We start from the raw sequence: 72,089 nt of genomic DNA, 5'->3' as shown, positions 1-72,089 counted from the left end.
GAGGGGGAGATGCTTGCTCATTCCTAGAGTGGTGGCTTCTCGAGGATCTGGAGATGGAGCCACTCTCGTCTCCTTTGATCATTGAGAGAGCTCATCGGATTTCTGGCCCACGATCCAGCCCCAACGCACCCCCGAGGGTTCTGGTAATGAAGTTCTTAAACTATGAAGATAAGACGGACATAGTGAATGCAGCCAGGGCGAAAGGGAGAGTACTCTTCAATAATTGTCAAGTTATGTTCTCCACAGATCTCTCCATGGAAGTCCACAAGCAGCAAAAACGCTTTGACAGTGTCAAGCAGCGGCTAAGGGCTAATGCTATCAAGGTATGGAATCCTCTCTCCAGCGTGCCTGAGGGTCTCCCACGGCGATCGTTCCTACATTTTTGAAACACCAGCCGAGGCAGAGCAGTTTCTTGAGAAGCTAGGCAGAGGTGTGGAAGTGGAGCAACACTGAAGAAGAGACAATAGCAACGTACAGTTAAACGTTGACCTATTTTTGGGACATTTTTCGAACCGTTGCTTTCGGTTTTGTCAAATTAGGTATTTAAAGTTTGAAGTTGAAGTTGAAATGTATCTAGTAACATAGTAGCACTGTCTATTGAAATATAATAACATGACCAGTTTATAAGTAGTCTAGTCTTCTTTTATGCATCAGAAAACATCCTGGTGCGGGTTTGTTTTATTTAGGCCTTTATGAGTCAAGATCATAGTGGTCTTATATTCTGGCTCACTCCTGGTATATTGTTTGGTTATATGTTAAATGGTGAACACAATATAGTGTAATGAAAAGTGACAGGACAGATGGTGTACAGAGGGGGAAAAACGCAGAGACACAGGCGGCTCCTCACGTGTGTGTGGATCTGTTGAGCACCTTATACGGAGTGTCACTGAGAGGGGGAGGGTGGAGGTCTGTTAGAGACTTTGGGGTAAGAGGGTTAATCACATGTTCATGGTTGATGGGTAGACATGTGTTTTTGTACAATGATGTGCTTTAAAGCGTCCTTTGTGTTTTTGTTTATGGTGTTAACCTCTTCAGTCGAGCCTCTACTTTTTTGAACATTCTGTTAAAAATCGCGCAACATTTCAGCGCCCTGCTACTCATGCCAGGAATATAGTATATGCATTTGCTTAGTCTGTGTGGATAGAAAACACTCAGACGTTTAAAAAACTGGTTAAATCACTGCTGTGGCTTTACCAGAACGGCATTTACATCGAAAAGCACAGGAAAAACTGATCACTGAAAATGGGGAAAATATATCCATGCGCTATTTGAACCCATTGATAAACGTGAACCACAATTAATTGACTGAGGTTGCAGTACCTACAGCTTCCACAGGGTGTCTAGAGTCTTGTCATTTCCCTTCGAGTTTTTTCTTGGTCAAACACATACAGGACACCGTATCTAATCCGGTCTAGGACCGGATATTTTCGTTGAGTTTCTAGCCGGACATTTTTCCAGACGGACAGCTAATGATCTTTACATCGCCTCCTGATGAATTTTATCGCTTATTAACGTTTACTAATACCTAAAGTTGCATTACAAACGTATTTGAAGTGTTTTGTGAAAGTTTATCGTCGACTTTTTGAATTTAAAAAAATGACGTTACGTTTTGAAACAATGTTTTTTCGTTTATCACACAGTCTACATATAACGATATCTAGGCTTTATATGGACCGATTTAATCGAAATAAAGACCCAAATAGTGTTTATGGGACATCTAGGAGTGCCAACAAAGAAGATGGTGAAAGGTAATGAATGTTTTCTATTTTATTGTGCGGTTTGTGTAATGCCGAAATGCTAATTATTTTGTTTACGTCCCCTGTGGGTCTTTTGGGGTGTTGCATGCTATCAGATAATAGCTTCTCATGCTTTCGCCGAAAAGCATTTTAAAAATCTGACTTGTTGCCTGGATTCACAACGAGTGTAGCTTTAATTCGATACCCTGCATGTGTATTTTAATGAACTTTTGAGTTTTAACTAATACTATTAGCATTTAGCGTAGCGCATTTGCATTTCCAGAGCTCTAGTTGGGACGCAAGCGTCCCGAGTAGAAGCAACAGGTTAATTAACAGAGGTATATTAGGCTGATCCAATGTGCTCTTATGTCCCTGGTAAATTTGATAACTCATAGTGTTAAGGTTAAATTGACATCCTGGAACTGTAGGGGATTAAATCAAATGGCCATAATAAAACAGGTAATAAGTAGATTAAAACAACTTCAGGCGAAGATCATATTTTTTCAAGAATCACATCTATTATCTGGCGACATTCCTAAGATACGCTAGAGGTGGCCTGGACAGGTCATTGCAGCCTCAGTTTAGTTCCCATGCAAGGGGAGTTATTATTCTTATCCATAAGTCCATTCCATGTCAGATATTGCAAACAATTTGTCATCCTGCAGGCAGATATATTATTATACGGGGTACCTGTCCGAGGAGTTGATTTTAATTCATGTGTATGGTCCCAATGAAGATGACTCTAAATTCTCTAACGATTTGTTTCCACACTTCCAGATAATTATATTGTTGCAGGAGATTGTAATTGCACTTTGGATCATGTTAAAGATCGCACATCAGGTTCGAACTACTCCCACATCCAATCTAGGAAAACCATACAGAATTTTATGAAGGAAATGAAACCAGATGATGTGGAATACTCCTGTTACTCTAGCACTCACCCGACCTATTCCCGAAATAACATTTTTTTTTATCTCTGACCATGCTCCAGCATTTCTTACATATTCCGATTGTAATTTAGTAGGTGACCCACCTAAATGGCGCTTCCAACCTAAATGGTTGCAAGATACAAGTTTTACAGAATACATTGGACAGCAAATTGACCTATACTTTAAAAAAATACAACACAGACTTCAGCTTGTACTAGATGGGAAGCCTTTAAAGCTTTCATAAGGAGTCAAATTATACATTTCACCAGCTCCAAGTCAAAAAATACTAGTCAAAAAATGAAATTACTTGAAAACAAAATTAAAACTCTGGAGAGATACATTTTCTTCACTAACTCCACAGATGCACATAAGGAGTTGCTCTTGCTCTGTCACGTTCTGACCTTAGTTATTTTGTTATATCTTTGCTTTAGTATGGTCAGGGCGTGAGTTGGGTGGGTTGTCTATGTTCTTTTTTCTATGGTTTGGGATTTCTGTGTTTGGCCTGGTATGGTTCTCAATTAGAGGCAACTGTCAATCGTTGTCCCTGATTGAGAACCATACCTAGGTAGCCTGGTTTCACTTTTGAGTTGTGGGTGCTTATTTCCTGTTCAGTCTTCTTGTCTCTCACCTTACGGGACTGTTCGTTTGTTATTTACTGTTTTGTTCAGTGTTCTAGTACGTGATTAAAAGCTATGAACACTTACCACGCTGCCCATTGGTCCTCCTCTCTTTCTCCCAACGACAAACGTTACAGAAGCACCCACCACCAAAGGACCAAGCGACGTGGTAACGGGCAGCAGCAGCGATCTCAGGACTCCTGGACATGGGAGGAGATTCTGGACGGCAAGGGACCCTGGGCACAGGCTGGAGAGTATCGCTGCCCCACGGCAGACCTGGAGGCAGCGAAAGCCGAGAGGCAATGGTATGAGGAGGCAGCACGGCAGCGCGGTTGGAAGCCCGAGAGGCAGCCCCAAAAATGTATTGGGGGAGGCACACGGGGAGTGTGGCTAAGTCCGGTAGGAGACCTGAGCCAACTCCCCGTGTTTACCGTGGAGAGAGAGGGACCGGGCAGGCACCGTGTTATGCCGTGAGGCACATGGTGTCCCCGGGCATAGCCTGGTGCGGTACATAGCAGCACCTCGTATCGGCCGGCTAGAGTGGGCATCGAGCCAGGTGCCATGAAGCCGGCTCAGCGCATCTGGTCTCCAGTGCTTCTCCTCATGGCACCAGCCCTACGCATGGTGTCCCCGGCTCGCCAGCACAGCCCAGTGCGAGCTATTCCACCTCGCCGCACTGGCCTGGCTACGGGAGCATTCGATTCAATCGATAGGTCATATTTACCTATATCTTTAATTGGCCGGATTAACATTCTGAAAACAAATGTCCTCCCAAAACTATTGTATCTATTTCAGAAAAGTCCCTTGCCGCCGCCGCCGCCACAATCCCTCTTTTACAAGGGTTACAAATACGTTCACTATATTTATCTGGAAAAACAGACATCGCAGAGTTCGCTTGTCCTTATTGTACCTACCATATGACAGAGGGGGGGCTCCATTTGCCAAATATCCAGTGGTACTACTGGACAGCTCAGCTTCGCACTGCTATGTATTATTTTACATCTGAGTCTCTCCCTTCGTGGATGGAGATTGCAATGTCTTCAGTTGTACCCAAATTACCCCTTAACCTCTACTTTTACCCAGCTGATATCAAGACACACATTTTTTTTTAAATTCCCTTTGTTTTTAATATGATCAACGTTTGGTATGAGGTGCGGAAGTTCCTTGATGAAACACATTCTTTGTCATATTTTAGTCCTATCTGGGGAAACCACAGTTTCACTCCTGGGAGAGCTGATCTGGGTTTCCAACTATGGGCCAGCAAGGGTTTAAGGAAAGTTTGAGACCTGTATAAAGAAGGTATTTTTATGTCAATTGAAGACCTCATAGCAAAATATGACATTCCTAGAAAACGTTTTTTATTTTTATTTTTTATATTTACAGCTAAGGAGTTTCCTCATGCCTGCCCAAAACCAAAACCTAGCAGAACCCCTTCTGTCCACTTGAGAAAATACTATCTCAACCCATTGTAATGGTAAGGGTAGAATTTCAGCTCTATATAATATGCTAGAGTCTGGCTCAACCGAATCCTCTGCGCAAAAACTGAACTCTTGGAAGGAAGATATTCAGGAGGAGATAGTCTTGGACGAATGAAGTAGTATATGTACTAAAGCTTAGACACAGACTGTGAATACTCGGCTAAAACTATTGCAATACAATTGTGACCCGATTCAGGAAACTAGGCGTATATCGCAAGTCACGACTTGACAGGAGAGCCTTTTGAACGTAAAAAAATAGTTTTATAAAAATATGTAAATATGAATACAAATAAGATTGTTAAATTACGAGTTGGTATTTAGCCACAGAAAAAGGGGAGCAACCTTCCCTCTAGCCATGATTGGCTGAGATAATGAGTGGGCTGGACATGCTGAGAGATGAATATGGATTGGTCTGTGGTGTTGCATCTTGTTTTATCTGAAGATATTATGTTAGCCATGGAGAACTGCAAATATGTTGCTACTGCGCTCAATAGCATTGCTGCTCTGAATTTCTCAGGTGCTATTGACAAAGGTCAGTTGGAAAAAGTTGTGATGAACTACTTTCTGGACGACGATCGTGCCATGCAATGCTGACTCTCATTTCATAACACATTTTGAAATCAGTGGAACACAACGGGCCAAACAAGCTGTGCAAACTAAACAGAAACACAGGATGTCTTATAAAAGGGGTTGCAGTCTGCATTGAAGTTTTTATCCATGTATACAGGTAAGAATGTAGCTACAGATTCAGATATTGTATGTTTCTAATTTTGTCAGAAAGTTGTTTTCATTGCAAGCTAAAGCTTGCTGGAGTTCCATTGTTGGCTTGCTAACTAACAATGAACCTAACGTTCATTGTTAGGGACCCTCTGCACACATCAACAACAGTCACCCTCGAAGCATCGTTACCCATCGCTCCACAAAAGCCGCGGCCCTTGTCGCGAACTACTGCTTCAAGGTCTCTGAGCAAGTGACGTCACCGATTGAAACGCTATTTAGCTCGCACCACCGCTAACTAGCTAGCTATTTCACATCCGTTACACTTGCTGTCACAATCGGTTTGTATTACTAGTAACGTTATTATGGATTGGGATTATAGTTCATTTTTTAGCTAGCTAATCTAGCTAATGTTAACATGACATGTCTAAACAAAAGATCCCAAGTCAAAGCTAACTTTTTGATAGCTAATGTTAGCTGAGGTTAGGTGGCTGGCTTACTAGCTAACATTAACTTATGTGTATGAAGTGTGTAACGTGATGTTCTCTCAGAATGCCATTTTGCATTGCTAGTTATAGCCTAATGTTAGCTAGCTAACATTGAACGTATTGGTTAACTTTAGCTAGCTATGACAATCGGTTTGTATTGCTAGCCAGCTGATGTTAGATGGCTGGCTAGCTACAGTAGCTAACATTACCTATATGAACTGTGTGTAGTGATGTTCTCAAAATGCTATTTCGCATCTATTGTGTAATAATGCTAAAATATTTATGAAATTTGTCTTTCAGCATTAATTAGTGGAACACGCCTGACTCTAATCTGCCAGTCATACATTCATCAAAAAGAGAGGTACCCCAAACAAGCAAAGGCAGCAGCGAAGTCATCAACTACATGCACCATTTCTTCACCAACTACGGAGTTGGGAAAACACGTGTGGACCTGAATTATCATAACTGCAGTGGCCAAAACAAGAACACGTTTGTGCTCTGGTATTGTGCCTGGTGGACCATGCACAAGCTCCACCACAATCTGGACCTTCACTTCCTGATCACAGGCCACACAAAGTTTGCCCCTGTGGGGTACTTTGGCCTCATCAAGCAGCGCTCTTGAAGACCAGAGTTAACACTTTATCTGAGATTACTGTCCTTCACGACACCAGCACTGTGACAGGGGTCAACATCCCACGGCTGCTTGGACTGGAGGATGGTACAGTGCTGGTGGAAAGCTATGGCTGGCAACAACACCTGACTCTGTACTTCAGGCCACTGCCACAGATCAAGCAGTACCAGCACTTCAGATACAAAGAAAATGTATTTTTTACCTGAACTTGGGAGGTGAATTGATGTTGCAATGTCTTCCGATTTTTTTTGTAATTCCCTGTTTTACAGCTTCGATGCTCCGCAGCCTGGTGTTGTTGCCAAGGAGCGTTGGGACTGCTGGGACCAGGTTTCAGCTGCTGCACAACGCTGACATCCTTCCTCCCATAGATGGTCTGCCTGTAAAAGCACCACCTGGACACAGCTAGACAAACAATCTTTTTGACAAGATCAGGGAGTTTTGCGACAAAGAGGCTATGGACATCACATGCCCTTGCACCAAAGCCAAGGGCAGGACAGAAACAGGCTCCCCGAATATAGATTCCCTTGTTCATGCGTGGTTTGGACGGAACAGTCAACAGCACTATCTGCAGTGCCTCTATTCACATGACTCTCTCCTAACACACACACCATACGTGGCTGCTATATTTGTTGTTGTCCTGCTGCTCAGCCACTTTACCCCTGATTGGTATGCATATAAGTACCCCGTCTATCACTATTGATATTGTTTGTGTACATACTGTATATTTTATTTATATTTACACTATTTCTATTGCTACTATGCAAGTAACCATTTGGCTGTAAAGTTTACACCTCTGTAGAGACCATCCACTTAGCAAAATATTGATATATTGTGCCCCTGGCTATCCACCAATAAAACATTATAGCATTTCTTTCACATGACCCATCAATTTAGACAAGTGTATCTGGGTAAGTGTCATCTAATATGGACACTTTCCACTTACCTGGAATTTTTCCTTATTGTAGGCTACTACCACTTTTAGTCTTTAGCACATGACCTCATGTGAATCCTTAAAGAGATGGGTGGGGCTGGCTTAAGAGGGTACTTTTCGAAGTGAGATTCTCAACCCATCTGGACAAGAGGAATACCTATGTGAGAATGCTGTTCATCGACTACAGCTCGGCATTCAACACCATAGTACCCTCCAAGCTCGTCATCAAGCTCGAGACCCTGGGTCTCGACCCCGCCCTGTGCAACTGGGTACTGGACTTCCTGATGGGCCGCCCCCAGGTGGTGAGGGTAGGCAACAACATCTCCACCCCGCTGATCCTCAACACTGGGGCCCCACAAGGGTGCATTCTGAGCCCTCTCCTGTACTCCCTGTTCACCCACGACTGCGTGGCCACGTACGCCTCCAACTCAATCATCAAGTTTGCGGACGACACAACAGTGGTAGGCTTGATTACCAACAAGGACGAGACGGCCTACAGGGAGGAGGTGAGGGCCCTCGGAGTGTGGTGTCAGGAAAATAACCTCACACTCAACGTCAACAAAACTAAGGAGATGATTGTGGACTTCAGGAAACAGCAGAGGGAACACCCCCCTATCCACATCGATGGAACTGTAGTGGAGAGGGAAGTAAGTTTTAAGTTCCTCGGCATACACATCACAGATAAACTGAATTGGTCCACTCACACAGACAGCATCGTGAAGAAGGCGCAGCAGCGCCTCTCCAACCTCAGGAGGCTGAAGAAATTCGGCATGTCACCAAAAGCACTCACAAACTTCTACAGATGCACAATCGAGAGCATCCTGGCGGGCTGTATCACCGCCTGGTACGGCAACTGCTCCGCCCACAACCGTAAGGCTCTCCAGAGGGTAGTGAGGTCTGCACAACGCATCACCGGGGGCAAACTACCTGCCCTCCAGGACACCTACAACACCCGATGTTACAGGAAGGCCATAAAGATCATCAAGGACAACAACCACCCGAGCCACTGCCTGTTCACCCCGCTATCATCCAGAAGGCGAGGTCAGTACAGGTGCATCAAAGCTGGGACCGAGAGACTGAAAAACAGCTTCTATCTCAAGGCCATCAGACTGTTAAACAGCCACCACTAACATTGAGTGGCTGCTGCCAACACACTGACACTGACTCAACTCCAGCCACTTTAATAATGGGAATTGATGGGAAATGATGTAAAATATATCACTAGCCACTTTAAACAATGCTACCTAATATAATGTTACATACCCTACATTATTCATCTCATATGCATACGTATATACTGTACTCTATATCATCTACTGCATCCTTATGTAATACATGTATCACTAGCCACTTTAACTATGCCACTTTGTTTAAATACTCATATGTATATACTGTACTCGATACCATCTACTGTATCTTGCCTATGCTGCGCTGTACCATCACTCATTCATATATCTTTATGTACATATTCTTTATCCCCTTACACTGTGTATAAGACAGTAGTTTTGGAATTGTTAGTTAGATTACTTGTTGGTTATTACTGCATTGTCGGAACTAGAAGCACAAGCATTTCACTACACTCGCATTAACATCTGCTAACCATGTGTATGTGACAAATACAATTTGATTTGATTTGAACAAGTTGAGATGGCAAGGGAGCCATTTAGCTTGTTTCATTAATTCTCTCCCCCTCCCCACCTGCTCTCTCTCTCTGTCGTTTCTCTCAGAGCATTGATCAGGTTTATTTATGGGATGACAGATGGGCTAATTATAATAAAGCAGGAATGATGGTGTGCATGGCATTTCTCCTACTGCAAAAAACTGTTGACTTTATTATCTATTTGCCTGAATGGGAAGGGGAACGACAAACTGTAGCTTCTACTACATTACCTCTGCAGCTTGACCTTGTAGGCCATGATAATGAGTTAGCACAATAGAGGGATGGAGGAGAACTGCATCCTATCTATCAGGTGTATGAATGTGCAGTAAAAAACATCTTCCAGGTAAATTAATCAAGTTTTGTAATTTCCAGTGTTTCAGGATGGTTATCACGCTACCAGGGAGGGAGGGAGGGAGGGAGGAAAGAGCCTGCCCTGAAGTAGAACGACAGAATGATGCTCAGGTGAGAAGTAGGAAGACTTAAAGCACTTAAATGTGTTGAGAGGAAGGCAACGTTAGTCTGTTAAGGGGAATTTGAAGTCGTAAGTTTGGAATTACTTCCTAATCATTTAAAATCTGGTGGTCAATTAACTAATGGTGAGCAAATTAATCAGCTAAAACAGCTAGTTGGCCGACAGCCCAAAGTAATGTGCTCTATCTATGGAACCAGTTTGAGACTACTCATAATGTTCTAGTTCGGAGTAGATCCCATATAAAATAGAAACCCAGTGAACCACGCACGTTTCAAAGAGAAATGAGTCATTGGAACTAAAACTCTGTTTCTATCTCTGACAAAGAACATCTGAATGTTAGTTTGTGTTTTGTTTTCTATGTTCAGCATCCTCATCCTGATTCTGGTCCAACCACTAGACAAATCCCTCCTGGGTTCTTTCTTCCCCTCTCCTTGCCGAGGCCTTGAAAGAACTCCATGAGGGCAGCAAGTCGATGCGTCGACGAGAAGATTGCAGACTTGACTTCTGCCAGACGGCAAGAGAGAGATTGATACCCCAGTTGTCCAGAGGGTATTATCATCCAGGACAGCAAGCAGCCAACCTTGAATCCCTGCATCAGCTCCCTATGTGGAAAGTTATGCCAATGGTGTATCGCACCAGATCATAAACCGTTAAGGTCAGTAAGTCTCCACTGTTGAAGGAGAGTGCTGTTTGAAAGTCTTGTGAGGTACTACAGGATGTTTTGTGATCTATATCAAAACTGTCATCCACACATTGGATGAACACAATGGATGACTTAGAGATGAGCTGTCTGTCTGTTCAGGCTAAGGCAACAGGTTGGACTTTGGGCTGCAGTATAAGGCTAGGTGTTATTTGGTGTTTTGCTTTTAACCTTGCTTCAGAGAGGGAGAGACAGACACAGCTGCATATGTGCTCTCACATTTTTCAACATGTTTTTTTACAAAAAGATAGATAAACTCTGATTTTTCGGCAGGGACATAAACAGGATGCTACCCTCCACGTCATAGGGCTCGAGAGCAGAGGTCTAAGGCACTGCATCAGTGCTAGAGGCATCACTACAGACACCTTGGTTCAAATTCAGGATGTATTACAACAGGCTGCGATTGGGAGTCCCATAAGCCCTCTCTCACTGTTCAGAGACCAACCACTGGCATTTTCTACAAGAAATCTGCCCCCAGAAATAAAAGCTTCTCACAAGTGGGTGTGATCTCTACTCCCGTTGCCTGCTGCACTGCTGCTTGGATTCCACCTGGCGATCTGTTCACCGTCTGTCCTGGCTTGTCTCCCCATCTGGTACAGGTACTCCCCCCTCTCTCCTGAGTTTTCGCTAACCCCCAGCACACAGGCACTGTTGGGGCGAGTGACTCTGAACTTACAATGGCTAGCCCCAAGTTGTTGTATATTTTTTCTTGTGCATTTTGCTATTTGTCTCATGACTCCTGCGTGCTTTGTTGACTATGAATTTCCTTGTTTACCCAACCGTGGTACAGACTATGTTAATTCCCACACTCGGGAATCTGACTCTATTGGTTACACGGACTCTTGTCCTCCCATCGTATTCATCTTACCTGATGGAATTGCTGTAAAAATATGATCTTGTTGCCATCCACTGCACAGTCAAATGTCATAAATCAAGACTTGCAGAGCTATTCCTGTCCTCTGCCGTGCCTCGATTGTATTACAGTTGATGATATCTGGAAATGGGCATGTACACCCTGGCCCATCTACTGTTGCTAGCCCCAATTCTGACTTTTGCACTGATATCAGTTTCACTGATTTCTACTCTCGTAAAAGCCTGGGTTTTCTGCACGTTAACACTAGAAGCTTATTACCTAAAGTGGATAAATTGAAAGTGTGGGTTCACAGCTCCAATCCAGATGTGTTGGTCATTACTGAGGCGGGGTTAAGGAAGAGTGTTTTGAACACTGATGTTAACCTTTCTGTTTATAACCTTTTACAGCAAGACAGATCTTATAAAGGTGGTGGAGTGGCAATCTTTACCAAGGAACACATTCGGTGCTCGGTTGTCTCCACCAAGTCTGTCCCCAAACAATTTTATTTGCTGGTTTTAAGCATTGAACTTTTAAATACAGTTGAAGTCAGAAGTTTACATACACTTAGGTTGGAGTCATTAATACTTGTTTTTAAACCACTCCACAAATTTCTTGTTAACAAACTATAGTTTTGGAATGTCGGTTAGAACATCTACTTTGTGCATGACAAGCAATTTTTCCAACAATTGCTTACAGACAGATTATTTCACTTATAATTCACTGTATCACAATTGCAGTGGGTCAGAAGCTTGGAAAATTCCAGAAAATGACATGGCTTTAGAAGCTTCTAAATGACATAATTTGAGTCAATTGGAGGTGTACCTGTGGATGTATTTCAAAACCTACCTTCAAACTCAGTGCCTCTTTGCTTGACATCATGGGAAAATGAAAAGAAATCAGCCAAAACACGAGGGGAAACATTGTAGACCTCCACATGTCTGGTTCATCCTTGGGAGCAATTTCCAATCTCTGAAGGTACCACGTTCATTTGTACAAACAATAGTACGCAAGTATAAACACCATGGGACCACACAGCCGTCATACCGCTCTGGAAGGAGACACGTTCTGTCCCCTAGAGATGAACAGACTTTGGTGCGAAAAGTGTGAATCAATCCCAGAACAACAGCAAAGGACCTTGTGAAGATGCTTGAGGAAACAGGTACAAAAGTATCTCTATCCACAGTAAAACGAGTCCTATAATCGACATAACCTGAAAGGCTGCTCAGCAAGGAAGAAGCCATTGCTCCAAAACCGCCATAAAAACAGCCAGACTACGGTTTGCAACAGCACATTGGGACAAAGATCACACTTTCTGGATAAATGGCCTATGGTCTGAAGAAACAATAATATAACTGTTTGGCCATAATAATGACCATCGTTATGTTTGGAGGAAAAAGGGGGATTGCTTGCAAGCGGAAGAACACCACCCCACCTGTGAAGCACGGGCGTGGCAGCATCATGTTGTGGGTGTGCTTTGCTGCAGGAGGGATTGGTGCACTTCACAAAATAGATGGCACATGAGGAATGAAAATTATGTGGATATATATATTGAATATATATTGAAGCAACATCTCAAGACATCAGTTAGGAAGTTAAAGCTTGGTTGCAAACGGGTCTTCTAAATGGACAATGACCCCAAGCATACTTCCAAAGTTGTGGCAAAATGGCTTAGGGACAGCAAACTCAAGGTATTGGAGTGGCCATCACAAAGCCTTGACCTCAATCCTATAGATAATTTGTGGGCGAGCAAGGAAGCCTACAAACCTGACACAGTTACACCAGCTCTGTCAGGAGGAATGGGCCAAAATGCACCCAACTTATTGTGGGAATCTTGTGGAAGGCTACCCAAAACGTTTGACCCAAGTTAAACCATTTAAAGGCAATGCTACCAAATACTAATTTAGATGTATTTGGCTAAGGTGTATGTAAACTTCTGACTTCAACTGTAGGTCTTATTTGACTGTTGCTGTGTGTTATCGTCCTAACATCAGCACCAGCCTGTACCCTACTTGACCTAAGCTCTCTCCTGGCCCCGTACACTAAGTCTGAATTTGTCCTGCTATGTGACCTAAACTGGGACGTTAAGACATTAAAACGCCTGACCAAGTTTTAAAACTATTGGACTCACTAAAAATTCATCAGATTATTACCAATCCCACAAGGTAAGACTCCAAACGCTCAGAAAAGGCTACTCTCCTCGATGTTATCCCCGCAAATCATCCTGATTAGGTATCAGTCTGGTGTTTTCTTTACTGACCTTAGTGATAACTGTTTCACAGCCTGTGTTCATATTGGCTGCTCAGTGAAATGACCTGTCCTTATTTGTTAAAACTTTAATGAGCAAGACTTCCTTCATTACCTGGCCTCTTTAAATTGGTATAGATTCAGCTTGATCCCCTCTGTCAAGCTCTTGGACCTTGTTTTATAGTTTCAGTGGTATTGTAAACAAACACGCCCACATAAATAAAATGAGAATTAATAATAGGTTCAGCCCTTGGTTCGACCGTGATCTTGCAGAGTTACTCCACCTCAATAATTGCATTTAGCGAAAGGCTCGGCATACGCATACTCAGGTTGACTGGCTCTCGTTCAGGCAAGGGAGAAATAAATGCACTTATTAACACAGGTTATCCGGAAGGCCAAAGGTAGTTACTTTAAGGAGCAGTTCTCTTTCTTTGGTTCTAACCACGGTTTTTGACCCTTGCCTGTTTTCTGGACTCCGTACCCGCCTGCCTGACCATTCTGCCTGCCCTCGAGCCTGCCTGCCTGCCACGTTGTACCTCTTGGACTCTGAACTGGTTTTGACCCACCATTGGGAGGCATGAAAAGTTACTACTGGACCTTTTGGAAGGGCTTCGTTCCCTGACGGAACGCCACGACCAAAGGTTTAAGGCTATTATGGAGAAACCAGGGAGTTAGCTCATAGGCAGCCTGCCACCTCTGAGAACACCCAACCACCCAGTAACTTTTTCCCTATGAGTGCTGAGTTTGTACAGCCTACTCCGGCTCCCAGAGAACCCAGTTTACCTCCTCCAGAGCGATATTCTGGGGATCCTGGTACCTGCCAGGGTTCTCTTACTCAGTACTCTCTTATTTTTGAGCTACAACAATCTTTGTTTGCTTCGGACCGATCAACGTTAGCGTATATTATTATTACGCTAATGTCGAGAAGGGCGCTCTCTTGGGCTAAGGCAGTTTGGGAGCCACAATCCAACATTTGTCATCATCTCCAAAAAATGCAGAACCAAGAACAGATACAGCCCTTGGTTCACTCCAGACCTGACTGCCCTCGACCAGCACAAAAACATCCTGTGGCGGACTGCAATAGCATCGAATAGCCCCCGTGATATGCAACTGTTCAGGGAAGTCAGGAACCAATACACGCAGTCAGTCAGGAAAGCTAAGGCCAGCTTCTTCAGGCAGAAGTTTGCATCCTGTAGCTCCAACTCCAAAAAGTTCTGGGACACTGTAAAGTCCATGGAGAACAAGAGCACCTCCTCCCAGCTGCCCACTGCACCGAGGCGAGGTAACACGGTCTCCACCAATAAATCCATGATTATCGAAAACTTCAATAAGCACTTCTCAACGGCTGGCCATGCCTTCCGCCTGGCTACTCCAACCTCGGCCAACAGCTCCGCCCCCCCCGCAGCTCCTCGCCCAAGCCTCTCCAGGTTCTCCTTTACCCAAATCCAGATAGCAGATGTTCTGAAAGAGCTGCAAAACCTGGACCCGTACAAATCAGCTGGGCTTGACAATCTGGACCCTCTATTTCTGAAACTATCTGCCGCCATTGTCGCAACCCCTATTACCAGCCTGTTCAACCTCTCTTTCATATCGTCTGAGATCCCCAAGGATTGGAAAGCTGCCGCAGTCATCCCCCTCTTCAAAGGGGGAGACACCCTGGACCCAAACTGCTATAGACCTATATCCATCCTGCCCTGCCTATCTAAGGTCTTCGAAAGCCAAGTCAACAAACAGGTCACTGACCATCTCGAATCCCACCGTACCTTCTCCGCTGTGCAATCTGGTTTCCGAGCCGGTCACGGGTGCATCTCAGCCACACTCAAGGTACTAAACGATATCATAACCGCCATCGATAAAAGACAGTACTGTGCAGCCGTCTTCATCGACCTCGCCAAGGCTTTCGACTCTGTCAATCACCATATTCTTATCGGCAGACTCAATAGCCTCGGTTTTTCGGATGACTGCCTTGCCTGGTTCACCAATTACTTTGCAGACAGAGTTCAGTGTGTCAAATCGGAGGGCATGCTGTCCGGTCCTCTGGCAGTCTCTATGGGGGTGCCACAGGGTTCAATTCTCGGCCCGACTCTTTTCTCTGTATATATCAATGATGTTGCTCTTGCTGCGGGCGATTCCCTGATCCACCTTTACGCAGACGACACCATTCTATATACTTTCGGCCCGTCATTGGACACTGTGCTATCTAACCTCCAAACGAGCTTCAATGCCATACAGCACTCCTTCCGTGGCCTCCAACTGCTCTTAAACGCGAGTAAAACCAAATGCACGCTTTTCAACCGATCGCTGCCTGCACCTACATGCCCGACTAGCATCACCACCCTGGATGGTTCCGACCTTGAATATGTGGACATCTATAAGTACCTAGGTGTCTGGCTAGACTGCAAACTCTCCTTCCAGACTCACATCAAACGTCTCCAATCGAAAATCAAATCAAGAGTCGGCTTTCTATTCCGCAACAAAGCCTCCTTCACTCACGCCGCCAAGCTTACCCTAGTAAAACTGACTATCCTACCGATCCTCGACTTCGGCGATGTCATCTACAAAATGGCTTCCAACACTCTACTCAGCAAACTGGATGCAGTCTATCACAGTGCCATCCGTTTTGTCACCAAAGCACCTTATACCACCCACCACTGCGACTTGTATGCTCTAGTCGGCTGGCCCTCGCTACATATTCGTCGCCAGACCCACTGGCTCCAGGTCATCTACAAGTCCATGCTAGGTAAAGCTCCGCCTTATCTCAGTTCACTGGTCACGATGGCAACACCCATCCGTAGCACGCGCTCCAGCAGGTGTATCTCACTGATCATCCCTAAAGCCTACACCTCATTTGGCCGCCTTTCGTTCCAGTACTCTGCTGCCTGTGACTGGAACGAACTGCAAAAATCGCTGAAGTTGGAGACTTTTATCTCCCTCACCAACTTCAAACATCAGCTATCCGAGCAGCTAACCGATCGCTGCAGCTGTACATAGTCTATTGGTAAATAGCCCACCCATTTTCACCTACCTCATTCCCATACTGTTTTTATACTGTTTTTTATTTATTTACTTTTCTGCTCTTTTACATACCAATATCTCTACCTGTACATGACCATCTGATCATTTATCACTCCAGTGTTAATCTGCAAAATTGTATTATTCGCCTACCTCCTCATGCCTTTTGCACACATTGTATATAGACTGCCCATTTTTTTCTACTGTGTTATTGACTTGTTAATTGTTTACTCCATGTGTAACTCTGTGTTGTCTGTTCACACTGCTATGCTTTATCTTGGCCAGGTCGCAGTTGCAAATGAGAACTTGTTCTCAACTAGCCTACCTGGTTAAATAAAGGTGAAATATTTATTTTAATTTTTTTTAAATCTGGAGTATTTCATGGCAGAGGTGAGGAAGGTGTTAGACGTGAGGAAAGTGCCCGAAAACGTATTGAATTACGTCAAGACTCCCGTACTGTGGCGGATTACGCTGTTGACTTTCGTGCGTTGGCCTTCGAGTGCCTGGAATCCAGTCTCTTTTCGATACCTTCTTCACGGATTATCTGAAGTGGTAAAAGATGAGCTAGCTGCTCGAGAAATCGTGGTGGACCTCGATTCCCTCATTGCCCTCACCATTAGAATTGATTGACGCTTAACCTCTTGCTTCTACTCGGGACGCTTGCGTCCCAACTAGAGCTCTGGAAATGCAAATGCGCTACGCTAAATACTAATAGTATTAGTTAAAACTCAAACGTTCATTAAAATACACATGCAGGGTATCGAATTAAAGCTACACTCGTTGTGAATCCAGGCAACAAGTCAGATTTTTAAAATGCTTTTCGGCGAAAGCATGAGAAGCTATTATCTGATAGCATGTAACACCCCAAAAGACCCGCAGGGGACGTAAACAAAATAATTAGCATTTCGGCGTTACACAAACCGCACAATAAAATAGAAAACAGTCATTACCTTTCACCATCTTCTTTGTTGGCACTCCTAGATGTCCCATAAACACTATTGGGTCTTTATTTCGATTAAATCGGCCCATATAAAGCCAAGATATCGTTATATGTAGACTGTGTGATAAACGAAAAAAACATTGTTTCAAAACGTAACGTCATTTTTTAAAATTCAAAAAGTCGACGATAAACTTTCACAAAACACTTCGAAATACGTTTGTAATGCAACTTTAGGTATTAGTAAACGTTAATAAGCGATAAAATTCATCAGGAGGCGATGTAAAGATCATTAGCTGTCCGTCTGGAAAAATGTCCGGCTAGAAACTCAACGAAAATATCCGGTCCTAGACCTAAGGAAATACGGTGCCCTGCATGTGTTTGACCAAGAAAAAACTCGAAGGGAAATGACAAGACTCTAGACACCGTGTGGAAGCTGTAGGTACTGCAACCTCAGTCAATTAATTGTGGTTCACATTTATCAATGGGTTCAAGTAGCGCATGGATATATTTTCCCATTTTCAGTGATCAGTTTTTCCTGTGCTTTTCGATGTAAATGCCGTTCTGGTAAAGCCACAGCAGTGATTTAACCAGTTTTTTAAACGTCTGAGTGTTTTCTATCCACACAGACTAAGCAAATGCATATACTATATTCCTGGCATGAGTAGCAGGGCGCTGAAATGTTGCGCGATTTTTAACAGAATGTTCAAAAAAGTAGAGGGTCGACTTAAGAGGTTAAGGAAACGCAGGAGTGAGAGGAGGTCTGGCCTAGGTCACACTCTTTCATCCGCAGTGGCTAGCTCAATTTTGAAGGAATCTTTGAAGGATGTCCCCAAAGGCTGTTTTTCTGAGAGGATCCGAAGCCACCCGAGCTCCCTCGAGAATGAGGGTGAGTCAGATACTCCAGAACCTATGCAACTGGGCAGAGCTAGGTTATCGCCTAGGGAACGTTCACATAGGCTAAGTTCCAACAGTTGTCTGTTTTTTTATATGCATATTCTAGCATCTGGTCCTGAGAAATAGGCCGTTTATTTTGGGAACGTTAGTTTTCCAAACATAAAAATAGTGCCCCCTAGCTTCAAGAGGTTAAGCGCGCAAACACGAATTTCCAAGACTGTCCCTGTACTAAAACGGTTATTTCTTATTAGTTTTTCAAGTCATAAACCTTGAACATAGACTGACACCAAGTGGAAGCCACAGGAATTGCATCATGGGAGCTAGAATTGTGTATGCCCTTATGCTTGCCATTAGAAGAGCATGGTCTCTCAAAAAAAACACTCGCGAGACTCCGAGTTACACAATAAAATGTTCCTTTTGTTCCATAAAGATTATTTTTATATCCAAAATACCTCCATTTGTTTGGCACGTTATGTTCAGAAATCCACAGGCTCGAGTATGAAAGCTAAAGAGATGGAAAAAACACCTGTCTCCAGATTACATCTTCAAACTAAGGGCAACTATGTCATCCATGACAAAAAGGGAGAAGCGTCCAGCCATGCATACGGACGGGTAAGATACGTAGTCAACCTAGCTACATTTTCAGATATCACGTTTCTAATTTTCTTAGCTGGTTATAGCCTAATGTTAGCTAGCTAACATTGAACCTGGTTAGTTAGCTATCTGCAGATTCATGCAGGGTAGTAACGTCATGAGTTGGGATTATGCTTTATTATTTACCTTGCTAGCGAGCTACATGTCTGAACAAAATACTCCACTATGCAAGTAAACTTTTTGTGTGCATTCGTAAATTCAGTCTGGCAATCTACTCCGATTTCAGAGCACTCTTGTCTGAGTGTGCCAGAGAGCGCAGAATAACTGATGAATTTATAAACGCTCAACACCCATATGGCTTGTGTCAGTAAACGTTGGCAAAAAAAGCGTAATTAAATTGTTGCCAGTGTAACAGGTGTAAAATATAGTTGATGATGTATTTCACTGAAAATCCCTCATTTTTATTTTAATGTATTATTTTAAGGTTATTTTAAGATGTATTACATTACTTTCAAGAGTGAATTATTTTATTGAATTTCTTTTCTAAATTGTGTTAATGCTGTGATGTCTTTTGTGAGGTCTTTTGAATGCACAGGTTCACAAATTCACAAGAAAACACAAGCAGAAGTTATATCATCACTGATTTAGTGTTGCATTACTGTTTATGTGAATATATTTTTTTGTGATTGGGGATAGTGTTCGAGTGCAACTTTGCAGGGCTAGAATAACTATCGTTAGCTTTGTAGCGGGAGAGGGTCTCCTTCAGGTGCAGACGTCGTAAGTTTTTAAAATGATTTTCTCTTGGGTTTTCTGCACTGTCTTTTGTCTTTTATCAGGCAAATATACTTGTATGGAGTCCAGACTGCAGCAGTAACTTTTGCCTTGTATTTATATCCAATCCATGCAGGTATGTTGTGAAATGTGATGATTTTGTATTTCATGTTTAATGTGCCTAGTTAGCTGTCGTTAATTTTGTTACTTGCCCAGGCATGTCAAAAATGGCGTTGCTCCATTCGTATGCTTCAGGTATAATGGTACAACTGTACACTCTAAGAACTAGTGTGCTCTGAACTCAAAACAGGTCATGCACACACAAGAACATGAAACAGGTATGCACACACACAAGTTATTACATACACACACACCTCATCCTCACAAACACATATGTACACACACAAACTAGTGGTCAGAACCAATTTAATACATGGCCAATTTGGATGCAATCAATTAGCTTAATTTCTCAGAGATCAAATTATACTTCAACAAAATAATGTTGCAGGAATGCTAATCTTCTCTGTTTCGAACTACAGAAATGATTTCAGAACAATCTGAGATGGTGGGTGTCATGGCTTGCTGAAATGACATGGTGCAACCCATATGTCCCATGTGCTATTCTAGAAGGCTCTGTTTTTTATTTTTTTATTTTACCTTTATTTAACTAGGCAAGTCAGTTAAGAACAAATTCTTATTTTCAATGACAGCCTAGGAACAGTGGGTTAACTGCCTTGTTCAGGGGCAGAACGACAGATTTGTACCTTGTCAGCTCAGGGGTTTGAACTTGCAACCTTCCAGTTACTAGTGCAACGCTCTAACCACTAGGCTACCCTACCACCCTGTTGACATCTAGATGACATGTATACCACCATGCATACCACTGCTGGCTTGCTTCTGAAGCTAAGCAGGTTTGGTCCTGGTCAGTTCCTGGATGGGAGACCAGATGCTCCTGGAAGTGGTGTTGGAGGGCCAGTAGGAGGCACTCTTTCCTCTGGTCTAAAAAAAATATCCCAATGCCCCAGGGCAGTGATTGGACACTGCCCTGTGTAGGGTGTAGTCTTTCAGATGGGATGTTAAATGGGTGTCCTGACTCTGAGGTCATTAAAGATCCCATGGCACTTATTGTAAGAGTAGGGGTGTTAACCCCAAAGTCCTGGCTAAATTCCCAATCTGGCCCTCAAACCATCACGGTCACCTAATAATCCCCAGTTTGCAATTGGCTAATTTCTCCCCTGTAACTATTCCCTAGGTTGTTGCTGCAAATGAGAATGTGTTCTCAGTCAACTTACCTGGTAAAATAACAGATAAATAAAACATAAATAAATGTAAAGCTGTGTTACGGACAGTTTAGTAATTGTAATAACATACATTCTGATGCAGCTGACAGGCAGCTTTAAGAGATGGGTTATTATTGTAAAGAGAAGGTAGGTATGACTGTTGCAGACCCTGGTCTCAAGGGAAGGCTAAGAGGAGTCTCTCTTTCTCTATGTCCTTGTGCTTTGAAATACTTACTAAATAATGTTTTAAAGTCAGTTTATTATCTGCAGTGGGTTGGACAATTGGCAAACAGAACTTTGTCGAACTGTAGTTGCATTCTTATCATTTTCAGGATGGACTGTTTTTCCTCAGAGGATGTTCAGAAATCTCCAGCCTTGGTTTTTAATGGAATGCATTTCCCAAAGTTCCCCATGTACCCAGAAAAGTGTAGCGCTTCAGATTGGGCACATGAGAAATTACTATTTTGCAAAGTTAAAAAATATATACAAAAATACTAATGCAGTTCTATATCTTACAGATGCAGAAAGGCTGCCTCGTGGTGTCTGTCCAGAATAAATGATTTCTTTAGCTTTGAGCAACAGAAATATGCTGATATCTGCACCAGACCTTCCTTCTAAGACTCATCCTTCTGCTAGTACTTTCTATTAATTTATTGCAGAAATATTACAGTATGGTTCATCTGTTCCCTCCACCCATTAATATATTATATTTATATCTAGTGTATGTAATAGGCTTTGTGCCAGTGACGTTGTGGATATTTTTACATTAGCAGAGATAAGATGCCAATGATTGTCCAAATTGTAGCTAATCTGGTGCTGATACTAACCATTATTGTGTTTGACTATGAGAACGCTCCTTTCATGCTGATCAGTCATGCCTCCACTGCACTCGCTCCCTCTCACACTTTACCACCCAGCTCTCCTAATGAGGTAAGAGACATTAGAGGAGACAAAGAGCTGCTAGGTTTCCTTTCAATATCTACACAGATACAATACATGGCTTAAAGTAACTGTTGTTCAGTGTAATTTGAGTGCATAGGTTTATTAATTCAGAATGTGATGTTGTCTTACCTGCAGCATTGCCAGGAATGATGTGTGACCAAATATCCATTCAGTAGGCTAGGACTTTTGTTGCCCTCATGACACCTGCCGTTTGACAAATAGTCTCGCTAGATAGCAGGATGACTATAGCCACCTCCAGTGCCTGAAAACAGGTCAAAACACCACATTCCTTCGCTCCCACCAGTCTTCTGCAGAAGAATAGAGGTTGTTTTTGGTTTAGCCCAATGTAAACTCCCCTCTGTCTCAGTATTTTGATTCCCCTGAGTTCACTCATTGCATCCGGAGAATTTTCAGTTCCTATTTTGGCCAGACAGAAAAAGTAAACAAACATTATGTTGCAGTGTGCACTGACCTGTGGAGTGACTGTAATTCATGAGTTTTGGTGCATCATGTGCTAGTTACATTTGCGGTGGTGATTTTAGCTTGTAAATCTTGGTGGGGCAACCCCCCCCCATGTTTTTGGGGCATATAAGCAAACAATGAAAGCTCGTACAATATTCGATGACATTTATCTAAAACAGGCTATAGGCCATATGTGCACCACCAAGTCAGAACATTAGGTTAAGTTATGAGGGGGGAATTTAAATCTATGGCAGCACCCAAGGGGCATGAATGTTCGAGCTCTACCCATATATTTTGCAGTGATGCCTCAATGATTGACAGAACACTTAGCCAATCACGGCGCAACTAGAAAACATTACCAACCCCTACGCTCTGTATTTTCTGCTGGCTGCCCCACTACCACAGAAAGCACTGAGCTAGGCTGAAACATCTGCATTTGAGCTGCCTTACTCAAGAAAGCAAAAAAAGAGACCATGTTTGTATGTGGCTTTATTAATTCATTACGTTTTAGGCTACAGATTAGATAAATTATGATGAAATTCATAGAGTTGTGAAAGTACACAGTGATGATAATAATCTCGCTCTTACTCATAATGTAGGCCCGCCTACCCGCACTGTATCTGCGAGTTGTTGGCTAGAGCGCATGTGCCAAGACCAGAGTGGGCACCATTTGTATTTTAGTTTTTGCGACAAGACCATTGATGGAGTTGTAAATGCGATGGAAACACATTGAACATAAGTTTTTATTCAGTACATGAAAACTTAAGCGAAAAAGTATATTTTATGTGCACTGAGTTATCACACACTTTTTTATGTGCGACAAATCAGTTTGGTAGAAACATGCCATCGGTGGGGAAATGTTTACCGCATTAATGCAGATTTTAGTATATTCGCATGAAAATCTGTCAAATTGGATGGAAACCTAACTGCTGAATATATACATATTTGACCCTGTATTTTAACAATAACAATAACAACAACAACAACGTTTATGTTGCATGTCCCGTATGTTCACTACAGTTCCCTTTTGACATTGTGTCTGAATTATCTGAAGCCACGGTTAGGTAGCCTACTGCTTGCATTTGAACATTTCATATTGTTGTTGAGAAATTTTATAAATAAGACATTTCAAGCACTTTGAATTGGGCCTTGAAGCTCACAGATTGTCCTGCAGTAGAAACAGCCTGAGCTAATGATCAGGAGTCCTGTCTTTCCTCCTGCCAATTGATAACACCAAAGTAATTATAATGGGAACTGACGAAGGGCTCAGGAATTTGTGGCTTTTCTCAAATGGTCTGTTATAGGAATTAAGAACCAGGCTCTCTCTCTCATATATATATATATATATATATATATATTCCAATTTCAGTCCTGTCACTTTAATTTAGACTTTCATTCCCTTTATCTTGATTCCTGCATTTTGCTTTAATGAAACTTGGACATTACAAGTTAGCCCATGACATCAATCACTTCTATTAACCGAGAGGGTGTGTACAGTATGTGTGTGTGTGCAGTGTGTGTACATTCAACATCACTTCAAAGCCCCCAAGATTAAGTGAAGACACATACAAAACAAATAGATTATAATTGTAAGTCGTCCCTCAATTTCCTTTGTACACAGGAAGTTCAAAAACACAGTTTCTTGGCATTTCCTGACTTACAATCATAACTACAATCATAGTTATAATTGTTCCACAGAGATTACATAATGTATTCCTGCCATTGATTAACATTTTCTCCAACCTAGCTATACAACCCATTTTCTCACAAGGTTATGGCCGCCTGCATGTGTCTTTCTCTCTGTTCCCTGCGTGCCAAGGTCATTCCCTACGCAAGGACTAGCACCTCATTGTGAGATTCAGACCTTCCTGCCATCTGCAAAGCGCCTTGTCACAATCCCTAGCCTTTGTCATATATCTGGATTCGTGCAGATGGCTGCAACTCTTTCCGTGCTGTTCCACACAGCAATCTTTTCCCACCAGCAAGGCCTCATAGGGAGCTCGGTGACAATAAAGCTACAGTAGTGGGTGGAAGGGAGAGAGGGAAGGAGAGGGAGTGCAAAGGTAGAGAGAAATGCGTGTGTATATGTGTGTGTGAGAGACTTGCTGCCAAAAGGGAGAGCAGCATTAGGACCTGATTGAACCACTAATGCTAGTAGTGTTGGTGGCAAACATTCCTGATCACAATGTGCTTGCTTTCTTAATTTGACACAAATGAAACCTACTGTATAATAAATATCCTAGAGGTACACTGTTGATTTCCCTGCTGGGACAGAGGTATTCTGATGGAGAAAATGTCTCAAATGATAATGTATATGAATTTATATAGAATCTTGTGTTGAGACAAATTCCCATGAAAAATGCAGTGATTATATTCTCTGAACAAAAATATAAAACAACATTTAAAGTGTTGGTCCCATGTTTCATGAGCTGAAATAAAAGCTCCCAGAAATGTTCAATAAGCACAAAAAGCTTATTTCTCTCAAATTTTGTGCACAAATTTGTTTACATCCCTTTTAGTGAGCATTTCACCTTTGTCAAGATAATCCATCTACCTGACAGGTGTGGCATATAAAGATGCTGATTTAACAGCATGATCATTACACAGCTGCACGTTGTGATGGGGACAATAAAAGGCCACTCTAACTTATGCCGTTTTGTCACACAACACAATGCCACAGATGTCTCAAGTTGAGGGAACGTGCAATAGGCATGCTGACTGCAGGAATGTTCACCAGAGCTGTTGCTAGAGAATTTAATGTTAATTTCTCTACCATATGACACCTCCAACATTGTTTTAGAAAATTTGGCAGTACCTCTAACCGGCCTCACAACTGCAGGCCATGTGTAACCACGCCATCCCAGGACCTCCACATCTGGCTACCTACTGGATCATCTGAGATCACCCGCCGACAGCTGAGGAAACTCAGGGGTATTTCTGTCTATAATAAAGCCCTTTTGTGGGGAAAAACACATTCTGATTGGCTGGGCCTGGCTCCCCAGTGGGTGAGCCTGGCTCTCAAGTGGGTGGACATATGCCCTCCTAAACCCACATGTTTAGACATGTTTTCTGTGACACCTCTGAGATTGTGCAGGATAAAGTTTTGTCAGGCGTATATTTTACCAAAATGTAATACCATTGCTAATGCACTCCTGGGCTGTGATTTGTCCTTGTTTGTCAACTGAGCTGAAATGTGACACCGTGCCGGAGGAGTTGTATCAGTGTTACACACCACACTGCTGATCACAGGAGTTGGACAAATGTGGGAGAGGATCATTATTGCCCCAGGTATCGATTTTTGGAGGATTAATGCAGTTTTTAAAAAGGTTTGATGCCATTTCTGTTGATCCTGGAAATTGTTGCAGTACAATGGCCAGGACTTATCTACCTACAGTATGTACTGTACGCACACATGACTGGGGTCAAAGGTTCTGGTTTATAAATGTTATGGGAATGTTTTCTAACAAATACCTGAAGAGTGTTATCTGCATATTGAACTGATACAAGAGCCTTCCAATATGTTCTATCAATATACACACACACTACCGTTCAAAAGTTAGGGGTCACTTAGAAATGTCCTTGTTTTTGAAAGAAAACCAAATTTTCCATTAAAATAATATCAGATTGATCATAAATACAGTGTAGACATTGTTAATATTGTAAATGACTATTGTAGCTGGAAAAAGCTGATTTTTAATGGGAGGCCCATTATCAGTAAACATCACTCCTGTGTTCCAGTAACACATTGTGTTAGCTAATCTAAGTTTATAATTTTAAAAGGCTAATTGATCATTAGACAACCCTGTTGCAATTGTTAGCACAGCTGAAAATGGTTGTGCTGATTAATTAAGGGCTAGGTGTCCCGCTAGCGGGACACCTGTCGACAACTTCTGGTGAAATTGGAGGGTGCGCAAATCAAATAAATAATTCTATAAATTATGGATATTAAACATTTAGGTACATACAAGTGTCTTTTATCGGTTTAAAGCTTAAATTCTTGTTAATCTAACTGCATTGTCCGATTTACAAATCGGCTTTACAGCGAAAGCATGCCATGCGACTGTTTGAGGATGGTGGCCCACTTCAACATATTTCCACCTGCACAAGCTTCATAAAACCACAAATAGCGATTAAATATTCACTTACTTTTTGAAAATCGTCCTCTGATTTGCAATCTAAAAGGGTCCCAACTACAACATGTAGTGTCGTTTTGTTAGATAAAATCCTTCTTTATATCCCAAAAACTGTTTAGTTGGCGCCATCGATTTGAGTAATCCACTCGTTCAACATGCAGAGAAAGGAATCCATAAAGCTACCCCTAAACTTTGTTAAAACAAGTCAAAATACCTTTCTATTCAATCCTCAGGTACCCTAAAATGTAATTAAACTATTATATTTCATACGGAAAGTAGTATGTTCAATAAGAAAATTATATTAGCAGGTGCGTGTCCTCTTCGTTGCGCGTGCACAGACTGATTTCCAACTCTGAGTCCCTGTAGTAAAACTCATAATTCTTCCTCATTTGCGAAGAAACAAGAAACCTTGAACAAAGACTGTTGATATCTAGTGGAAGCAATAGGAATTGCAATCTGGGAGCTGGATTTGCATATGCCCCTATACTTTCCATTGTAAGAGCATGTGCTCAAAAAATAAACATTTCCTGTTGGTTTGTCTTTGGATTTTCTCCTACCATATCTATTGTGTTATAGTCACATACATTATTTTAACATGTCTACAAACTTCAAAGTGTTTTCTATCCAATGGTACCAATTATATGTATATCCTGGCTTCTGGTCCTGAGTAACAGGCAGTTTACTTTGGGCATGTCAGTCAGGTGGAAATTGAGAAAAAAGGACCCTAGCTCTAACAAGTTTTAAAGAAGCAATACAACCGGCCTTCTTTAGACTAGTTGAGTATCTGGAGCATCAGCATTTGTGGGTTCGATTACAGGCTCAAAATGGCCAGAAATAAATAACTTTCTTCTGAAATTTGTCAGTCTACTCTTGTTGTAATAATCGTTTGTTCCTAGTTTAGCCACATCCTCTCAGTGACCTCCACACACCTCTTGGATTGGTTTAGTTTTCGACAAAACAGCTGACATCACATCACCCTTGACTGCTCTTGTGATTTAACAGCCCTCAGTTTGCCCCTACATGGCTGAAGAGGAGCTTAGGGTTGGTGTTGATATGATGGTACGATTTGTTATCTGAGAGCTGGCAGATGGATGTCCAACCTCTCCTCCTGTATGGGCCATTCAGGATTGTTGTCACCCTCAAATTATGTTTATGAATAGATTTTGGATCGATGCTATCTGCTTCCCATCATTGAGTCCTTGAGGCTTGGTTGGAATCTACCATCTGTTAGAAGATGTTAATGAGATCTGTTTCTGATGACAGACCACAGCTCAGGAAATTGATAACAAAAAAGGATATTGAGGGGGCTCGACAATGACGCTTTATTAATATACCCCTGCTATCTAAATCATTAAAAACAACAAGCATGGTGCTGTTTAAAGCCGTGATTCAGATCTTTTAAATGAAATCAATACAACATAGGCCTATTTGACTGAGATTTAGTTATTGGCCTGCATGATGTAGCACTCACTTCTGTCATCATGAAGTGCTTTGAGAGACTAGTCAAGGATCATATCACCTCCACCCTACCTGTCACCCTAGACCCACTTAAATTTTCTTGACGCCCCAATAGGTCAGTCAAGGTGCATCAAAGCTGGGACCGAGAGATAGAAGCTGTTATTCAATCTCAAGGCCATCAGATTGTTAAACAGCCATCACTAGCAGAGAGGCAACTGCCAACATACAGACTCAATATCATTGGCCACTTTAAGAATGTTTACATATCTTGCATTTACTTATCTCATATGTATATACTATATCCTACACTATCTATTGCATCTTAGCCACTCTGTCACTGCCCATTCATATATTTAATATATTCTTATCCAATTCCTTTACTAGATTGTGTGTATTAGGACTTGTTGTTGAATAGTTAGAATTTACCTGTTAGATACTGCTGCACTGTCAGATCTAGAAGCATAAGCATTTCACTACACTCGCAATAACAACTGCTAACCTTGTGTATGTGACCAATAAAATTTGATTTGAGTAAAGTCCCCTGTTAGATGTCCTAAAGAATAATGAAACTAATGTTACGTTTTTTTATCAGAACCTTTACATTTACACCTTTTTCTTGTAATGAAGGACATTTACAGTATTTTCATTATGAACAGAACATACCACGCCAAAGCTTTAAATTGGAATTAATGTTTGAACATTTAAGCCCATCAGGGAGAGACATTACTCAGGTCTACTACAGCTCTGCTGGGGAAAGGTCAAGATATTTGACTGCTACTCAAGTGTATTTTACTTTTCTGGTTTCTGCGGTAGGGCTGAGCTGCGGTGGTAGAGTCCAGGTTGAGTCAGCAGCCCCACACTTCATCATTGCCGACATTTCAATCCGTTTCCCCGGTTCACTTCTACCACATTTACAGCATCACAGATGTTCAATACTGATCAGTCACAGCCTCTTTCCTTTTCATTCATCACCAGCTCCTTTCTTCTACTTTTGTCCTTTCTCCTCTCACCAAACCCTTCTGCCCTCCTTCCCGCTCGCTTGTTCTGCCTTCCTTTTCTACCCCCTTTTTTCTCCTCTCACCAAACCCTTCTGCCCTCCTTCCCGCTCGCTTGTTCTGCCTTCCTTTTCTACCCCCTTTTTTCTCCTCTCACCAAACCCTTCTGCCCTCCTTCCCGCTCGCTTGTTCTGCCTTCCTTTTCTACCCCCTTTTTTCTCCTCTCACCAAACCCTTCTGCCCTCCTTCCCGCTCGCTTGTTCTGCCTTCCTTTTCTACCCCCTTTTTTCTCCTCTCACCAAACCCTTCTGCCCTCCTTCCGCTCGCTTGTTCTGCCTTCCTTTTCTACCCCCTTTTTTCTCCTCTCACCAAACCCTTCTGCCCTCCTTCCGCTCGCTTGTTCTGCCTTCCTTTTCTACCCCCTTTTTTCTCCTCTCACCAAACCCTTCTGCCCTCCTTCCGCTCGCTTGTTCTGCCTTCCTTTTCTACCCCCTTTTTTCTCCTCTCACCAAACCCTTCTGCCCTCCTTCCGCTCGCTTGTTCTGCCTTCCTTTTCTACCCCCTTTTTTCTCCTCTCATTCCTCCCTCTACCTTTTTGTCTTCCCCTCCCCTCTTCTGCCTCCCCCTCTCAACCAGCTCTCAACAAGCTGAATGAGGTAGTCACCTGGAAAGCATTTAAATTAACAGGTGTGCCTTGTTAAAAGTTCATTTGTGGAATTTCGTTCCATCTTAATGCATTTCAGCCAATCAGTTGTGTTTTGACAAGGTAAGGGTGGTATACAGAAGATAGCCCTGTTTGGTAAAAGACCAAGTCCATATTATGGCAAGAACAGCTCAAACAAGGCAAGAGAAAAGACAGTACATCATTACTTTAAGACATGAAGGTCAGTCAATACGGAAAAATGTCTAAAAGTGCAGTCGCACTTCTTTTATCGAACATATATGTTAAAAACACCTTGAGGATGGATCCTAAACAACGTTTGCCGTGTTTCTGTCGATATTATGGAGCAAATTTTGAAAAAAGTTTGGCGTTATAGTTGTAGCATTTTCCGGTCGATTTCTCAGCCAAGCATGATGAAGAAACGGGAGCTATTTCGCCTACAAAAATAATATTTTTGGAAAAAAGGAACATTTGCTATCTAACTGGGAGTCTCCTGAGTGAAAGCATCTGAAGTTCTTCAAAGGTAAATGATTTAATTTGGTTGCTTTTCTTATTTTCGTGAAAATGTTGCCTGCTGCCAGCAGAGCCTAGCATAGCATTATGCCATGATAAACTTACACAAATGCTTGTTTAGCGTTGTCGGTAACGCATATTTTGAAAATCTGAGATGACAGTGTTGTTAACAAAAGGCTAAGCTTGTGTTTGAATATATTTATTTCATTTGCAATTTTTTTGCGTTTTTATGTCCGCTGCATTATGCTAATGCATTTGAGGCGATGATTACGCTCCCGGATACGGGTTTGCTCGTCGCAAGAGGTTAAAGTGGTCCTATGGACAGATACTCCATTCTCCGCTGTGGAGCTTTGCATCTCCTTCAGGGTTATCTTTGGTCTCTTTTTTTGCCTCTGATTAATACCCTCATTGCCTGGTTCGTGATTTTGGGTGGGTGGCCCACTCTTGGCAGGTTTGTTGTGGTGCCTTATTCTTTCCATTTTTTTATAATAGATTTAAATGGTGCTCCATGGCATGTTCAACGTTTTGGGTATTTTTTTATAACCCAACCCTTATCTGTACTTCTCCACAACATTGTCCCTTACCTGTTTGGAGAGCTCCTTGGTTTTCATGGTGCCCCTTGCTTAGTGGTGTTGCAGACTCTGGGGCCTTTCAGAGTGTACAGGTGTATATATACTGAGATCATGTGGCACTTAGATTGCACACAGGTGGACTTTATTTAACAAATTATTTGACTTCTGAAGGTAATTGGTTGCACCAGATCTTATTTAGGGGCCTCATAGCAAAGAGGGTGAATACATATGCCACACCACTACTGTATGCACACACTAGTTTTGTTTTACTTTTTTTTTCATCAACTATATCAAGCTTGTGACTCTATAAAATTGTTGTGTGCATTTGCAGATCATACCAAAGACATGCCAACCTCCCCTATTATTGGTAATGGTGAGAGGTTAGTGGTATGATCATTGACCCTCTATCTTTTTCACTCATCATTATTCATGATCCATTCATGATTATCCCTAATTAATTTGATCATCCACATTAATTTAGAATGGTCTATAAAACACATTATATTCCTTTTTATTTATTCATTTATTTTTCACCCCAATTGGTAGTAGTTAGTCTTGTCTCATCGCTGCAACTCCCGTACGGACTCGGGAGAGACAAAGGTCGAGAACCACCCAACCAAGCCGCACTGCTTCTTGACACAATGCCCATCCAACCAGGAAGCCAGCTACACCAAGCCAGCTCCTGGCTGCGACAGGGCCTGGACTCGAACCCATAATCTCTAGTGGCACAGCTAGCACTGTGATGCAGTGCCTTCGACCACTGCACCACTCAGGAGGCCTATATACCTTTTTATAATAAAAGTGACTCCAAAATGACAGAATACATTATTTACTATTAATTTCTGTTGGGCACAAAATAATCTGAAACACAACCAAAACAAACTGCAAATGCAAATGCATCCAACAAGTTTGTAGAGTCACACGCTTGATGTTGTCATTGCATGCTAAGAAGGTGGGACCAAATAGTAAATATTTGACTATTGTATTTATAAGTAACTTTAAGGGTCATTTTGACCCGATCTTTGAGAAAAAAAGAGTACTTGTCTCTTTCTCTTTTGTATTTTTTATAAAATAATTACATTTTCCAATTGTTTTGAGGATACAATATAGCTCAGTATATATACAGTGGGGAGAACAAGTATTTGATACACTGCTGATTTGGCAGGTTTTCCTACTTACAAAGCATGTAGAAGTCTGTATTTTTTATCATAGGTACACTTCAACTGTGAGAGATGGAATCTAAAACATAAATCCAGAAAATCACAGACCTCTACATGCAAAATCAGCAGTGTATCAAATACTTGTTCTCCCCACTGTATAAACTCCCAGTAATATATTTTGTATTTACCAACATTTCGGCATCACTGTGCCTTCTTCGGGGTAATGTCATGAATACTTGAAACAGGTTATGTAGACAAACAGTGCAATTAGTGCAACCAATGACAATAGTGAGGGGTGTGTGTGAAGGAAATCAGCAGGAACTAAATGAATTCCAAACTCTACTAAAAGAGAGCTCTGAATACTCAAATTCACCATGCAGACTGATGAGAGAAAAATAAACTACCTGGACTTATGGATCATCAAAGAGAATGATGCATTTCGCACAAACTTATACACAAAGCCCACATACCACAATACCTTGCTATGTGCTGATAGTATGCATCCCTTTCCACACAATAATGGTCTACCATATAGCCAAAGCCAATTATGCAGGGTTAAATGAATCTGTGGCCACCAGACAGATTATGACAGCAATGCTAAAAAAATGACAGATAAATTCAACATGAGAGTCTACAAGGACAAAACTCTTGATGCTGCAATTATGAAAATATCTCAAAAACCAAAAGAGGAATTACTAAATAGTCAACAAAAGAAGAAAAACAACGCATCCGTCTTTTGTACTAGGTACACCAAGGGTTCGGAGAAAATTAAAGCAATCCTGAAAAGGCATTAGCATATTCTGCAATCAGATAAACAAATTGCACACCTCTTCAAGGAACCCCAACTGGTGGTCTATAAGTGTGGTCACATATTGGAGATAGCTTGGTGAGATCTGACATGCCCCCTGAGCCCACTCATGCCACAGTGAAATAGCACTATAAAAACATCCTTCTTCAGACACCCACATACAGGTCAAACAATCCCTGTTAGAGGTATCATCTCATGCAAGACCAAGGGAGCAATCTATCTCATCACCTGTTCATGTGGAAAAGCCTACGTAGGACAAATGAAAAGACAATTAAAACAACGCAGAGCTGAACACAGCAGCTCAATCAGGTGTAAGAACACTGACTATCCAATAGCATCTCACTTTGTTGAAGCTAACCATCAAACTCCTCCCTCAAATACACAGGCATTGAACATGTTGCTCTACCAAGGAGAGGAGGTAACAACGGCATCCTACTACTACAAAAGGGAGGCTTACTGGATATCCCATCTAAAACCAATGACCCCTAGTGGTCTGAATATTGACTTTGATCTCAGGCCCTTCTTTTGAACAATTGTTTATTTCATGAACAAGTTTTATAAATTGATATATTATATCTACAGCTTATTAGCATACACCTAAAATGTTCTCCCTGTTGATGATGCTCATTATACATTAAGGTTGAACCAAAAGATTGCATGTAACAAATATGAAATGAAATATGAAACAATATGTGAAATTGAATTAAACAATAATGTATATATGATGTACAATATTCAATTATGTTTCTATTTGACAACAGTATATTTAATATGCCATAAACTATAGTTTTTTTTAACAGTTTCACTAATTCATTCAAATTAACTTAATCATTATGACACACCTCTCACTATTGTCATTGGTTGCACTAATTGCACTGTTTGTCTACATAACCTGGTTCAAGTATTCATGACATTACCCTGAAGAAGGCACAGTGATGCCAAAACGTTGGTAAATCAATTACTGGGAGTTTATATATAATCATTATTACTCATCTTGATTTGTCAATCATTTCGGACCACAGTGTATATACGTTGCAATTGTGAACTTTACATTTTTACACAGCTCAATAAACAAAATTACCCAAATGTATGGCTGATTAACACGAGTAGGACAGATGTGCAATGAAGTTCGCTCATATAGCGGCTCCAGATCGCTATGCATAAATTCAATTTGAGAACTGTCCTTACACAGGGCTATTCCGAGTTGTCCACCAATTCAACCAGTTATGTGTGATCTTTTAGCTGACCCTGAGCAGTGGAGTGTGTAGACATTTAATACATAATACACCCCACTGAACGTCTCAACCATCTGGAGTAAACACTAAACACCCCTTCAAAGTCATGAGAATTTATTTCTAATTCAAATTTAATCAGTGTTATCACTTGGACTTTTTTCATCATTCCCTCCGTGTGAGATAATACAGTATGGTACTCATTTCTCTCTCTCTTATCAGTGAGTATGTTTTCACATATCCCCATCTGATTCAGATCCTGGAAAGGTTTGACTCACATTTTGCACTATATCTGTCGCCAAACCCACTGGCTCCAGGTCACATATAAGTCTTTGCTAGGTAAAGCCCCACCTTATCTCAACTCACTTGTCACCATAGCAGCACCCACCCGTAGCACTCACTCCAGCAGGTATATTTCCCTGGTCACCCCCAAAGCAAACTCCTCGTTTGGCCACCATTCCTTCCGGTTCTCTGCTGCCAATGAATGGAACGAATTGCAAAAATCACTGAGGCTGGAAACTCATATCTCCCTCACTAGCTTTAAGCATTAGCTGTCAGAGCAGCTTACAGATCATTGCACCAGTACATAGCCCATCTGTAAATAGCCCACCCAACTATCTCATCCCCATAGTTATTTCTGCACATCTATCACTCCAGTGTTTAATTGCTAAATTGTAATTATTTCGCCACTATGGCCTATTTATTGCCTTACCTCCCTAATCTTACTTCATTTGAACACTCTGTATATAGACTTTTCTATTGTGTTATTGACTGTACGATTGTTTATTCCATGTGAAACTCTGTGTTTTTTGTGTCGTACTGCTTTGCTTTATCTTGGCCAGGTCACAGTTGTAAATGAGAACTTGTTCTCAACTGGCCTACCTGGTTAAATAAAGGTGAAAAAAATAAAATAAAAAAAATTTAAATAAAAAAAACACCCTGATCTGTTTCACCTGTCTTTGTGATTGTCTCCACCCCCCTCCAGGTGCCTATCTTCCCCATTATCCCCTGTGTATTTATACCTGTGTTCTCTGTTGGTCTGTTGCCAGTTTGTCTTGTTTGTCAAGTCAACCAGCGTTTTTGTTATCAGCTCCTGCTCTCTTTTTCTCACCCTCCTGGTTTTGACCCTTGCCTGTCCTGACTCTGAACCTGCCTGCCTGACCACTCTGCCTGACCCTAAGCCTGCCTGCCGACCTGTACCTTTGCCACGTCCTCTGGATGATTGACCTCTGTCTACCCTGAACCTGCCTGCCATAAGGGACCGTTGCCCCACCTCTGGTTTACTGACCCCTGCCTGCCTTGACCTGTCTATTGCCTGCCCCTGTTGGATTATTAAACCAATGTTAATTCAACGTGTCTACATCTGGATCTAACCATACCTGAGAACAGGCCATGACTGACCCATTAGACCCGGGCCAGCTGCGCAACGCCATCTCCTCCCAAGGAGCCTAAATTGATAGGCACAAGGAATTGCTTCATGGTCTTATGGAAGGGGTCCAAACGTTGGCTGAGAGCCATGACCGGGCGTTGGACATTCTGCTGGAGCAATTCCGCAGGTTGTCTGGCACAGTAGTAACCCCACCACCCCTCAGTAACTCGGCAGTTAGCAGCGCTGCCCCCCAGCTACTCCAACTTTCCGGGAGCCCCGGTTACCTCCCCCGGAAAGCTTTAATGGAGAGCCTGTCTGAAATTTTTATGCCAGTGTGTCCTCATTTTCAAGCTTCATCCCTCCTCCTTCCACTTGGATCGCTCCAAGATAGCCTACCTTGTCACACTGATGTCTGGGAGGGCACTCGCCTGGGCTACCACCATATGGGATCAACAGCCGGCCATGTGCGTGAGAATGGAGGGGTTCCCGGGAGAGGTGAGGAAGGTTTTTGATGCCCCTTTCTCCGGGAAAGAAGCTGCCCGGAAGCTAATCCAGCTCCGGCGGGATGCCCACCGAGTGGCCGACTATGCAGTGGCGTCTCAGAGGAGGATAAGGACGAGCTTGCTGCTCGGGATTTACCTACGGATCTTGACTCCCTCATCGCTTTGACCATCCGCATCAATGGGTGATTGCGGGAATGATGGATCGAGAGGAAATTCAATTTCGCTCGCACGTCCAGGGATTCCACCTCGCCTCTGAGTCATCCCGCAAGTCCCCGAAGGTTCCGTTGCTGAGAGCACCCGATGTTTCCCGACCTTCCTCGGGAGTCACCGAAGACGGCCGAGGCACTGTTTCCCAAGCCTATGCAACTAGGCAAAGCTGGGCTGTCGCCAGCGGAACGGCAATACAGGATCAACGCAAGGAGCTGGGTGTATTGTGGGACTTTTGGTCATTTCTTGTCCTCTTGCCCGGTGAAAGACCAGGCTCACCGGTAGGAGCGAGTATAGTGGGTCATGTGGAGAACTTTTCTGCTTCCCTTACTCGCACCCTTTTTCATATAATTCTGCTGAGAGGAAACTAGTCCAAATCTTGTCTAGCTTTGGCTGTAAAGCATATTTTGAAAATCTGAGATGACAGGGTGATTAACTAAAGGCTAAGCTGTGTCTCAATATATTTCACTTGTGATTTTCATGAATAGGAATATTTTCTAGTAATATTTATGTCCGTTGCGTTATGCTAATTAGTGTCAGATGATGACAACGGTCCCGTTCACGGGATGGGGTGTCACTAGAGGTTAAGGAGGAAAAGTGTGAGTTCCATCGCTCCACCATTCCCTTTCTGGGCTACATCATCTCTGCTGTGAATGTCCAGATGGATCCCGAGAAGGTGAGAGCGGTGGTGGATTGGCCTCAGACTACGTCCAGGGTGCAGCTGCAATGCTTCCTGGGATTCACCAACTTTTATCGCAACTTCATCCGGGGTTACAGCACCCTGGCCTCCCCCCTGTTTGCACTCACCTTTACCAAGCTTCCGTTCACACGGTCCTCTGCCGCTGACCGGCCTTTCCGGGACCTTAAATATCGCTTCAACAAGGCTCCTATCCTGGTTCATCCTGACCCTTCACATCAGTTTGTGGTGGAGGCCGATGCTTCGGATGTCGGAGTGGGGGCGGTCCTGTCCCAATGTTCTGCTCTGGATCTTAACTTCTTTGGGACTGGGGGGCAGTATTGAGTGGCTTGGATGAATAAGGTGCCCAGAGGAAACTGCCTGCTACTGAGGCCCAGTTGCTAATATATGCATATTAATAATATATTTGGATATAAAACACTCTGAAGTTTCTAAAACTGTTTGAATGATGTCTGTGAGTATAAAATAACTTATAAGGCAGGCAAAAACCTGAGAACCAGGAAGTGGGAAATCTGAGGTTTGTAGTTTTTCAAGTCATTGCCTATCCAATATACAGTGTCTATGGGGTCATATTGCACGTCATAAGGCTTCCACTAGATTTCAACCGTCTTTAGAACCTTGTTTGATGCTTCTACTGTGAAGGAGGGGGGAATGGGAGCTGAATGAATCAGAGGTCTGCCAGAGTGGCATGAGCTGATCACGCGCGCTCATGCGAGAGGTAGCTGCATTCCATCGCATTTCTACAGACATAGGAATTCTCCGGTTGGAACATTATTGAAAATGTATGTTAAAAACATCCTAAAGATTGATTCTATACTTCGTTTGACATGTTTCTACGAACTGTAATATGACTTTTCGTATGAACTTTCGCCTGGAATTGCCCGCGCGTCGTAAGTTTGGATTGTGTACTAAACGAGCGAACAGAAAGGAGGAATTTGAGCATAAATTATGGACTTTATCGAACAAATCAAACATTTATTGTGGAACTAGGATTCCTGGGAGTGCATTCTGATGAAGATCATCAAAGGTAAGTGAATATTTATAATGCTATTTCTGACTTTGTTGACTCCACAACATGACGGATATCTGTATGGCTTGTTTTGTTGTCTGAGTGCTGTACTCAGATTATTGCATGGTGTGCGTTTTCGGTAAAGCTCTTTTGAAATCTGACACAGCGGTTGCATTAACCTCTCTAGGGTATGTGGGACTCTAGCGTCCCACCAAGCCAACATCAAGTGAGATTGCAGAGCGCCAAATTCAAATACTCATTATAAAAACTCAGAAAAGATACAACTATTTTACATAGGTTTAAAGATGAACTTCTTGTGAATCCAACCACGGTGTCAGATTTTAAAAAATGCTTTACGGCGAAACCATACCTTACAATTACCGTAATTTCCGGACTATAAGCCACTACTTTTTCCCACGTTTTGAACCTCGCGGCTTATACAATGACGCGACTAATTTATGGATTTTTCCCACTTTCACAAGATTCATGCCGCCAAAAAACTGAGCACCGTCAAATGTGACGTAAATCGAGCGCGCTCAAACTTCCCATCATTCTGATTTACGGTAGTCATTTTGTTACCCTCATCATGGCAAAGACACAGAGAAATGCATTTGATGCAGCTTTCAAGTTGAAGGCGATCAATCTGGCTGTTGGAAAATGAAATAGAGCTGCTGCACGGGAGCTTGGCCTTAATGAGTCGATGATAAGACGTTGGAAACAGCAGCGTGAGGAACTGACTCAGTGCAAAAAGACAACAAAAGCTTTCAGAGGGAAGAAAAGCAGATGGCCCGAACTAGGAAATGAGCTTGAAGACTGGGTCAACACACAGAGAGCAGACGGCCGAGGTGTTTCAACTGTGCAGATCCGACTGAAAGCCAAAACAATCGCCACCGCAATGAAGTTTGAAGATTTTAGAGGTGGACCATCGTGTGTCTAAGATTTGAGACGTAAAGGCCTGTCCATCAGGGTACGGACGAGTCTGTGTCAGCAGCTCCCTCCCGACTACGAGGAAAAAGTTTCAAACTTCCGCAAATTCACTGATGCAAAGATAGCGGAGCATTCCATCGGCCCGCACGACATCATAAATATGGATGAGGTTCCTCTGACGTTTTGACCTGCCTCTCACTCGGACTGTCAACAGGAACGGTGAATCATCCGTCACGCTGAAAACAACTGGGCATGAAAAAACGCACTTCACCTGTGTTCTGAGCTGCACCGCATCGGGAGAAAAGCTTCCACCGATGTTGATTTTTAAACGCATGACGATGCCAAAAGAAAAATTCCCGAGAGGAATTGTTATGAAAGTCAACAGGAAAAGATGGATGACGGAAGGCCTAATGCATGAATGGCATACGGAGTGTTACGGCAAGTGACCGGGAGGATTCTTTCACAAGAACAAGGCATTGCTCGTGTTGGACAGCATGAGGGCCCACATAACAGATTCTGTGAAAGAAGCCATCAAGAGGACAAACTCAATTCCAGCTGTGATTCCTGGGGGCACAACAAAGTATTTGCAGCCACTCGAAATCAGTGTAAATCGTGCATTTAAGGTGGTGCTTCGTGTTCAGTGGGAGGCTTGGATGACAAGTGGGGAGAAATCCTTCACTAAAATGGGCCGCATGCGAAGAGCAACTTATGGTCAAGTCTGCCAGTGGGTCCTGACAACGTGGAGCATTGTCAAAAAATCCACTATCATCAACGGGTTTCGAAAGGCTGGACTGCTGCGTGTTGAAGAGGACAGCATGAGCTCAGCGGGGAATTTGCCTCCGGATGAAAGCAACAATGAAAACGATCCAACATCGGATGAAGCAATTCTGAGGCTATTCAACTCCGACACCGAAGGAGATGACTTCAGTGGTTTCAGTGCACAGGAGGAAGATAGTGACCAATGACTTTCTTGGTAGGCTACTGTTTACTGCTATTTTTCTTACAAGCCGTGTTTCGTTAAAGCCTATTTATTTTTGTTACAAGCCGTGTTTTGTTTAAAAGCCTATTTATTTTGTTACAGGCGTGTTTCGTTTAAAAGCCTATTTATTTTGTTACAAGCCGTGTTTTGTTAAAGCCTATTTATTTTTGCTACAAACCGTGTTTCGTTTAAAGGCTGTGTAAAGTTCATTTGTTTCAATGTACCGGTAGGCACCTGCGGGTTATAGACATGTGCGGCTTATTTATGTACAAAATACATATATATATATATATTTTTATCAGGTTTTCGCCTTTCAAATCAGTTCTGTTATACTCACAGACCTCATTTTAACAGTTTTGTGAACGTTAGAGTGTTTTCTATCCAAATCTATTACATGCATATCCTATCTTCTGGGCCTGAGTAGAAGGCAGTTTAATTTGGGAATGCTTTTCATCCACAATTCCAAATGCTGCCCCCTACCCTTAAGAAGTTCTTAGGGCTGCAATCCTGTTAATGGGATGATATGATAACAGCCAGTGAAAGTGCAGGGCGCCAAATTCAAAACAACAGAAATCTCATAATTAAAATTGCTCAAACATACATGTATCTTATACCGTTTTAAAGATTGTTGTTTTTTTGCACCAGATTGTACGATTTCAAATAGGCTTTACAGCGAAAGCACCACAAATGATTATGTTAGGTCACCACCAAGCCACAGAAAAACACAGCCATTTTTCCAGCCAAAGAGAGGAGTCACAAAAGCACAAATAGAGATAAAATGAATCACTAACCTTTGATGATCTTCATCAGATGACACTCATAGGACTTCGTGTTACACAATACATGTATGTTTTGTTTGATAAAGTTCTGTGACTAGGTGCTGACCTAACATAATCGTTTGGTGTGCTTTCGTCGTAAAGCCTTTTTGAAATCGGACACTGTGGCTGGAATTACAACAAGTTTATTTTTAAAATGGTGTGAAATACTTGTATGTTTGAGGAATTTTAATTATGGGATGTCTGTTGTTTTGAATTTGGCGCCCTGAACTTTCACTGGCCCGAATATCCCAGAGAGGTTAAGATGCATCCCTGCGTGTTTTTCTCCCACTGCCTCAATGCCATGAAGAGGAACTACGTTGTGGGGAATCTGGAGGTGAAGATGGCATTGGAGGAATGGAGGCACTGGCTAAAAGGGGTGGAACATCCATTAATTGTGTGGACTGACCACAAAAACCTGGAGTATCTCAGCACCGCAAGCTCCTCAACTCCAGGCAAGCGAGATGGGCCCTGCTGTTTACCCGGTTCAACTTTTCCATCTCCTACCGGGCGGGGTCCAAGAACATCAAGCTGGATGCCCTGTCTCGCCGCTATAACCCTACGGTTACCTCCCCAGAGCCCGAGACCATCCTTCCCACCTCGTTGCCAGGCATGTCACTCAGCTGGGGTATAGGGAAACAGGTCCGGAAGGCGCAGTGGTCCCAGCCGAACCCTGGGGGGGCCCATATAACACGATGTTTGTGCCTGACGCTGACCGCTCCGTGGTCCTGGAGTGGGTTCATTCCTCCAGGCTTGCCTGTCACCCGGGCACTCGTCAGACCCTGGTCTCAGTGCAACAATGCTTTTGGTGGCCTACTATGGTTCAGGATGTTGCCACTTTTGTCGCCGCCTGCACAGTCTGCGCACAGAACAAGACAGTAAGTTACGGCTGGTATTCTCCATCCACTGCCTGTCCCTCACCATCCCTGGTCCCATATATCCCTGGATTTTGTCACAGGCCTCCCCCATCTGAGTGTAACACTGCCATCCTGACGGTGCTCTAAAGGTTTTACAAAGCTGCCCGCTTCATTCCTCTCCCCAAACTACCCTCGGCCAAGGAGACAGCCCAGTTTATGGGGCAGCACGTCTTCCGGATCCACGGTCTCCGACCGGGGTCCGCAGTTCTTTTCCCGGTTCTGGAAGGTGTTCTGCACGCTCATTGGGTCATCGGCCAGCCTGCCCTCTGGATTCTACCCCTAGTCCAAAGGCCAGTTGGAGCGAGCCAACCAGGACTTAGAGCCGACTCTTCACTGCCTAGTCTCCGCCAACCCTACCATCTGGAGTCAGCAACTGCTATGGGTTGAGTACACCCGCAACACCCTTCTTTGCTCTGCCACGGGTCTCTCGTCCTTCGAGCGTTCCTTGCGATATCAGCCAGCGCTCTTCCCTGAGAAAGAGGAGGAAGTCAGCAATCCCTCTGACCAGATGTCATCCGTCACAGTTGCCATACCTGGAAGAGAGCCTGGACCGCTCTGTTGAAGACCACTTCCATGTATAGGTGACAAGCGGATCGCCACCGGACCCCTGCTCCATGCTATCGGCTCGGGCAGATAGTATCACTCCTGTAAACTTTCCCCCTGTTTCATCAGCACATTCCCCATCTCTAGAGTCATTAACCCCACTGCTGTTTGTCTTTTGTTACACCCTACCCTCCGTATTCACCCTACTTTCCATGTGTTTAGGATTAAGTCCGTGTCTCACAGCCCTTTGTCTTCTGTTTCCAGGCCCACGCCTCCTCCTTGTGTCATCGATGGCCATTCAGTGTGTTCGACCATGGGGCAGGGGTTTCCAGTACCTGGTTGACTGGGAGGGTTATGGCCTGGAGGAGAGGTGCTGGGTCCCTGCTAGAGACATCCTGGACCCAGGCCTCATCGCCGAGTTCCACCGCCGTCAACCAGGTATGCATCCAGGTAGAACGCCAGGTGATGCCCCTAGAGGGGGGGAGGGGTTACTGTCACACCCTGATCTGTTTCACCTGTCTTTGTGATTGTCTCCACACCCCTCCAGGTGTAGCCCACCTTCTCCATTATCAGCTGTGTAATTTATACCTGTGTTATCGGTTTGTCTGTTGCCAGTTAGTCAAGTCAACCAGAGTTTTTGCTCTCAGCTCCTGCTTTTCCCAATATCTCTTTCTCGCCCTCCTGGTTTTGACCCTTGCCTGTCCTGACTCTGAGGCCGCCTGCCTGACCACTCTGCCTGCCCGTGAGCCTGTCTGCTGACCTTTGCCCCACCTCTGGATTATTGAACTCTGCCTAACCTGACCCTGGGCCTGCCTGCCGTCTGATACCGTTGCACCACCTCTGGTTTACTGACCCCTGCCTGTCTTAACCTGTCTATTGCCTGCCCCTGTTGGATTATTAAACCATTGTTAATTCTACCTGTCTGCACCTGGGTCTTACCTTCTTACCTGATAATATATGTAAATGGATGTTGACTGCAAAATGGCAAAATGAGTTGTTGGTGTATAATGGTGAATGGAAGATAGGCAGTGTCAAGTGAGGCGTTACTCAAAATTACAAACAACAAAAGCAAAATAAACCTGAGAAATTCAATACATTTAGTTGTTATTTAATTGATTGCTCATGTGCAGACTCGTCACACTCAATGTAAAGCTTTAGAAAATACAATCTCAGTTGTTATTCTGAGTGCTTTCACCTTGGTTGTAAATAAAAAATATATGGCATATTGACAGGTAAACCCTTTTAATTCATATTTTATGGTAATTATGTAAAGTAAACATTGAGAATGAGGGCAGCATTAGTGGTCCACATCATAAATATATTCATCATTTCTGTAGGTAGTGATGCATTTCTCTCTTTCCCTTTTCCCATCCCATGTCAATACGCTTAATATTTTTAATTGTTTATAGTTCTTTGACAGAAATGTCCCCACAGTTAGTGACCTACCTGTTGTGTAACAAAACCCCATCAACCACTGGCCTCGTCTCTCTGATCATTGTATTTGCACCTGAAAGTGGCAGAATCCCCACTATGCAGTTTTTTGTGTGCATGCTTCATATTGCACATAAACATGGAACGTCACTGCCCTTTTTAAAAAGAGTTTTCAACAGGTTTACAATACATAACATCTCTCTCAAATTAAAAAAATAGTTTTAATTGACTCTACACAATACCAAAAACACTGCTCTTTCCCAGGTAGTGTATAGCTCTCTTAACATGTCCTTTCCAGATCCAACCATTCTTCTTGTCCGCTTCCTTACCATTTTGTCTTCCTGTCCAGACTTCCCACAGTAAGTAGAGTTATCATCACTGAGGTCTCTCTGCGTGATACTTCCTGTTTCTATACCTCCCATTCCTTTCCTTGGCCATGTTGATGCATGCATTGTGCTTGTTGGTCTGCAGGTGGTTCCAGTACTTGATCAGTTCGTTGGGCTGGAACTGGTGGGAGGTGATGAGGTGGCTGTACTTACAGCTGGAGTAGGACACCCTCCAGTGGTTGAAGAGGAACTCGTTGGGCGGCGGCGTGGGGTCAATGCGGAGCTTGGCCAGACATATGCCCACGTAAACGTCCTCCAGGTGTAGCCTCCGTATGCTCAGAGACGCCTGATAGATCCTCTCCGCCATGTCCCCAGATAACACGTACCCGGTTCCCGAGCAGAAGATGGGGTACCTCTCGCTAGGGTACAGCTCTGGAGGCATGTACCACTTGCTGTCCTTGTTGCGGTTGGGTGCGTAGCCCCTCATCAGATAGCCAGTGAAGTAGCTCTGTCTGGGTGGGAGCTCGGGCTTCAGCAGCTTCTGGATGAGATACTCCGTGTTAACAAACATGTCACTGTCTGTCTTCATGACATAGTGCACCTGCGGGCAATGGGTGGCCACCCAGTTCATGCCCATCAGTGTTTTGATGGTGAGGTTGTAGTATGTGTCCTGATAGTCCTGCTGGATGATGTCATGGTGAACCCAGCTCTCCTCCTCAATAGCGGTCTGGGTGTACCTGTCCGAGCTCCGCCCTAGACCCAGCAGGAAGAGTCGGACGAAACCTAGACCCATGGCCACGCTCTCGTTGCTCCACGTCTGCCGGATAGCGTTCCTGGCATCTACCTGGCCTGGCTCTGCAGCGATCAGCAGCACCAAAAACGGGGTACTGTCCCTGCACTTGAAGGGCTCGTTGAGGATGTAGCGGTAGGGCTGGGAATTGAGCCTCCCTCCCACGCCCATCTCCTGCTGTAAACTGTTGTTGGCGCTCATCGAGTTCTCTAGTCCTGTTACACCCACCATGGCTTCCCCTCCACCACCACCCTCAGCCTGCTGGGAGCTGAGGTTAAGCTGGGGCTTTGGAGGCACATAGCCTGTCTCCCGCCACAGGTTCCGCAGACTCAAGCTCTGATTTGCCTCGGTCTTGGCCGTGCGGAAGCCCCTAACGGTGTAGGTCAGGGGGTTGTCACGGGGCCCGGTCCGGCCTGGCAGCCAGTCCTGGTGGCTGAAGAAGAGGAAGAGAGTGAAGAGGAGGGCCAGGGACAGGAGACCTGCCATGTGGGTCCGGAAGAGCGAGCGCTTCATGGTCCAGGTCATCTTCATGGGGCAGCAGTGCCGCCGTCTCCACTGCATGGTGGATCAGCAGGCAGGGGGGGCAGGGGGCTGCAGCTGCTCTGGATGGCGTGGCGGCGGTCACATTCGATCACGTCAAACATGTGTTTGCCAACAGCCAGAAGGTTATCTGAGCTGGCAGATGGGTGGGAGTGAGCCCCCTGGCGGACCTACAAGGCACCCTGGAAGGGGTTGCTTGAAGCCCCACACAGAGCTAGGAGGGAGATGGTTGAGCCCGCTCGCCGAGCTATTCTTGCATCCCCTGGCAGAGCTAGGAGGGTGCTGACTCTGTGGCCATGGAGGCCGGTCCCAGGCTCTTCACTGGCTCTGCAGACACACCAAGGATCATGCTCCAGGTACGGGCTCCTTCAGATCAGAGACTGGAGTCTCCTTCTTAGTGGATCACCTCTCTTATCTGGGAAGACAGAACAGAGAAACAGGCTTGGCAAATGCTCAGAAATGTGCCTACTACTGTAGAATTGTATGGCGTTGAGCCATACGTATGTCAACTGTTTAAATTGTATAGATTTTACTATATCCCCATGAAGAGGAGCAAAGCTTATTTAAAATTATTCAGCTTTGACTTTGTGTTTAGTTGTTTCTTTGCATTTTATTCTTAGTGGCAGATGATCAAAGTAATTCCGAATGACTCATCTATTCAAATATGAAACCCCTCTGCTGCACTGCATGAGTAATGTACAGTCAAAGAAATAGAATCCAATAGAATGGATTCTATGTGTACAGTATAATTTTAGCCATTCACCATGGTAAATACCTCTTGTAGTTTATATTTGCACTTTCCATGAGGTCAGCAAAACCTGACACTCATCTCCACTGGCCTTAAATGTCTGCATCGTAAACGCTCCGCCTGTGGTGGATTGTTAATAATGGGGAATTGAGATGGAGTGAAGAGTGTGAGTTCTTACGTCTGGATGATGGCTGCCATGGGTGATAGGGTGTAGGTGCTAGTGGGGAAGGGAGACAGGGGCATGTGTGTCCGTGCGTGTGTGCGTGCATTCATACTCACGTGCATGTGTGTGAGTGTTGTAACTATTTATGGTACTATAGATATGTATTAGGGAGCTGTGGAGGTGATATTGCATACATCCATGAGCATGTCAGTGTGGATGTATACCAGCAGGGGTCTTCTGAGAATTTTATATCAGTTGTGTTCTGCTTTATAGTCTACTTCCTGGTATGCACATAGTACAAATTGCATGGTAAAACAGTAATTACTTAATAATTAAGTAATGACCAGCTGTTCTCTTTCTTTGTGAGTCATTTAAACAACCAGCGCCATGTTCCAGTCGGCATCAATTAGTTCTCTATTATGAGGAATTGTTTGAAGAACCAACTACATTGTTATTACATAATTTTGCAATAACTAGGTAACCAACAGTTGAGCAGGACTGTGAAACAAAGCATAGCTGTATGTATGAAAACTCCAGAGAGCTAGACTAGCATTAAAACCAGGTCAACATCAACTTCAGTAACCTACCTCTCCTCTCCAGTTCAAGTGCACATAGTATGTGTGGTCTCACTTCAATAGATTAGGCTGCCTACATGGGCGGAGAATTACGTCATATTTAATTTTCACCATAAAAATGCACCTTTATAATAAAAGCATTACATGCATAATCACATTTGTGGTCACTTTTGAGAATGGTGTTTTTCTGCTAATGGAACATTCCAGCCTTGTTGAAGCCCCACAGATCATCACCAATTGTTACGGATCCCTTTTGGCCCGACAGTCTAGGGGGGATGGTAACGAGACCCGTAACATAACTCATGCAAATTATAATAGTGAAAAAGTAAGAGTGAGAACGAAATAACCACAGACAACTAAATTACCGTCAAACACTCATGGTTTATTTGAAAACACACGGTAATGGGGGAGCAGGCAAAGGGGCTGAGCTGGACCCAAGGAAAGAAATAATAAGTATCCAAAAACACCCCTAAGCTAGACTAGTTTACTTCACCAACAGATAACTAACTAACCAAAAATATAGTGGGTGGTCCGCCCAGTTCTAACTAGTGTTTTTATACAAAGTATTCCTACGGGTAATGTATGCCCATGGGAGACTTATCTTGGTACCCCGCTTTCCCACCGTCAAACAAACAACATAACAAAACCAGTACTCACAGGTGGGGACAAAGTGACATGTAGTTGCAAAAACCCAACAAGAGATCTACAGACAGATGGCATTGACAGAGAGATTAAGCTCTAGAGCAAACAACAGACAGGGTTTTTAAACCAAGGGAAAGGGAATGTGATAGGGTAATGTAAACAGGAGGAGGTGTGTCTTCTGATTAGCGACTGATTGATGACTGATTGGGGAATGATGATTGCAGAGGTCTTGAAAAAGAAGGGTCAACACTGCAAATATTGACTCGTTGCATCAACTTCATGTAATTGTCAATAAAATCCTTTGACACTTATGAAATCCTTGTAATTATACTTCATTATTCCATAGCAACATCTGACAAAAATATCTAAAGACACTGAAGCAGCAAACTTTGTGGAAATTAATATTAGTATGTATGTTCAAATTTAATTTTTGACGAAAATTTAATAAAAGTGTCCGATCCTTCACTCTTCTAGGAAGGCTTTCCACTACATGTTTGAACATTGCTGTGGGGACTTGCTTCCATTCAGCCACAAGAGCATTAGTGAAGTCGTCACTGATGTTGGGGGATTAAGTCTGGCTCACAGTCGGCATTCCAATTCATCCCAAAGGTGTTTGATGGGGTTGAGGTCAGGGCTCTGTGCAGGCCAGTCAAGTTCCTCCACACTGATCTGTGGGGACTTGCTTCCATTCAGACACAAGGGTATTAGTGAAGTCGGCACTGATGTTGGGAGATTAAGCCTGGCTCGCAGTCGGCATTCCAATTCATCCCAAAGGTGTTTGATGGGGTTGAAGTCAGGGCTCTGTGCAGGCCAGTCAAGTTCCTCCACAATGATCTCGCCAAACCATTTCTGTATGGACCTCGCTTTGTGCACGGGGGCATTGTCATGCTGAAACAGGGAAGGGCCTTCCCCAAACTGTTCCCACAAAGTTGGAAGCACAGAATCGTCTAGAATGCCTATGTATGCTCTTAACGCTAAAGGGCCTAGCCAGACCATGAAGAACAGCCCCAGACCATTCCTCCTCCACCAAACTTTACAGTTGGCAAAATGCATTCGGGCAGGTAGCGCTCTACTGGTATCTGCCAAACTCAGATTTGTCCATACGGCTGCCAGAAGGTGAAGCGCGATTCATCACTCCAGAGAACATGTTTCCACTGCTCCAATGGCGGAGAGCTTTACACTACTCCAGCCAATGCTTGGCATTGCGCATGGTGATCTTAGACTTGTGTGCGGCTGCTCAGCCATGGATACCCATGCTTATGCTTCACAACAAATAGTTGTCGTGCTGAAGTTGTTTCCAGAGGCAGTTTTGAACTCGGTAGTGAGTGTTACAACCGAGGACTGATGATGACTTAGCGGTCCTGCTCGGTGAGCTTGTGTGGCCTACTACTTTGCGGCTGAGCTGTTGTTGCTCCTAGACGTTTCCACTTCACAAAAACAGCACTTACATTTGACCGGGGCAGCTAGCAGGGCAGATATTTGATGAACTGACTTGTTGGAAAGGTGGCATCCTATGACGGTGCCACATTGAAAATCACTGAGATCTTCAGTAAGGCCATTCTACTGCCAATGTTTTCCTATGGAGATTGCATGGCTGGGTGCTTGATTCTATACACCTGTCAGCAATGGGTGTGGCTGAAATAGTCAAATCAAATCCAAGTTTATTTGTTACGTGCGCCGAATACAACAGGTATTCTTACAGTGAAATGTTTACTTACAGGCTCTAACCAATAATGCAAAAAAGGTCTTAGGTGTACAATAGGTAAGTAAAGAAATTAAACAACTGTAAAAAGACAGGCTTTTTTCAATAGCGAGGCTACAAAAGTAGCGAGGCTACATACAGACATCGGTTAGTCAGGCTGATTGAGGTAGTATGTACATGTAGATATGGTTAAAGTGACTATGCATATATGATGAACAGATAGTAGTAGTAGCGTAAAAGAAGGGTTGGCGGGTGGAATCCACTACTTAGAAGGGGTTTCCACATACATTTGTATATATAGTGTATAACATAACAGGAAAATAAAGCATTTGTCTGGTACTAGTACTGTATGTAAACTCCTTAGGGCTTGTGGGCTGGTGATGATGGAGGTAGAATGGAATGGTAGGGGGGCTTCTTGCATATCATCAGCCGGGTTTAATGCCAGGGGCGGAAGTATAAATTGCAGGTTTGCACAACATGACGCTGGCTAACGCTACTCTGCACCGCTCTGGTGAGCCTGTGTCATCAGCCCCCCGCCGCTCCATGCCTCACCAGCCGGGACGGAGATTCATCTGTCAACGGAAATTTCAGGCTCCAGCAAGCAGTATTGCAGGAGCCTCAGCCAGCCACCGGCGATATCAGCCTTCATCCACCATTCACCTTGCACCTCCAGCTTATCAATACCTTGCCTGCCTGCCTGCCTCTCTGCCTGCGTGGAGAGAAGCCACCCTGCCAGCTCTCGCTCTCTGAGTACACACACATACACAGGCATTCACACACACACACACACAAACATGCTGCCAGATATTGGCAGGCTGAGGGGCCTACGTTTCTTTCCATATAATTGAGACACAAACAGCTCAGTTCCTGAATTCTTCCGCCATTTCTTTCAGTTTGTTTGTTTATTAGCATTGTGTTTGTTCATGTGTTATGATGTGTAATGTTATAAGTGAGAGAGAGAGAGAGAGAGTTTACTCACAACAACTGGATGGGAGCATGCTAACCTTTTGAGCTTAATGTGCTTACCTTGTGCAGGCAATTAGGGCAGAATGAGAGTGGCCAAGGCTGGCTTTGCTTTAAAGGTTAACACACTTTACATCAGAGCAAATCGAATGCCCGAAAGGTTTCTGTTGTCGCCTATACATGGAATAATTATCAGGAGTCTAATACAGTATGCACACACGTGTGGGAGCACACACACATTCGCAGGAGAGGAGATGTTGACGTGTTGTTTGTCAAATCAAATCAAATGTTATTGGTCACATATATGTGTTTAGCAGATGTTATTGCGGGTGTAGGGAAATGCTTGTGCTTCTAGTTCCGACAGTGCAGCAATATCTAACAAGTAATATCTAACAATTTCACAACATATACCCAATACACACAAATCTAAGTAAGGAATGGAATAAATAATGTATAAATATATGGAGGAGCAATGTCAGAGCGGCATAGACTGAGATACAGTAGAATAGTATAGAATACAGTATATACATGTGAGATGAGTAATGCAAGATATGTAAACATTATTAAATTGACTTGTGTTTAATTTATTAAAGTGGCCAGTGATTTAAAGTCTATGCATAAGGCACTCACAATGCCTGTAAAGTCCTAGTGATGGATATTTAACAGTCTGATGGCCTTGAGATAGAAGCTGTTATTCAGTCCCAGCTTTGATGCACCTGTACTGACCTCGCCTTCTGGATGGAAGCGGAGTGAACAGGCAGTGGCTCGGTGGTTGTTGTCCTTGATTATCTTTTTGGCCTTCCTGTGACATCGGGTGCTGAAGGTGCGGGGGGTGCAGTTGCTGTACCATGCGGTGATACAGCCCGACAGGATGCTCTGAATTGAGCATCTGTAAAAGTTTGTGTGGGTTTTAGGTGACAAGCCACATTTCTTCAGCCTCCTGAGCTTGAAGAGAAGCTGTTGCACCTTCTTCACCACACTGTCTGTGTGGGTGGACAATTTCAGTTTGTTTGTGATGTGTACGCCGAGGTACTTAAAACTGTCCACCTTCTCCACTGCTGTCCCGTCAATGTGGATAGGGGGATGTTCCCTCTGCTGTTCCCTGAAGTCCACGATCATTTCCTGTGTTTAGTTGACGTTGAGTGAGAGGTTATTTTCCTGGCACCACACCCCCAGAGCCCTCACCTCCTCCCTGTAGACTGTCTCGTCGTCGTTGTTGGTAATCAAGCCAACCGCTGTTGTGTGATCTGCCAACTTGATGATTGAGTTGGAGGTGTGCATGACCACGCAGTCATGGGTGAACAGGGATTACAGGAAGGGGCTAAATAAGCACCCTTGTGGGGCCCCAGTGTTGAGGATCAGCGCAGCGAAGTGTTGTTTCCTACCTTCACCACCTGGGTGCAGATTGTTAGGAATACATAGGTATTCCTCTTGTCAAAATGGGATAGAGCAGTGTGCAGTGTGATGGCGATTGCATCGTCTGTGGACCTATTGGGGCGGTAAGCAAATTGAAGTGGGTCGAGGGTGACAGGGTGACAGATGGAGGTGATATGGTCCTTGACTAGTCTCTCAAAGCACTTCATGATGATAGAGATTTAGTTCAGTTACCTTTGCATTCTTGGGTACAGGAACAATGGTGGCCATATTGAAGCATGTGGGGACAGCAGACTGGGATAGGGAGAGATTGAATATGTCCGTAAACACACCAGCCAGCTGGTCTGCGCATGCTCTGAGGACGCGGCTAGGGATGCCATCTGGGCCGGCATCCCTGCAATGGTTAACACGTTTAAATGTCTTACTCACTTCGGCCACGGAGAAGGAGAGCCCACAGTCCTTGGTAGCGGGCCACATCGTTGGCCCTGTGTTATCCTCAAAGAGGGTGAAGAACCTGTTAAGCTTGTCCGGAAGCAAGATGTCAGTGTCCGCGACGTGGCTGGTTTTCCTTTTGTAGTCTGTGATTGTCTGTAGACCCTGCCACATATGTTTTGTGTTTGAGCCGTTGAATTGCGACTCCAATTTGTCTCTATACTGACGTTTTGGCTGTTTGATTGCTTTAATGAGGGAATAACAACACTGTTTGTATTCAGCCATATTCCCAGCCACCTTGCCATGGTTAAATGCGATGGTTTGCGCTTTCAATTTTGTGTGAATGCTGCCATCAATCCACGGTTTCTGGTTAGGGTAGGTTATAATAGTCACAGTGGGTAGAACATCTCCTATACACTTCCTGATTACACCGTTGTCTAATCAAGTGAAATTTCACACCGTCTGATCAGGCATCAGGCAGGCATCTCTTTTGGTAGCGTTTCAGTGATTAGGCCGAACGTGGTGCTTCATTAATGTATTTCCTTGCCTCCCATCACTGTCACACCAGCCAATTAGTTACAGTGGTGATAATTGAGGCCCCAGCAGTTCTACCTCAGTAAAAAATATCAAAGACTTGGTAATATTTTAATCCAGCTAATGACTGATGCGTCTCAAATCACACCTAATGATAGACGCCATTAAATGGTGAAATCTAATAGAACACCAAGGCCCAAAATGTCCAAAATGAAGAGTTTCTTTCCAAACCATTATATATCCATTTTCAGAAATGTTGGTAAATCAGCTATTATTGTTTAAAGAACTTATGAAAGAGATTGATGTGTTTTATCAGTATCTACAGTGCCTTGCAAAAGTATTCATGCCCCATGGTGTTTTTCCAATTTTGTTGCATTACAACCTGTAATGTAATTAGATTTTTATTTGGATTTCATGTAATGTACATACACTACCGGTCAAAGGTATTTGGAACACCTACTCATTCAAGGGTTTTTCTTTATTTGTACTATTTTTTACATTGTAATAGTAGTGAAGACCTCAAAACTATAAAATAACACATATGGAATCATGTAGTAACCAATAAAGTGTTTCACAAATCTAAATATATTTTATATTTGAGATTCTTCAAATAGCCACCCTTTGCCTTGATGACAGCTTTGCACATTCTTGCCATTCTCTCAACCAGCTTAATGAAGTTGTCACCTGGAATTAATTTCAATTAAAAGGTGTGCCTTGTTAAAACTTATTGTGACTCTCAAACCCGGATCCGGGAGTGTAATCATAGTCTCAAACGAATTAGCATAACGCAGCGGACATAAATACCCCTAGAAAATGTTCCTATTCATGAAAATCACAAATTAAATATATTGAGACACAGCTTAGCCTTTTGTTAGTCAAACTGTCATCTCAGATTTTCAAAATATGCTTTACAGCCAACGCTAGACAAGCATTTGTGTAAGTTTATCATGGCATAATGCTATGCTAGGCTCTGCTGGCAGCAGGCAACATTTTCACAAAAATAAGAAACGCAATCAAATTAAATAATTTACCTTTGAAGAACTTCAGATGTTTCACTCAGGAGACTCCCAGTTAGATAGCAAATGTTCCTTTTTTCCCCAAAATATTATTTTTGTAGGCGAAATAGTTCCCGTTTGTTCGTCACATTTGGCTGAGAAATCGACCGGAAAATGCGGTCACTACAACGCCAAACTTTTTTCCAAATTAGCTCCATAATATCGACAGAAATATGGCAAACGTTGTTTAGAATCAATCCTCAAGGTGTTTTTAACATATCTATTCGATAATATATCCATCGACAAAATTGGTTTCTCATAAGAAGTGATTGGAAAAATGGCTACCTCAGTACTTTACGCAAGATTTTCGGCGGGAGACATCATGTGACCACTTGCTAAATGTGGTCCCTTACGGCTATTCTTCAACATAAATGCGTAACAAGACGTCACAATGCTGTAGACACCTTGGTGAATACGTAGAAAATGTAAGCTCATTCGTAGCTCATTCACAGCCATATAAGGAGTCATTGGCATGAGGCGGTTTAAAAAAATGTGGCACTTCCTGATAGGATTTTTACCTGGGTTTCGCCTGTAACAGCAGTCCTGTTGCACTCACAGACAATATCTTTGCAGTTTTGGAAACGTTAGAGTGTTTTCTATCCAGCTGTCAATTATATGCATAGTCAAGCATCTTTTCGTGACAAAATATCTTGTTTAAAACGGGAACGTTTTTGATCCAAAAATTAAAATACTGCCCCCTAGTCGTAAAAGGTTCAAAGATAATTTGTGGAATTTCTTTCCTTCTTAATCCATTTGAGCCAATCAGTTGTATTGTGACAAGGTAGTGGTGGTGTACAGAAGATGGCCCTATTTGGTAAAAGACCAAGTCCATATTATGGCAAGAACAACTCAAGTAAGCAAAGAGAAACGACAATCCATCATTACTTTAAGACATGAAGGTCAGTCACTACGGAAAAATTCAAGAACTTGGAAAGTTTCTTCAAGTGCAGTCACAAAAACCATCAAGCGCTATGATGAAACTGCCTCTCATGAGGACTGCCACATGAATGGAAGACCCAGAGTTACATCTGCTGCAGAGGATAGGTTCATTAGAGTTATCTGCCCCAGAAATTGCAGCCAAAATAAGTGCTTCACAGAGTTTAATTAACAGACATTTCATCATCAACTGTTCAGAGGAGACTGTGAATCAGGCCTTCATGATCGAATTTCTGCAAAGAAACCAATACTAAAGGACACCGATAATAAGAAGAGACTTGCTTGGGCCAAGAAACATGAGCAATGGACATTAGAATGGTGGAAATGTGTTTTGGAAATAAACTTTTTTGTGACAGTCAAACCGAGTTTAAAGATTAACATTGTGTAAGTTTTTCATCCTATTAAAGTCCATAGTCTAATATGTTGACGGTCAGTTATTATAAATGCGAGCCTTGTCAGAGTATCGATCGTTCTTTGTTTCATAGTTGCCATTGGCACTCTGTCAAATGCAGTCTGATATTCAATACTGAGCTGTGTGTGATGCTATATGTTTGTTTATTGAGGCCAAAACAAAGGTCTCTGGATAGTAATTTTTGGGGGTACTGGTTTATTTGATGACACAAATTACCTTATGTATACCAAACAGATGCTGCTGAAATCCGACCAGCTGACAACTAACTGCATGTTGGGCTGAATGGGTCTAGAGAGGACATTGTGGTGCACATAATACATGTGATTGAATAAACCATTCAAGGTAAGAGCGTCTGCTAAATGACTTAAATGTAAATGTAAAGGTAGACTACTCTTACCTCAACCATAACTGTGATATTTGTTTTGATAAAGCAATCTCACAAGTTTTCAATATGTGTACAGGTTATGATAGGTATTCCCCTATTGTTACAGCCAGACTCCGTGAGGGTCAGTCTGAGGCCAAAGCATTAACTTAGAACTACCCCTCCCGGATCCGGGAGAATTGTCATCAACTGACACTAATTAGCATAATGCAACGGACAAAAAATATTACTCGAAAATATTATTATTCATGAAATCACAAGTGAAATATAGTGAAACACAGCGTAGGCTTTTGTTAATCACCCTGTCATCTCAGATTTTGAGATTATGCTTTACAGCCAAAGCAAGACAAGCATTTGTGTAGGTTTATCATGGCATAATGCTATGCTAGGCTCTGCTGGCAGCAGGCAACATTTTCACAAAAATAAGAAAAGCAATCGAATTAAATTGTTTACCTTTGATGAGCTTCAGATGTTTTCACTCACGAGACTCCCAGTTAGACAGCAAATTTTATTTTGTCCCATAAAGATTATTTTTTATAGCCGAAATACCTCCGATTGTACTTCACGTTTGGTTGAGAAATCCACCGGAAACTGCGGTCACGACAACGCCGAAAAATATTCCAAATTAGATCCATAATATTGACAGAAACATGGCAAACGTTTTTTTATAATCAATCCTCAAGGTGTTTTTCAAATATCTATTCGATAATATATCAACCGGGACAGGTGGCTTCTTAGTAGGAAAGAGAGAAACAATGGCCGCATTTGTCTATTACGCACAAATCACTCTGAGAGCCACCAGCTGACCACTGACACAATGTTGTCGTTCAGGCTCATTTTTCAAGATAAAAGCCTGAAACTATGTATTGTGACACAAGACACATTAGGGAAGCCATGGAAAAAGGAATCTTGTTGATATCCCATTCACTGCTCAATAGGGACGCATAGGAACGCAGAGCTTTCGAAATAAGAGTCCCTTCCTGATTGGATTTTTCTCAGGCTTTCGCCTGCAATATCAGTTCTGTTATACTCACAGACAATATTTTTACCGTTTTTGGAAACTTTAGAGTGTTTTCTATCCTAAGCTGTCAATTATATGCATATTCTAGCATCTTGTCAGCATCTTGTCCTGACAAAATAGCCCGTTTACTTTGAGAACGTTATTTTTCCAAAAATGAAAATAGTGCCCCTTAGTTTCAAGAGGTTAAGCAGTTAAGATCAACCCAACCCTCAGTCGGAACATGCCATTTTTTCTAAGAATAGCCTTTATGCTCTTTCCATCCAGTGTATTATTTGTATATTGGTTTCTGGTAAACGTACACATTCACTCCTCTTTCTTTCTTGCTTTCTGTCTCTTTCTCATTCTCTCTGTTCAATCGTGGCTTGTTTGTTCTGTGTCTATCTGGATAATCTTGAGTACAAGCAGGAAAGGCAGGCCTTGAGAAAATGTGTGTGTGGGCTAATGTTACTGGATTGACGGGGTGTTACTTTACTTCATCGCCTAGGCACTGGTCAAAATTAGGCCAGGCCACCGGAGCCCCCCTGTACAGAAATCCATATCTGATGTACACACAGCCATATCTGATGCCTTCGAATCACATTCAGCCGTAGCAACTCAGAGGCATTTTCTGATACTGTATTAGTATTTATGAGATATACAGCAAACCCTCAGAATGGGTGCAGCTTAGTATGAATAGTTTAATTAAATGAGAATAGGTGATCTTTGTTGACGATGCAGCTGCTTTTGGGTTATGTGTGTGTGTGTGTGTGTCATAGATTTAATCACTGTATTGAGTTGGGTCTGTGTGTGTGTGTCATAGGTGAATTCACTATGTTGGGTTGTGTGTGTATCTTGTGCATTAAGTCATTTTGCTGGGTTGTTTGTGTGTCATCTGTTAAGCTGCTGTGTTGGGTTTTGTGTGTTTGCAGGTTAATCTGCTGCAATAAATGATGACGTGCTTTGAAAATGAGATCCTTTTTAAGTTTCTTAGTAGAGGGGGAATCCTGCGAACCAGATGAAGAGCCAAACCTCATGCATTTTATAAGAACATCTCAGCAATTAGCTATCCCTAAGCATCTTGGCCAGTGTGCCAATTTCCCCAGTCAGTGGGATGGACATGATGCATTGGATAGAGACAGTGTTAATTGAATTGGATCAATGAGATCTGCCCGGCGTGCCAGCATGAATCACTGGATCAGGCAGGTAATGGTTTTGAAAGGTCTGAGAGGGCTGTAAACGACAGAGCTGTGAGCCTGGCTATGCTGTGGGAAGAGGATATATTGATAGATGGATGCATAGATGGATAGCACATTTACTATTATGATTTTAACACCCACAGTTTTCAATTTAACGCTTTCTTAGAAATGATATGTGACCATCTCAAATAGAGTTAAACTAAAACTTTTTACACTTCCTCTGTGTTAGGGAATTAACACCTGTAGTGTTACAGTAACACATTTTGGGGTTTTGTTTTAACACTGTAGAGTGTAAAGCCTTATTTGCATATTTATTTCCCAGGGTGCCTTTCAAGGGAATTTTAGGGGTTCCTGTACCACCCATGATTGTGTTTGCTAGTGACAGAGACAAGCCTGTTGCATTTAATGGCTTTCAGTCTTGTAGCCTTCACCAACTAAAGTTACATTATTTATGACAATACAAAACTTTTTGTGGACAATACCATACTTTGACAGCCTAGCTCTACCCTAGCACAGTGGCCTGAAACTCATGGTTTGTAGGCCACTTTGGCAAGTCACATTATGCTGGCTTGCAAAGTGTTATACCATTCTTATAGGATGTTTAACAATTGGAACTTTAAATCACCTAAAATCTGTTGTTAGAATGACTGCCAAGGTAGGGAAGAATGATAAATGATAAATCTAAACTGTCTAAACTGGAGAAACCAACTCAATAATTAGTCAAATAAGTTTAATAACTTACAGATTGGATTCGTTTAGAAATATCTGTTATTTAGTGTATTGTTACTTTGTGTAGTATAAGATCAATTATTCAATCAATGTCCACAAGAAACATACATATATATAGATAAATAAATAACTATTCTAAAAAGCCACCTGCAGCAAAGCATGCTGGAAAATATAATAATGAGGCCTCTCCCGCTGTCTTTAACTCAGAGAGTTAATGATAATTAACTCAACGCAGTATAGTATTCTACTGTGATTCAAATAACACTTCATTTATTCACCGCAGGTGGCGTCAATTTCAATGCCACTGATGTAAGCACCACTAGAATCAACACTCAGGTATAACACTCACAACACTTTTTTGACCTCAAACGGATATTTTAACACCCACAAATGTTCTGTGAAGCGAGAGAGGAGGATGGGAGAGAGGAGAATGGAGGGGGGGGGTAAATTAATAATGAGGATTGGGGGAGGTTGAGTGCCAGAGCTGATGAAACATATAGTACTGTACCTCCTCCTGTGACTGGCAGACGGACTGTGTGATCACTGGTGCCGTCTGTCGACACACTCGGCACGCCAACACTGCTCCTCTCCTCAGAAATCTGGGGTAATGTCCACTTCCACCCTGTCTGCCTCACACAACACACATCCACCTCGCCCGGGTCTGAATGTATTATCGTTGGTGTAACACTCATCCATTTGTCACAGTGCGTTCCACAGCCTGTGTCCTCTCCTCCTCTGCCTCACCAAGACTTCAGGTTTAGGGTTATTTCTCCCCTCTTTTCAATCCTTGTCTCAGCACTACACCTTTCCTATCTCTCCAACGGTCGCACCGGTTTCTCTCTTTCTCCTCCTGTCCCCACTTCCCTTATTGCAATGTGCCCGAAAATAAAACAGAAGCCTTCACTGTGCCATTTGTTTCCTCTTCACTGCTCTTTGCCTGCTTCAGCCTGCTCTGCTGAAGGAAAGGAAAGCAGTGCTGAGGGACGACAGAGCCGAGCTGTGGTGGAAGTGCTGCGGCTAGTCCCTCATGTTGCTAGGCAGTCTGACAGAGAGAGAGAGAGAAAGGAAAAGAGAGAAAAAACCCTCCACTCAGGGTTTCTGAGGATGGCTGCAGTAGAACATGATCCTGAATCTCGAGGAAAAAGCTCTCGTTCCTATTTTTCTTTCTCTCTCTCCCTCTCTCTGTCCAGCTCCTCTCCTCTCGGCTGGGCTCCGTTGTTCTGCAGCGGGAGAAGAAGTAGCAGCTGTAACGTGGAAGCAGAGGCAGAGGCAGGCTGACAGACACTGCTACACTGACTGAGCTCTCAAACGTCACTGCATACTTAGCAGAGGGGGTCACACGTGATCCACGTGACCCGTTTTAGATTCACTCCGTTCCTCTACCCTCCTCCCCTCCTCACCTAAAGGGATTTAATTCTGTGTGGGCTTGATGGATGGACACGATTTTTTCCTCACACACACACCATACAAATTGACAAGTTTATGAAACCCCCGTGTCTGATTCTTCATGAACAGTAACTCTGTGGTTCAGTAGCATAATAGCCGATGAGAGCTATGTGATGCAGATGGGACGAACACTGTAAATATTGTAAGGTATCTCAGTGGCACGGGTGAGAGACTACATAATTAATAGGATACCTCTGGTTGACAGAACTGCTTTTGCGGCCATTAGCTCTGCTACTAGGCCAGGGAGAGAGTATATGTCAGTAGAAAGTAACGCTTAGTCTGTGATTGATTCACCCACAGCTGCCAGGTTACATGCAGTGCCTTGGCACATTAATATCATGTGGCATTTATTAGATAGGTGACTTCCTGGACTCGTCTGGCCTGGCTGAACAAGGGAACAGCTAGCGTATCAAAATTAAAATTGTCATCATTAATTGTCAGCGTGGGGAGGAATACTCTCACACAGGTTCTCTCTCTCGCTTTATTTATCGCTTGTGTCTTTCATATAAACCCTCACATATTGTAGATTAGAAGACATGCCAACTCTGCAGAGGCTATGGACATACACCAGCCTGCTGAGCATTCACATGCTGGTCATTTATTTGACTGAATGATTGATCTTATTTGTTCATAAAATGAAGCTGCCTCAGTTACAATCAACATTGGCCTACATATTTAACGTGCCTTATGCAACATCTACAATTTGCAAGAGTTCTACAGTTAATGTAGATTGAAAAATGTTTTCATGGCAGCTGAATTCTGAACATATGCACTTCTGAGGGATTGTATGAAGAACCATAGATACAAAAGCTTTTAGTACTAAACTTATTTTTTTAATGTTATCATCCTGTGGAGCTCTGTTTAAGCCTTGTGCCTTGCTGTGTAGAATTAACAATATAGTGCTTAGTAACAGAAGGTTAAAGGAGGTGTGCTTTGGCTCAGTACAGACAATAAGGCCGCACACTGTCAATAAAAAAAATGTAGTGCCAGCCAGGGACCAAATGTTGCAGCTAGTTCAAACATATCACAACATAGCTCGTTCACAAATAGACATCTGTTTTTGAAAGATTTTTTTCAGTCACAGCCATTCCTTTTCTGCGCAAAGCAATCAGTTCAAATACAAAATAGCCCACACATTAGCATAGCAAACTGAATGCACCTTACCATTTGAATAATGTCTAATTTCTATGCTTTCCGTCATAGCCCATTCTCCATATTTGTGAAGGCTGAAAAGAACTGTCCAGTGACAAAGCGAATAATATATTTTTTTCTAGCTACCTATTTTTATTATACAGTACATTGACATTTTGCCCAATTTTATTTTACAATTGTCTTCTTTGTTTTAATTCTCTTCTTTCATCTCCATGCTAGGGCTTTTAGGGGGTGCAGTTGCAGATGAACTGGGAGTTATCCCCTGAATGCAGAAGCAATATCCTGTAGCAAAGCCTCAAGTATGGTGATGTCTCAGAATCTCTCTGTCCTCAGATTTATGCCTTACTGTAGATTCTTAACCAGAGACCCTACTTGAGCATTGCCACACAAGAGAAAACGTTTAAACATTCTCTAATTTAGCCTAATCAATAAACCAATGTTTGTTTTGTGAAATAATACAGTGACTCTAGAGGGATAAAGTCTATTACAGTTAATTTTGTCTTGTTGTAATGTGTACACTGGGAGTCGGGAAGCGAGTACAGGGAGTGAATAATTTAATAAAGAAATAGAACGAAGTACAAAACAAGAAATACGAAAAGCGTACAGACATGAAACCCAAACAGAGTCAGTAACGCCTGGGGAAGAAACCAAAGGGAGTGACAGATATATGAAAGGTAATCAAGAAGGTGATGAAATCCAGGTGAGACTGATGGGGCGCTGGTGCACGTAACGATGGTGACAGGTGTGCGTAATAATGGGCAACCTGGTGACCTAGAGCGCCGGACGGGGAGTATACGTGACAGTAGCCCCTCCTTGACACGCATCTTCAGCCAAAGGACACCGACTGGTCAGACTGGTCACCTCTGCTGAGGCGCGGGAACCTGTCAAGCCGGATGAGGCGTGGGAGCCTGTCAAGTCTTGTGAACCTGTCGAGCCAGCTAAGGCATGGAAGCCTAACGAGCTTGCTGGGGCATCCACGGTAGACTCAGCACCAGACGCTTGACCGGCCAACAGAGTCTTGTGAACCTGATGAGCCTGCTGATGCATCCTCGGTTGCTCCGGCAACAGCATCCCGACCCAACGTCACCTACCAACACAAAAACACTCCCTGATGCTCCGCTTTGGTGAGGAGTTATTCTGTAACGTGTGCGCTGAGAGTTGGGAAGCAAGTACAGGGAGTGAAAAATTGAATAAACAAACAAACATAGGCCAAAACAAGACACACAGGTAGTGTACAGACAGGAAGGGAAACAATAACGCCTAGGGAAAGAACCAAAGGGAGTGACCGATATAGGGAAGGTAATCAGGAAAGTGATGGAGTCCAGGTGAGTGTCATGAGGCACAGGTGCACATATAAATGGTGGCAGGTGTGCGTAATGATTAGACAATTGGTGACAACGAGCGCCAGAGAGGAGGAGCGGGAGTAGACGTGACAATTGTTTGTGTTTCTGTGGTTTCTAATGTAAATTATTAGAAAATATCCACATTTGAGTTTTTTATTTAACAGAAACAACTTTTTCAAGCATAATCATACACTAATTGCCTGGAGTTTCAAGGTTTCCAGGTGTGTACCTGTACCTGGGTTCGTTGGTGAAATTTAATTGATGTATGTTATCGTAGCAATTGCACAAAAATGTATAAGTCTGGCTTCAGAAGCTATCAAAATGCTACTGTCGTCTGGATTTTGATTTCAAATACACTACCGTTCAAAAGTTTGGGGTCACTTAGAAATGTCCTTGTTTTTGAAAGAAAAACCATTAAAATGAACATAAAATACAGTGTAGACATTGTAGCTGGAACCGGTAGATTGTTTTAATGGAATATCTACAGTTGAAGTCGGAAGTTTACATAAACCAGCCAAATACATTTAAAGTCAGTTTTTACCAATTACTGACATTTAATCCTAGTAAAAATTCCCTGTCTTAGGTCAGTTAGGATCACCACTTCATTTTAAGAATGTGAAATGTCAGAATAATAGTAGAGTGAATGATTTATTTCAGCTTTATTTTTTTTCATCACATTCCCAGTGGGTCAGAAGTTTTGCATACACTCAATTAGCATTGCCTTTAAATTGTTTAACTTCGTTCAAATGTTTCGGTTTGTAGGACTCCTTGCTTGCAAACACTTTTTCAGTTCTGCCCACAAATGTTCTATGGATTGAGGTCAGGGCTTTGAGGCGCCGACAGAGATGGCAGCCTCGCTTCGCGTTCCTAGGAAACTATTGTTTTATTTGTTATTATTTTGGTGTTATTTCTTACATTGGTACCCCAGGTAATCTTAGGTTTCATTACATACAGTCGGGAAGAACTACTGAATATAAGAGCAAGGTCAACTCACCATCGGTACGACCAGGAATATGACTTTCCCGAAGCGGATCCTGTGTTCTGCCTTTCACCCAGGACAACAGAATGGATCCCAGCCTGCGACCCAAAACAAAGACGTCGTAAAAGAGGGAAAGGAAGCAGTCTTCTGGTCAGGCTCCGGAGACGGGCACATCGCGCACCACTCCCTAGCATACTACTCGCCAATGTCCAGTCTCTTGACAACAAGGTTGATGAAATCCGAGCAAGGGTAGCATTCCAGAGGGACATCAGAGACTGTAACGTTCTTTGCTTCACGGAAACATGGCTCACTCGAGAGACGCTAACGGAATCGGTGCAGCCAGCTGGTTTCTTCACGCATCACGCCGACAGAAACAAACATCTTTCTGGTAAGAAGAGGGGCGGGGGCGTATGCCTTATGATTAACGAGACGTGGTGTGACCACAACAACATACAGGAACTCAAGTCCTTCTGTTCACCTGACTTACAATGTTGTCTCACAATCAAATATTGTCCGCATTATCTACCAAGGGAATTCTCTTTGATTATAATCACAGCCGTATCTTCAATCTCAGGTGGCTGAAGAAATTCGGCTTGTCACCAAAAGCACTCATAAACTTCTACAGATGCACAATCGAGAGCATCCTGTCGTGCTGTATCACCACCTGATACAGCAACTGCTCCGCCCACAACCGTACGGCTCTCCAGAGGGTAGTGAGGTCTGCACAACGCATCACCGGGGGCAAACTACCTGCCCTCCAGGACACCTACACCACCCAATGTCACAGGAAGGCCATAAAGATCATCAAGGACAACAACCACCCGAGCCACTGCCTGTTCACCCCGCTATCATCCAGAAGGCGAGGTCAGTACAGGTGCATCAAAGCAGGGACCGAGAGACTGAAAAACAGCTTCTATCTCAAGCCCATCAGACTGTTAAACAGCCACCACTAACATTGAGTGGCTGCTGTCAACAGACTGACTCAACTCCAGTCACTTTAATAATGGAAATTGATGTAAAATATATCACTAGCCACTTTAAACAATGCTACTTAATATAATGTTTACATACCCTACATTACTCATCCCATATGTATATGTATATACTGTACCCTATATCATCTACTGCATCTTTATGTAATACATGTATCACTAGCCACTTTAAACTATGCTACTTTGTTTACCTACCCGATATTACTCATCTCATATGTATATACTGTACTCGATACCATCTACTGCATCTTGCCTATGGCGTTCTGTACCATCACTCATTCATATATCTTTATGTACATATTATTTATCCCTTTACACTTGTGTGTATAAGGTAGTAGTTTTGGAATTGTTAGGTTAGATTACTCGTTGGTTATTGCTGCATTGTCGGAACTAGAAGCACAAGCATTTCGCTACACTCGCATTAACATCTGCTAACCATGTGTATGTGACAAATAAATGTGATTTGATTTGATTTGTGATGGCCACTCCAATACCTTGACTTTGTTGTCCTTAAGCCACATCTTTGGAAGTATGCTTGGGGTCATTGTTCATTTGGAAGTTGTTTTGTCTGAAATGTTGTTCCCTCTGCTGCTATTGGACCAGGTCTCTCTTGAGAATGAGAAAAACCTGTATAAATAAAAGTAAAATAAAAATAATTAGTAGATAGTCCATTCAAAATCGGCCGTTTCCAGCTACAATAGTAATTTACAACATTAATAACGTCTACAGTGTATTTCTGAGCAATTTGATGTTATTTTAATGGACAAAAAATGTGGACATTTCGAAGTGACCCCAAACCTTTGAATGGTAGTGTATATACGGTACTATAGGATGTGTATATCAATAGCAAGTGTGGAAAAACATTTTGGTTCAGTATTTGTAGCCAGCTGCAATATTTTATTCCCCTCTTCTACCTTCCTCCCAGTCTCTCTCACATGGGTCTTTTTAACATCAATAGAAGAGATGAAAGGAGACGGATAGACTTTATTTTGCAAATAGAAACACGTGCAGATGCAGGACAGAGCACAGCGCAGCACCACATCTCGCAGTGTTAGCAGGCTGATACAATAACAAGCCCACAACACTATTGTATGGTGGCATCAATGTGACAAATCCTTATCTTCCTTTTCTCCGTTTTTTTAAAATATATCCCGGAGGTAGTGTATGATATGATTAAATGAATGGTATTTTTTTATTATAGACTTTCCCCTAGTCATAATGTAGAATCCATATTTTCTCATTTCAAATCAAACAAATCCCTAAATATCTGTCAGCACTGGGATTTATGTTTTCTTTACGTGCTTTTTCTACTTTCTTGCTCAACCATTTCTCCACTTCCTTTTAGAGGAATCGCAGACTCAAGTTTCCTGTTACCGCAGTCCCCATCACTCATTATATGTTTCTGAAAAACAGTATAGTGGGAAAGAGACTCAATGTGTTAGACGATACACTTGTCATAACACCTGCAATGGCCTCACAGGTTATATTTTCAGTTTCACCATTATACCGCACTCTCCAACCCAGTCGATCTCTTTCTTTCCCATTTATTTGTGAGACGATGAATGAAATCCATTTGGTTGGTAATTGACTTGAGAAGGAGGGGGGGTAGATAACAGAGCTGTGTTCTGGGTGTCTGACTAACGGAGCCCTCTCCTTAGGTGTGGTTGTTGTGTGATGGGTAGGACGCAGAGGTCAGCTATCACTTTGAAACATGCTGGTCCTTATCTCTGTCAGGGACCTTAATAGAGTAATGAATCAACATAAAAACCTGCTTAGGCCTCTCCTGAACAGACTGCTGCTACTCTGTGAAATCTATACTGTTATAGTACCACCACACTTGCTGCGTTAGTAAGCATTTTACTTTCCTCCCTATTGTCTGGGTGGGTTTGGGCATTTTGTGTCTTAGGGTTGTGTCTGGCTGGAGTAAGATAGATAGACGTGGTCTTACCCAACATTTATGAAACGGACCCAACTAAGACAGTCAGTGCTGGGCAGGAGGGCACTTTTGTGCCTTGAGAGAAAAATACTTTAATTTCTCTTGCCTTCTGAGAGAACATTTAAATAAACACATAAAAACAAAGTTCATGGCTGCTTAGTTTTGATCAGCGTTAATTCATAAATTGTCATGAATCAATAGTAATGATTATCAAAGAGTTTTTGTTGAGTCATAATGATGTAGATATGCTAAGAGCATTGATAGCATGCAGAAAACTCACCAAATGGGTCTCTAAGGTACCCGCAAATGACAAATTAAGAATTAGTCTGATCAATGTATTCAAGTGGCAGACAGCTAGAGCCTGCATTGTGCTGGGGTTATTGGGTTTTTAAAGCTTCCAATAGAAGCTATTTGGCCTTCAGTGGTAAGAATTCTTTTTTTTTTGTCATGGTGTATTAATGACTTTGTCTCACAATGCCAGTTATTCATCCAACTAGCTAAATGTACTGTAGGTCAACTTCACTAAAAGTGAAAATTTACAATGGCATACTTTAGAGGTCCTCCCTTGCGATATAATATGCTGACTGGAGTGTCTGTCTCCACATGCAGCTCCGTACTTCATGTTCAGGAATTATCCAAGCTTTACATATCCATCCATCCCATTCAATCTGCATGAATGGGGGACAGGGCCCTTTACAGTACCGTAGCTAGCTAGGCTTGTGTCTAAAAGTAGATATTGGGTCAAATAGCCCTAGTTAAATACTAGCCTTCAAAGAGAATACATTAATCAATTTCCAATGCCTTTGAAATTCAGGTTCTCTGTGTGAATTCTGCGGGAGCTAGGGAGACCATGGTCTGATTTTTTCAATATTAAAGGGATGGATCCCCTGGCTGTTCCATGTATCTGATTCTCGTCTCTGGAAGGTAAAACGGTTGTACTGTAGTGAGCAAACACACAGCACAGTCTCCTGATCCCTTCTCAGGTTATCAGCATCCACTACTGAGCTAGCGGGCTAGTGTTTCACATGATCCCATCTGGACACTGTTTTTGTTATGAAAAAGAAACTCACTTACACACTGGCATTTTTGTATTCTTCACCAATGTTTGTTTTTAAAGGATCTTAAACCCAACATTTTGGTCAATAGACCATAAGGGTTTACATAGGTGATACTGCTCACCTCAAAGGAAAAAACATACAGGTGCACCCAATTACCACCCAAGTGTCTCAGAGATGTAGCACCTGTCTGGCCTGTTTCAGTCTCTCAACACTGAAATCCAATAGAGACAGCTACTATAGGTTAACATGTTTTTATTGATATGGTCAAGCTCAAATGAACTGATAAAATCGGATGCGTTTCGGCATTGACCGTCATCAGGGAGTGAAAAGGGACAGAGACCTGGTTCCAAGACCTGAATAGAGCTGCAGATTAGTATGTTTGGATATGTATTTTACCTGACAGAATTATAGTGTCAGCAATATCTGATCCTCTCAGATCTACCAAGATTGTCTAGGAGTAATGGACTAAGAGGACTAAGAGGATAACTTCCAACAGTGACAACAGTGACAGGCCATACTACTCTATATGACCCCAAAATGGAGCATCCAATATTACAAAAAAAAAACTGAGGGTATTACAGTTCCTTTTTCAGTTTAGAGTGAGCATGAAAAATATAGCACTGTATGTGTAACACTGCAATGATATTTAAATGTCTCCCAGTCTTTTGGCTGCCGCGGCTGTGTGGTGTGTGAGAAGGGTTACGGTACGATTCCCTTCACATGAGGCTGCTTACGGCTGTGGCACTTAGGTATTATCAGACTTTGCATGCCTCTGAGAGATTAACATAATGGTTCCCATTTGATTGTTTTGCTTCCGTGTCTGATGAGGGAGCGAGAGAGCGAGAAAGAGAGAGAGAGAGACTTACGGCTTGGCATGCCGAAGCATTGGCTTCCCTTCGTGGAACAAACGTCTAAATCCTTTAACACGCAAACCTCCCTGCCTAACTCCCCACCAGGGAGGCTTTGCATTCGAAATGTACAATTAGTTATTCTAGTTTGCTTTGAATGAAACATTTGCAGCTGCCTCACTCTTACAACATAACATCAGACCTCTGAGCAAAGTGTTGATGAAAAGGGGTGTCGCCCCCTTACGTTTCCTCTCATCTCCTCTTGATGTTTATTCATTTTCTCCTCAATCTCCTCCACTCCTGAGATGAGACGCACGAGAGAGATGACATGCTAGCATTTTTCACCACCTCTGAGTTGAGGTTCAGGTTCTTTCCTGGTCATGTTTTATCGAGTCAGCCGAGTGTTTGTCTGGCATATAAACACGCTCTGTGAATGGCAGTCAGAGTTGAGGAAGTCGAAAGCTGCAAAAGGGCACTTTATTTAATCACCAGGGCCAGTGGCGCGCTGTAGAGCCAGCTGTTTGGCAGGGCCAGGGATCTGGGCTGCAGGGCACAGGCAGTAAGCTGCTTGTACTAGCCTGCTTCCGGCACTGACCCCTGCAGTCCCCCTCGCTGGGTGTAATCTACAAATACATTAATACAGGCAGAGCAGCCCCGCAACAAGGCTGCTAGGAAGGCTTTTCATCTCGCTAAGTGTTCCACTGGCAAATGGAACGCTTTTCCCCCCTCCCCTGTTAAGGATTACATTTAACTCACCATGTTAAAGAGGCTGAAACGGAATGCATTTTTGCCTTGAATTTTGGGTTTATTGATTTAGCAATTACCTTTCCCTGCATCAACTCAAATCCACAGGGATTAGAGTAAATAATAGTGTTGCCAAGGTGATTAACTAGTGAAGATAACAAGGCCTAGATCTGATCAACATCACCACTCATTCCTCTCAACATTACATCATCATCACCTTCAACACCACCACCATCCATCATCATCATCATCATCACCATCATAAGTATCATTTACAATGAAGATTTTACATAATCACCACCATAACCATCATCATCATTACTGTATCTGTGCAATGCAATGTATTACATGTAGAGTGTAACTGTGTATAAAGAAGACACCCAATACAGTCACAAAACTGTTGCATTCAAAACCCCCTTACAAGAGAAAGGATATGGTACATTATGACAATGTAAGCTCTTTTTCATATGGGCAAAATGTCACACTGAATGTTTTCTACACATCGTGCTGCATGTACTGTAAATGTAGTGTGACCCTCCATGAAAAGTCAACTTATTTCCCCTTTTCAATTCACTGTTGGAACTGCTCAACAGTCTTTTTTATTTCTCCCTTTCATTTCTCCCCACGGGTCTGACTCCATGACGTGTGCACACATTTTATTCAAGAGAATGACTCACAGATTTGTATATGGCCTGTTATCAAAACACATAAAGAAAGAAATGGAGCTGTTCAAGTGAAAAAGCCAGAGATTAGTATATATTCTGTTTGTTATCGATATGACAGACTCAACTAGCATCTACTGTCACACCCTGATCTGTTTCACCTGTCTTTGTGTTTTTCTTAACCACCCTCCAGGTGTTGCCCATCTGCCTCATTATCCCCTGTGTATGTACACCTGTGTTCTCTGTTTGTCTGTTGCCAGTTTGTCTTGTTGCCAATTTGTCTTTCCGGCACTCCTGTTATCTCTCTAGTCCCTGTTTTCTAGTTTTCCAGGTTTTGACCATTCTGTGTGCCCTGACCCTGAGCCTGCCTGCCATTCTGTACCTTGTGACACTGCCCTGAATTACTGACCTTTGCCTGCCCTGACCCTGAGCCTGCCTGCTATTCTGTACCTTTCAGACTGCTCTGGATTACTGACCTCTGCCTGCCCTTGACCTGTCATTTGCCTGCCCCTTGTTTTTTTGCTACTTCGAATTGTCTGCATCTGGGTCTTATCCTGAGGTCTGAGAGTACGAACTGGCAATGATTGACCCATCAGACACAGACCAGCTCTGCATTGGGAGACACAAGGAGTTACTTCGAGGTCTTCTGGACGGATTCCAGACCATGGCAGAATGTCATGACTTTGCCTTGAATACATTGCTTGAGCAATTCCACAAACTATCTATGAGGTAGCCGGCCACGACAGTTGCTTCCCAGCCTCCCAGTAACACCGCTGTCAGTAGTGTGTCTTTCCAGGCCACCCCGGCTTTCCGAGAACCCTGCTTACCTCCAGCGGAATGCTTCGCTGGAGGGTCAGGAACCTGTTGGGCATTTATCTCCCTGTGATCCCTCATCTTCGAGCTGCAGCACTCATCCTTCCCCTCGGACTGCTCGAAGATAGCGTATCTCATAACTTTAATGTTCGGGAGGGCTCTCGCCAGGGTTACAGCGGTGTGGGAACAACAATCTGCTGTGTGTTTCAGCCTGGAGAAGTTTGTGGCTGTGGTGAAACAGGTTTTCGATTCTCCATTGTCTGGGAGAGAGGCTGCCCAGAAGTTACTGCAGCTTCGCCAAGACTCCCGCAGTGTGGCGGACTATGCGGTTGATTTTGGCATGTTGGCTGCCCGAGAGTGCCCGGAATCCCTGTTCGACACATTCCTTCATGGATTATGGGAGGAGGTTAAGGATGAGCTCGTGGCCGGGAGCTGCCTATGGATGTTGATTCCCTCATCGCCTTGACCATCCGGATTGAGCTAAATTTACTTGACGTGTGTGATATTAAACGTTGTTAACCTAGCTAGGTCAATTGTTTATCTAGCTAACTAGCTATGTGTCTTAAACTAGAGTGTACTGTTAGCTAGCTAGCTAACATCAGCTGGCTGGCTTCCTAGCAGACATTATTATTTGCTTCCCAGAGCTGTTTGCTTTTCTAGTTAGAGCTTAATGTTAGGCATTGTCACTTTGTTCATTGTTTTTAACTAGCTAAGGTTAGCTGGCTGGCTCATTACCTAATGTAATTAGCGGAACACCTGGCCTACAGCCAGTGAAATTGCAGGGCGCCAAATTCAAACAACTGAAATCTCATAATTAAAATTACTCAAACATACAAGTATTATACACCATTTTAAAGATAAACTTATTGTTAATCCAACCACAGTGTACGATTTCAAAAAGGCTTTCGGCGAAAGCACGCCATGCGATTATGTTAGGATTGCGCCTAGCCACAGAAAACCATACAGACATTTTCCAGCCAAGGAGAGGTGTCACAAAAGTCATTAATAGCATTAAAATGAACCCCTAACCTTTGATGATCTTCATCTGGTGGCACTCCCAGGACTCCATGTTAGACAATACATGTGTGTTTTGTTCGATAAAGTTAATCTTTATGTCCAAAAACCTAATTTGAAATGGGCGCGTTATGTTCAGAAATGCATTGTCTCAAACAAACATCCAGTGAAATTGCAGAGAACCAAATCAAATTACAGAAATACTCATCATAAACATTGATGAAAGATACAAGTTTTATACATAGGATGAAAGATAAACTTCTTGTTAATCCAGCCGCGGTGTCCCATTTCAAAAAGGCTTTACGGTAAAATCACACCATGCGATTATGTTAGGTCAGCGCCTGGCCACAGAAAATATATAGCCATTTTACAACCAAGAGAGGTGTTACAAAAGTCAGAAATAGCGTTAAAATGAACCACTTTACTTTGATGATCTTCATCTGATGGCACTCCCAGGTCTCCATGTTAGACAATAAATGTTTGTTTCGTTCGTTAAAGTTCATCTTTATGTCCAAATACCTCCTTTTTGTTTGTGCGTTAATCCAGTAATCCAAATGCGCGGGCCCAATGTCGAGACGAATGTGTGTCAAATGATGTATATAATCAATCTTATGGATGTTTTTATCAAATCTTCAATAATATTCCAACCAAACAATTCCGTTGTCATTAGAAAGGGAAGAGAATGAGCGTCGTGCTCACGGCCACGCGTGAGACTAAACTAATGTATTTCAGCTTGACCACTTGTTGAAACAGCTCTTATTCTCTCCCCTTTCACAAAAGAAGCCTGAAACAACTTCTAAAGACTGTTGACATCTGCTGGAAGCCTTAGGAAGTGCAATCTGACTCCCCAGGAACAGGATATTGGATAGGCAATCACTTAAAAAAACTACAAACTTCAGATTTCCCACTTCCTGGTTGGATTTTTCTCAGGTTTTTGCCTGCCATATGAGTTCTGTTGTACTCACAGACATTATTTTAACAGTTTTGGAAACTTTAGAGTGTTTGCATTTATGCATATCCTAGCTTCTGGGCCTTAGTAACAGGCAATTTACTCTGGGCATGCTTTTCATCCAAACTTCCCAATGCTGCCCCCTATCCCAATGAAGTTAACAAGACATTTGTGGAGTGGTTGAAACACTTAGGTTGGTCATTAAAACTCGTTTATGTAAACTTACGACTTCAACTGTACATAGCTACGGTTACCATGGGACCTGAACATGTGATATCAGCACATATCCCTGGATGGATTTTCAGTCTCTTCATGATACAGCATATAGCGAGGAAATGTTAGATGGCTGCAACAGCAAGCATCGAACACCAAAA

General features: G+C 42.9%; 1 protein-coding gene across 1 annotated transcript; it reads right to left on the bottom strand.

The window, feature by feature from the left end:
• Positions 1 to 42,941: 42,941 nt before the first annotated feature.
• Positions 42,942 to 59,056, bottom strand: LOC115145303 (beta-1,3-galactosyltransferase 2-like). Its single transcript, XM_029686771.2, has 2 exons — positions 58,288 to 59,056; positions 42,942 to 45,351 (listed from the first exon to the last, which is right to left on the bottom strand). The coding sequence occupies exon 2, from the start codon at positions 44,955 to 44,957 to the stop codon at positions 43,656 to 43,658; it is 1,302 nt and encodes a 433-aa protein (XP_029542631.1). The 5' UTR covers positions 44,958 to 45,351; positions 58,288 to 59,056; the 3' UTR covers positions 42,942 to 43,655.
• Between the last annotated feature and the right edge of the window lie 13,033 nt (positions 59,057 to 72,089).

Source organism: Oncorhynchus nerka, linkage group LG17 (assembly GCF_034236695.1).
Source record: "Oncorhynchus nerka isolate Pitt River linkage group LG17, Oner_Uvic_2.0, whole genome shotgun sequence".
Lineage (NCBI taxonomy): Eukaryota > Metazoa > Chordata > Actinopteri > Salmoniformes > Salmonidae > Oncorhynchus > Oncorhynchus nerka.
The sequence above is the reverse complement of the archived record's forward strand: the minus strand, read 5'-3'. Positions and strand labels throughout refer to the sequence as shown.

Excerpts from the sequence above, each read along its gene's own strand:
- LOC115145303 (XM_029686771.2), bottom strand. The coding sequence starts at position 44,957 with ATGCAGTGGAGACGGCGGCACTGCTGCCCCATGAAGATGACCTGGACC.